This window comes from Narcine bancroftii, unplaced genomic scaffold (genome assembly GCF_036971445.1).
Source record: "Narcine bancroftii isolate sNarBan1 unplaced genomic scaffold, sNarBan1.hap1 Scaffold_111, whole genome shotgun sequence".
NCBI lineage: Eukaryota > Metazoa > Chordata > Chondrichthyes > Torpediniformes > Narcinidae > Narcine > Narcine bancroftii.
This window is the reverse complement of record NW_027211844.1, coordinates 61539-133627: the sequence shown is the minus strand read 5'-3', so window position 1 is coordinate 133627 and position 72089 is coordinate 61539. Positions and strand designations below refer to the sequence as shown.

General features: G+C 44.1%; 1 protein-coding gene across 1 annotated transcript; it reads left to right on the top strand.

Annotated features, from left to right (window-relative positions):
• The first annotated feature begins 32584 nt into the window (after positions 1–32584).
• Positions 32585–56025, top strand: LOC138750264 (endophilin-B2-like). The gene is made up of 3 exons (XM_069912375.1): positions 32585–32671; positions 34758–34921; positions 55790–56025. Exons 1-3 carry the CDS (start codon positions 32640–32642, stop codon positions 55927–55929), a joined length of 336 nt encoding a protein of 111 aa, XP_069768476.1. The 5' UTR covers positions 32585–32639; the 3' UTR covers positions 55930–56025.
• Positions 56026–72089: the final 16064 nt, after the last annotated feature.

The window sequence follows — 72089 nt, the reverse complement described above, 5'->3', positions numbered from 1 at the left end:
ATCGGTAGTGTTAATGTTAAGGTTAGGGTTTGTTAGGGGTTAGGGTTAGGTTGGGGAGGGGAGCGTGGACGGCGAGCGGGGCACAGGAAATGGGGAGGTGATGAGGGAGGGGAATGGGCAGGGAAATGAGGAGGGTTACGGTGTAGAGGAAATGGGAGGTGAATGTTGGAAGGCACCCCTTCCCCCACATTATCCCTGCCTCCTCTCCTCCTTCCAGAGGAAGCCGGACCTCATTCCGGCCAGAACCTCACTGTAGTTTCAGAGCCTCCGTTTCAGGAAGTGCCTTCGACGCTTGCTGCTGGACAGACATCTTGTCTCTTGATTCATTCTATACCATTGATATTAAATTTAAAAATGGTTTGGTCTTTTAAAACTTGAACTCAAAAGTCTGGTCCAGAATGACAACACAGAAACAGGCCCTTCGGCCCCAATCTCCTGCTGGCTGTGCTGTTGTAATCAGTCCATATTCTTCTCCACCTTTTCATTCTTAGTTCCCATCAAGCTCATGTTGCCTTGTCAATCTCACGGCCTGTGGGAAGAAGCTATTTCCCTCCCTGGCTTCTCTGCATTTATTCCTCCATATCTCCTTCCTGATGGCAGGGGGACAAAGATGCTCATTGCTGGATATCTGGGAGTCTATTTACAGAGCCCATCCCTGCAAAAAATTCAGGGGTTCCTTGCCTTGAGGTTCCACCCATGTTGCCTCTCCCTCAGCACTCTCTCGTCAGAACACAATTGCACCCTCCTTCCCCTCCTCTCCCAGGTCTCAGTATCCCCCTGACAATTCCAGTCAGCTGCCATGTCTACACCCTGCCCCACCTGCTATCAAATGCCCTGCATCCTCCTTCCCCATTGGTTTCCTCCTGTTATCAGGCATCAGGATGGACCCCACCCTGTTGAAACTACCCATATTCTCACTGATCTCTCTGTGCCTATGCCCTCCATCCAGGGGTCTTGGTTGTCTTGTGGTAATGGTGGAGAACAAAGTACCAACTCAAGGAGATGGGGAGCTGTAAGGAGACCCCCAGTTCCAGGAGACAGGGAGAACCACAGAGATGCCCAACTCTGTCAATCCGGTAGAACCCGGTCATCAGGTGCAAGGAGCTCTTGGTACTGCTGCACGTGAGGTAGGTGTGGCCCATCCCCACACTTCCACCCTGTCAATTCCCAAAACACATTTCCTATTCATGTGGGGGTCCAAAATGGATAGAGTCTGGAGGACCATGTACGTCGTCAATCAATGGGGGAATAACCCTAACTAGCATGGCTATTGTGTATGGCTGTGCTTGGAAAAAAAGTGCAAGGGCACCAAAAGCCGCTATGTGCTGAGGTTCTACCTGGCTCAGGTGTTGCGAAAGATTGGTCTGGCCCTGATGCCACACAATGTTCTAGTCAGCAGGACTTTGCCCCATCACCTTCATGGGAATGGTTGCATAGACAAACACTATTGACCACAGGGCCATCAGGAAGTGGTCAGCATGGAATTCCTGCTGACACAGAGACTAGGACTTGATGAGATACTGTGGGGTGGTCCCCTGAGCAGAGCATCCAGAGACAGACATCCAGAACTGCTGGAAGACCAGAATCTCAGTGAAAGATGCCCTTTGGTCTGCCTGAAACCCAGATAAGAGAAGCAAACACTAGAAGCCCAAAGCAAAGGGAGGAAGGTTTAGGGGGAGTATAAGGGGTACTTGTTTTTACACAGAGTTGTGGGTGCCAGGAATGCCTTGCCAGGAGTGGTGATGAAGGCTGAAATATTAGCGGCATTGAAGGGCTTCTTGGACACTTGAATGAAGGAAACATAGAAGATAGGAGCAGAAGTAGGTCATTTGAACCTTCGAGCCTGCTCCGCCATTCAACGAGATCATGGCTGATCTTAAAGTTCAGTATCCCGTCCCCGCCTTCTCTCCGTAACCTTTAATACCCTTATACTGAAGAAATATATCTAATTCCCCTTAAACATATTTAATGAACCTGCCTCTACTGCCCTCTGTGGCAATGAATTCTACAGATTCACCACTCTCTGGGTAAAGAAATTCCTCCTCATCTCGGTCCTAAATGGTTTGCCTATTATCCTCAAACCATGGCCCCGGGTTCTGCATTTTCCCATCCTTGGAAACATCCCATCTGCATCCATTCTGTCCAGTACTGCCAGAATTTTATATGTCTCTATGAGATCCCCTCTCAATCTTCTAAACTCCAGCGAGTACAATCCCAATTTGCGCAATCTTTCCTCATAAGTCATTCCTGCCATTCCAGGTATCAGCCTGGTGAATTGCCTCTGCACTCCCTCCATTGCAAGAATGAAGGGTTATGAAGGAGGAATGGTCTAGTTTTTATTTTGCTTGGAATTGATAGGTCAGCGCAACATCGAGGTCCGAAGGGCATAACTGTTCGACGTTAACCTGCTGTTCTTTTAGCACATGGAGATGTGGGTGAGGGAACGCTGCCCACCGGCCTATTCCAGGTTGCTGAGAGATGCACTGAGGCTTGGCGCAGCCAACACGAGGGTGCTGTGGGGAAGGACTCTAATCCTCCGGGTCTTGAGGGGCGGAGACTAAGGGGAACCCCTTCAACCACAGAGTGCAGGGAGTAACCACGAGGTGTCAAAGTGGTGGAATGATGTTAAACAGAGAACATGAGCAGTGAAGGGAATATAGGCATGCAACACGAGGATGAGAAAAGACATGGAACAGTTGTCCTCTTGGTCAATAATTTTAGAATAAAGTTAATTTTGGGCTGAAAAAGAGAAAAGGCCGAACTCAGTCAACTTTGTTTCATGAGATACATTCTCCAATCCAGGAAAGCTCCTCTGTACCCGTTCAAATTTAACCCGAGGAAACTGTGTTCATGGTGGAAACCTCTGCAAACACACAACGGGACCTACGCACAGAGAGACAAATGATACACGTGCAGTCCCTCCCAAAAAAGAAATAAATTCTCTTGAATCAATAGCAGAGTCATGGAGTCTTTGTCTGAGCCGATCATCCATCATTCTCCATCCTCACTGCTCGCAGGAAGAATCTGTTTCTGGGCCTGGTGCTACTGGCTCCGATATTCCTCGACCTCTTTCCCGACGATAAGAGCTGCCAAATGCTGTGGGCAGGTGGAAGCGATCCTCGACGACGTTGACAATTAACCCGGTTTATCCCATTGATATTTGGGGTGGGTGGGTTGGGGAGAGAGAGTCCCCATGATCCTATCTGCCACTCGTGGTCCTGCCAATCATTTAAAAAAAATATTTATAAACTTAAAACCACAACAAATTCACACAATTAATAATAATGCTCATCTAATGTGTGGCATCTATAAAAGAAAGAATAAAGAAACCACCCCCCACCCCCATCCCCAAAATCCTACCCCGTCCCCCTTCTCTCCTCAATAGAAATGTCTGCTACAGTGGTGACCTCAGCAGGACCCAGCCATTCAGTTGGATGTGAAGATCACGGTCCAGGCGGCTCTTCAGATGGTTTGGTTGAAGCTGTCAATGTTCTGGATGTCGCAGCCACACGTGGGGTTCAAACAGGCCAAGGACCAGTTCCACTTCCAAGAGATCACCGCTGATGACATCCATTACTCCTCCATGATGTTCTTGCTCATCAGGACATGGCAGCAAGGCTCATCGACTTCTGACATCAGCCTCCCGAGCAAGGCAAATAGGATGCCCTCAAGGAGCTCTTAACCCGCACCTTCAGGCCACGCCTTCATCCTCCACCTCATTCTGTTCCTGCTCTCACTGTCGCATGGCCCAGACAGTCATCCCAACATGACTCCCTTCGTGCTATTTCTTTTCAGCTCTCACCAAATGCCCTGGACCCACTTTTCAGGCACTCTTCCCTCTTCCTCCCTATGTCATTGGTATCTCCATGTACCACAACCTCTGGCCCACTTTAGGATGTCGTGGACACCAGCAGCAACACCCCAGACACTGGCACCAGGGAGGCACCACCTGGAAAAGGTCCAGGGTCCTAGTCCAACAGTCTTTTTCCTGAGCATCCAGGCAGCAGAGAAATATCAATGGTTGCTCAAAGCAAAATCCACATTGCGGTGCCCACCAACAAGTTGAGGCACAAAGTTTTGTGGGTCTTTTGGGTTACTGGTGCCAACATATTCCCCATCTCACCCTGCCCCTCCATCTACTGTACAATCTTGCCCAGAAAAATAAACTCTACGCGTCATTGATGACCTGAACAACAAATGGTTTCTTAAATGGTAAAACACGCTGTTGAACACCACTGCCACTGACCACAAGCACCTCCCAACCCCTCAAAACTGGAAGACCCTTTGAATGACTTGTCTCTGCAATGAAGACAAAGGTCTAGTGGAGCCTCGAGCAAAAGAGGCAAGGTCGCCGAGTCCCACACAGCTTCTGGTTCAATTCCCTCCTGGAAGCTGCCTGAGTGTCAGATGCTCGCCTGCTCACCACAGAGAACCAGATGGCAGCAGAGACAGTCACACTCCAGCCACACCTCCCCAACATGTGATGGGTTAAATCTGTGGATGCCACTCACAGCGGACCGAAGAAGTGGTACATGGCAGACAGTACAGAGGCCGGGCCCGAAGGGCTGAGCCACTTGCAAGAACAAATCATGTCCTGCCCGAAAGTGACAGCCTCCCACTTGAATGACCCCGAGAAGAGCTTGGCACCATGGCCTGGGGCAAATCGTTCAACACCCTCGATGCTGGACAGCAGGGAAAAAGCTTGGTTTACTGACGGCTCCGGCTGGTGGAGGTGCGAAAAACAGTGGTGTAAGGTGGGAGCGCTCCAGCCCACCACAGATAAAGTACTGACACAAGAGGGTGAGGTGGAGGGGAGAGCCAACTGTCCAAGCTGGCAGCTGTGGCACTGATACGAAAAGGGACAACCAGGCGGGCCCAGGAGCCTCTTTTCCGATCAGTGCAACAGGATTTCTGGGCTGTGCCAAACAGCACGTCAGTGTGGATGGGTCGGCGGCAGGAGACAGGGAGGCAGATCCATGGCTGCCTGCTCTGAGGACAACAGCACTGGCAGATCTTCTGAGAGGTGGAACAACAAAAGAATAGTCAGGGTCCACCACGTGGATGGACACACCTCCAGGAAAACCGCTGAAGCTGACGCGATGCCACTGTGGACTGAGCTGCTCAAATATGCTCTGCCACTTTTTTCCCCAAGCAGAGAGACCCCGGAGCCTTGGCAGCATTGGTGCATCATAAATGTGGGCATATGGGGGCACTATGATGGACAGAGGATCTGGGGGTCTCATGATGTTGCAAGAACTGTGATGGCCAAATGCCCTATTTGTCAGCAATTAAAACCAAGGGCCACATTCGCTGGGGTTCGGGAGCTGGCCAAGTCTGATAAATTGACCATATCAGGCCTCTCCCCTGCCAAAATAAAAAGTGATATGTTCTCACGATGGTCAGCACATACTCGGATGTCCTGCCAGCGGGCCGACCAAGCACCATTTAAGCATGCTCCATATGTGGAATACCCTATCGGATAACGTCCGACCAGCAATGGGTGGTGATGCCAAGTATTTGGGTCCACCTGCATATCCCCTACCACCCACAGGCATCCAAGATCAATGAGTGAATGAATGACCTGTTCAAGGTATTGTATGTGACAAGTTGATTGTCAAGTCTTCTATCCACGACTGGTTGCAAGTGTATCGATTAATCCGGCGAGTTTGTGTCTGTGTGTATCTTTTATTCCTCGTGCGACTTCACTACATGTGTCAATAAAAGACAACTGTGTTCAAATTCGCCACCCTTGGGACCCCTCGAATCAGTTTCACACACATAATAATTGGTGCAGTGAGCAGGGTCCTTCGAGTTCCGACTGAACACAGCTGCAGTGGAGATGCTTTGGAATCGGTGCAGGAAATCGAGTGCAGGCAGGGAGAACAAGATCTGTGGGTGGACTGACGAGAGTGCAGGGTTAGGAAGCTTGGCAAGCATGCTGGCGGACCACCGCAAACTGGTAGACTGGTCCAAGCTCCTGGATCCACATCTTGAGAAAATAGGTCACCACGTGTTGTCCCACTTCAAGAAGTTGGGGTTCCCAAAATCTAAGGGGAATCAGAGGGTGCCTTTTGGCTGCCAGTGTTTCTCCTTAGAAACCAATGTGAGATCATAGAAAGGAAAGATTTGGAGAGGGCCCAGGAAAATAAGGAGATAAAGGTGGTCCAGCAGCGCTGCTGTGCACTGCAGGAGGCAGTACAGACTCCCCCAACCTGAGCCACTGATGTCGAGATGAGAGGGACAGAGGTAGCCAACAGGCATGCCGATCAAGGTCTGACTCCACCCCCACACCCCAAGTGAGTGAGTTTGTACTGGCCATGGAGCGATTAGCCGAGGCCATTTGCCAGGATTCAGGCATTAAAGGTTTCAGAACAGGCCAGGAAGAGCATGAAATCAATTTATTTGCAGAAGTTGTTCTGATATATCTGACAGACCCGACACACTCATTGCCCAAGTTGTGCTCCACCTTGGAGGACTATGGGGAGATCTCTGGGTATAAGTTCTTTTGGGATATGTCCAAAATCATGTCACTTAGGAAGGGGGATTAGAGCCAATGTCAAGAAAATAGTCAACAAATGTGGAGGAAAAATGGAATCAAATATCTAGGAGTTAGAATAGATAACAACGAGTAATTTAGACCAGCTGAATTATTCTCCCCTTGCTTGGGGAAATTGAGGAGGATTTAAATGGTTGGATGTCCCTGCCCATTACACTAGGGGTGTCACAGAGAGGGGAGGTGTCACAGAGGGGGGAGATGATGACACAGAGGGGGTGATGATGTCACTGGATGGGGCAGCCATAGCTGAGTCATGCCATGGCACAGCAACACATGAAAGATGCCTCTCCGAGAAGGGGATTCTGGCCCGCATGTCGGAGTAGGACGCTGTCTCATCCCAGGGACCCTCTGATCAACAGGGTTGTGTTTGGAAGCACACTGCGCCCATGGGTGAGATAAAGAGCATGTTACAGGCTCCCCTACTGGGACAGAACCTCCTCTGGCACCATCCTTCACCCAGTGTGGGCGAAGAGAATGGAGGCTGCATTTAATCCCCTCTCCCCATCCTGAGTGCAGGGCACTTTATGAGGCAGCTGGAGGGGACTGGGGAGGGGAGAACAATGGCATGTGAGGGGATACAGGGATGGGGTCTGTAGGAGTGGAGGGGAGAACAAAGGAACGGGGTAGCACCACAGGCTAATGTCAAGGGAGATTGGATCAGAGGTAGGAGACATAGGGTTGAGCTTGGGGGATGGGGTGCGAGGGGACGGAAAGCACTGGGGAAACCATGGGGGTGGTGTTGGGTGGGGACTGAGAGTGTGGTAGAGGAATCGGGGCAGGGGAGAGTGTGAGGTGTCTGAGGGAGAAGAGAAGTTGCGAGGGGGATGGAAGGCAGACCTTTCAACAGAAATGGGACAGAGCTCCCCCTCCACCTGGAATGGGATCTGTCCACTGAGAGAAAGGACCACTCCTCCACCCGCCACACCCCCCCCCCATGGTTACAAGATCCCTTCCACCCTTGCATACACCCCCACACCCCCCCAACCGGGGTAGGATTCTTTCCCCCAGTGGACCTGGATCAAGGTGCTAGAAAGTGTTTCTGCTGCGGCGGACCCAGCAGAGTTGAACGGTGAAGCGTGGGGCTCTCTCCGCACCACCTGCTCCCTCAGGCGACGAGGTCTCGCTTGCATCATGGAAGATCACAGTGTTGCTGAGCTTCTGCGAATGTGGAGGGCTTCTGCTAAACCCGTGGTAGCGTTCAGAGTGGTTCATCTCCCCGGGACGTGCTGAAGGTCAAGGATGACCCGATCCTCCCATGGAGGGAGGGTTGTAGACAAAGTGAACAGCTGCGGAACTGGCCTCAGTCTGAGGAGAGTGATCAAAGAGGGACCTGGGGTGGCAATATTTCTACTGAGAGGCTGGATCAAACCACCAGAGGATCAATTCTGACATTTAGGTGAACTTTGGAAGGGAGTTAGAGGGAGGGGTAGAGACTAACTTGGACAGCAAGGCTGGGTTGGGATAAATGACCTGTTGTGTACCCTCTGGGTGTGTAAATGCTGCTGCTTCTACCCCAGGGGACATGGCAATAAGGTCACAACAGAGGTGGCCACAGCGGGTCATGGAGCCAACGTCTCCAAGGTTGTGTCCTGCACAGATGATAAAATCATTGACAATGGATCTTTCGGTGTGGTGTATCAGGCAAGGCTGGTGGACTCCGAGAGCTGATTGCCATCATGAAGATCTTGCAAGACAAGAGATTCAAGGTGAGGGGGAGGAGCAGTTGTGTGGAAATGGAAAACCCTGATATTTAACTTTAGGGCCTACAGCACGTTCACAAGCCCTTGCGACACATGAGCCCGTTTCACACAATTACACCCAATTGACAAACACCCCAAACACATTTTTGAAGGGTGGGTGGAAAGAGGAGCATCTGACAGAGACCAAAGCAGCCATGGGGTTTGGAAACAGAGAAAGTCACACAATCCCACAACAGCACCTCCCCTCCCCACACACAACCCCCCACCCCACACACACACACACACACACACACACACACACACACACACACACACACACACACACACACACACAAACACACAGCTGGCAAATATCAGAGATTTTCTGCAAATTAATTGTTTAGTAGAAGCTGGGAAAACAATCATAAAAACTGAAATGATACTTCATTGAACCCCCTGACGAGCCCCATTCCAGTGACACGTAAAGTCCCCCCCACCGACTCTCGATGAGTCCCCCACTTCGGCCTCCCTTGGAGTTCCCCACCTCTGACCTCTTGACGAATCTCCTCCTCGCCTTCCCCCTCAACTTGGACAAGTCGCCCCTCAGGGCCCCGACCCATCGCCCAGCCTTGCTGATGTTCCTCTCTCGCCATAGAACCGCAAACTGCAGATCGTGCGAAAGTTGGATCACACCATCATCGTCCCTCTTCTCAACTTCTACTCCTCTGTTGTCAAGGTAAGATCCACCTGCACCCACCCCACCTCCACTCTGATGCGTATCATTTGCTGCTACCTTCCCCATTCCTTCAATCGATCTGTCTCGCTGCAGCCTCTCTGTTGCCTCCATCCTGCTCCTCTGACCAGTGCCGACTCTTTGACGCTGGCTGCCCTGCTCCTCACCCATTAACTCATGACCTCTTGCCATTTCAACTCCAGACAGCAGCAGCCAAGACCACAAGACAAGGTCGCCAAATTCGGCCACTCAGCCCCTCCAGTCTGTTTCCCCAATTCATTTCACGAATGTATTTTCCCCCATAACTCACTTCCCCAGAACCTTTTGGTGCCCTTCCAAATCAACGCCTGCTCTGAATCGTCCCAACAACTCAGCCTCCACATGTTCGACCCCAGCCAACACCCGGCTGCAAACATTTCTCATCTTGAAACGTCAATGGTTTTTCTCTCCCGGTGAATCTTTGCCTCACGAGGGAGGGCGGTCAGAGCTGCACATTTTGTGCAGTCTCACCAGAAGCCGAATGATGGGGCAGCGGATGACTACGGCCTATTGACTCTCTGCTCGCTGAGCCCTTGGATTCATGCCATGTTGTGTTGAGCAGTGGGGGCATCAGGCCAACAGAGAGCAGGAGGGGCTGGCACTCCAGTTGGGAGAGGCATGGGGTGTTGGAGGGTAAATCCAGCTGACATGTTTGTATTGTGTCCAAGAGAAAGAGGAGGTTTATTTGAATCTGGGTCTGGACTATGTTCCCGAGACGGTTCACTACATGGCCCAGCACTTCAACAAGGCCAAGCAGCCCATTCCCATGATCTACATCAAGATGGTTGTGGGTCTGGGTGGTCAAGTTGTCCACTGGGGCAAGCTTGGATGGTGGGGTTGGAGGATATGAAGGAGTTTACTGGCTGAGTCTCGCTGGGGACTGGATATCGATGAAGGGTGCATGAGGGTCTCAATGGGTATTGGTGAGGAGAGAAAGGGTAGTGAGGGGAGAGGGGTGGAGAGGATGATGAGGATGGATGTTGATTGGCAGGGAGGGGCCCTTCACCCACCTCCCCTTACCCTCAGGATCCAGACCCGGCCAGTGTGGAGGTAGAGTGGGTCATGTTATATCGTTGTGTTGCCAGATGTTCATGTACCAGCTGTAGCAGAGCATGGCCTACTTCCATCCTCAGGGGGTTTTCCATTGAGACATCAAGCCCCAGAAGATGCTGGTAGATACTGAGATGGCCTTCTTATTGCTCCTTTATTTCGGCAGGTAGATCTACCCGTGTCTGCCCGTTCACCACCTCAACGCAGTCCTGATCCCTCTCCCCAACACGGCCTTGTCCCCTCCCCACCAGCTCTCACCCCTCCCCCACCAGCTCTCTCCCCTCCTCCCTCTCCCAACTTGCCCCTTCCACATCTTAATAACTTATTCTAAATAAGATTGTGGGGGGCTTAGATGGAATGAACAGCCAGAAACCTTTCCTAAAGATTCAGGTGCAAATCTCAGAGAGCATCCGCTTCAGGTGAGGGGAGATTTTTTTTATGCAGAGAGTTGTGAGAGCTTTGAATGCGTCACCGGAGAAAGTGGTAGTGGTTGGTAGAATAGGTACATATAAAAGTCTCTGAGACGAGCATGTGGATGTAAGGGAACAGAATTTTTACATGATAGAGGAATTTGGGGATATGGCGAAAAGGCAGGGTAGGTCGAGTTAGGTCATAAATTAGATCAGCCATAATCGTATTGAATGGTGGAGCAGGCTCGATAGGCCATTTTTGTCCTACTCCTGTTCCCACTTCCTATGTTCCTATGGGTGTGGTACAGGTAAAGGTTGTGGAGAACATTTACAAAGGTCAATACAGCCTTTATGGGCCAAAGGGCCTGTACTGGGCAGCAATGCTTGATGTTCTAATGGATGCGGAAGCTCTGGGAAGGGGTAAGGGAGGGACTGGCCAGGAAGTCTGCAGATGCTGGGGCCGAGGGCAATGCCCAAACATGCTGGGCAAACTCATGGATAGTTTTGTGAGGAGCAGGTCCTGCTTCACGAGTCAAATTGAGTTTTTCGAGGCGGTGTCAAAGCAAATAGATGAAGGTCAAGGTCTGTATGTGCTGCACGAGTATTTTAGTAAGGTGCTTGACAAGGTCCCCACGGTGACCTCATTCAGAATGTCCGGAGGCATGGGAACCATGGAGCCTTGGCTGTGTGGATTCAGAATTGGCTTGTCTGCAGAAAACAGAGGGTAGTAGTAGATGGAACAATGACTAGTGGCGCTCCAAAGGGATCTGCTCTGGGACCCCTGCTCTTTGTGATTTTTATGAATGATGATGGGAGTGGAAGGGTGGGTACGTCAGGGGATGACACAGAGGTAGAGATGTTGTAGACAGTGTAGAAGGTTGTCATAGGTCATCCAGTTTGCAGAGAAGTTACAGATGGAGTTCAATCCTGTAAATCAGATGTACTGAAAGAAGCAACTGGTCCAGGTTTATTTCCAGAGTAATTTTCAAGGGCACGAATAACAGTTATTCCAAAGAAGGTTGGAGACCCATTAAAAGTAGCTTCATATAGACCAATATCTTTATTGAATGCGGATTACAAGAATGTGTGGGCAGAGCACTTGGTTAATGGCAGGATTATGAATAGTGTGCAGGACAGAGAAATATTTAGATCCTGCTCCATAAATCACTCAAGGTTGCTGTGCAAATTGAGAGGGAGTTTAAGATGGTGTATTGTGTGCTGGCCTTCAGGAGTCAGGGGATTGAGTTCAAAAACAGAGAGGTAACGTTGCAGATGTATAAAATTCTAGTCAGACCACACTTGGAATATTGTGTGCATTCCTGGGGCGAGAATACCAGAGGACATCTAAATAAGGTGAGCTGAGGGAACTTCAGGCAAGACGTGAGGGGTACATTTTACTCACACAGAATGTAGTGGGTGGCTGGAATGCATTGCCGGGGTAGTAGCGGAGGCTGGTCCAAAAAAGGCATGAAAAGGATTTTAATATGGACAGGAATTAAAGAAAAATGGAGCGTACTGGTGTGAGGGAGAGGAGGGTAACATTGTTGTGGGGTAGGTTCAGATGGATCAGCTGAACGGTCTCGACTGATCCATCCATGATTGTCTAGCATCTTGCTGCCATATCGTGGAGAACCAGGGTGTTGCCTGATGGACACACGTTGCTCTGAGCTCTGCAGAGAGAGATTGTGGTTTTCGCCAAAACAGACTTCCTCAGGTAAAGCAGAGGAAGGGGAAAGGCTCCAGTGTTCAGGGGTAGGGGGGATGTTGGGGGAAGAGTTAGGACCCTCCAAAGTCATTGTGATCAGGCCTCAGAGACAGTATCTCTATCACTCGTATTTCTCTTCCCAGGAGAAGGAGCGATCTCAGAGACAAGACACGAGTCCAGAAGAACCTCGCATCCCAGCTGAACAGAGGACGGACAACATCATGATGGCCTGAATCCCTCCTCTTCTTCTCCCTCTGGCCCTGCCAACCCCATTCCCTGCCTCTTCCATGTCCCTACACCCACTTCCCATCTTCTCCTCTACCCCTCCTCCATCCCAACCCCCTCCCGCTTATCTTCCCCTTCCCCTACCCTCACACCTATGCCCTAACCCCAGCCCTCCACCCTTCACCTCCCCCTTCCCCTCTCCCCTTCCCTTCCCCTTACCCCCTCCCCTTCCCCTCCCCCTTCCCCTCCCCTAACCCTCCCCCTTCCCCTCCCCTTCTCCTCCTCCCCTTCCCCTCCCCCTTCCCTTTCCCCTTCCTACCCCTAACCTAGGGGAAGGAGGGGGAGGGGGAGGGGGTAGGAGAAAGGGGGTAGTGGAAGGGGGTAAGGGTAGGGGTTGTGGTAAGGGGTAGGGTAGGGGTAGTGGTAGGGGGTGTGGGTATGGGGAAGGGGTAGGAGGTAGGGTTATGGGGTGGGTAGGTTGTAAGGGATAGGGTAGGGGTAGTGGTAGGGGGTGTGGGTATGGGGAAGGGGTAGGAGGTAGGGTTAGGGGAAGGGGATAGGTTGTAAGGGATAGGGTAGGGGATAGTTGTAGGTGATAGTTGTAGGGGTTATGGGTAAGGGGAAGGGGTAGGAGGTAGGGTTAGAGGAAGGGTGTAGTTGTAGGGGGTGCGGGTATGGGGAAGGGGTAGGAGGTAGGGTTAGGGGAAGGGTGTAGGTTGTAAGGGATAGGGGTAGGTTTTAGTTTAGTGTTGGGGAAGTTGGGTAGTTAGGGTTAGGGTTAGGAGCATTGTAGAGGTAGCATTAGGGTTAGTGTTAGGAGACATGGGGTAGGGCTATATCTTGGTTTATGGTTAGGTTTATAGTTCGGGGAAGTGGGCTTGTGTTAGGTATAGGGGAAGGGGGTAGGAGCAGGGGGGTAGAGGAGGAGTGAGGTTTGGGGTTAGGGGATGGTGGGTAGCATTAGGGTTGGGGTTAGTGGGCGGCATAGGCGTAGGGATAAAATTAGGGTTAGAGGACGGGGTGGGGGTAGAGTTAGGGGACGTGGAGTGGTGGAAGAGGGTATCAGTAGTGTTAAGGTTAGGTTTAGGATTTTGTTAGGGGTTAGGGTTAGGAGTAGGAGGAAGGGAAGGGGGAGGGGAATGGGGAGGCGAGCGGGGGATGGGAACTGGGGAAGGGAAGTGGGGAGGGGATGTGGGAGGGGAACGGGCAGTGGAAAGGGGAGGGGAACGGGGTAGAGGAAAGGGGAGGTGAACGGTGGACGGCATCCCTAGCCCCTCCCCTCCCCTTCCCTTCCCCCACATTTCCCCTGCCTCTCCTCTCCTCCTTCCAGAAGAAGCTGGGCCTCTTTCCGTCCAGAACCTCCCTGTGGTTTCAGAGCCTCCGTTTCAGGAAGTGCCTTCGATGTTTGCTGCTGGACAGACATCTTGTCTCTTGATTCATTCTGTACCGTTGATATTAAATTTAAAAATGATTGTTTTTTTTAAAGCTTGAATTCAAAAGGCTGGTCCCGATAGACAAAACAGAAACAGGCCCTTCAGCCCCTCTCTCCTGCTAGCTGAGCTGTTGTAATCAGTCCATATTCCTCTCACCCTTTTCATTCTTAGCTCCCATCCAGCTCATGTTGCCTTGACAATCGCACGGCCTGTGGGAAGAAGCTATTTCCCTCCCTGGCTGCTCTGCTTTTATTCCTCCATATCTCCTTCCTGTTGGCAGGGCGACAAAGATGCTCTGTGCTGGATATCTATGAGTCTATTTACAGAGCCCATCCCTGCAAACAATCAGGGGACCGTTGCCTTGAGGTGGCACCCATGTTGCCTCTCCCTCAGCACTCTCAGAACACTACTGCATCCTCCTTCCCTTCCTTTCCCAGGTCTCAGTAACCCGCTGACAATTCCAGTCAGCTGCCATGTCTATACCCTGCCCCACCTAAACCGATGGATCGACCAGCGCCTTCTCCCCTCAAGAGTTCGAGGAATCCACTCTCTCGCAATGTCCTGCTATCGAATGCCCTGCATCCTCCTTCCCACTTGGTTCCTCCTGTTATCAGGCGCCTGGATGGACCCCACCCTGTTGAAACTACCCGTGTTCTCACTGATCTCTCTGCGCCTCTGCCCTCCATCCAGGGGTCTTGGATTTCTTGTGGGGGTGGTGGAGAACAAAGCACCAACTTAAGGAGATGGGGAGCAGTACAAAGACCCCCAGGGTCCAGGAGACAGGGAGATCCACACAGATACCCATCTCTGTCATTCGGGTAAAACCTGATTATCAGGTGCAATGTGCAAGGAACGTTCGGTCCTGCTGCACGTGGGCCAGGTTTGGCCCATCCCCATACCACCACCCTGTCAATTCCCAAAACAAATTTCCTATTCATGTGGGGGTCCAAAATGGACAGAGTCTGGAGAAGGACCGTGTACATCGTCAATCAATGGGGACAAGGGTGTAACCAGCATGGCCATAATTGTGTGTGGCTGTGCTTGCAACCAAAGTGCAAGGGCACCAAATGCTGCTATGTGCTGAGGTTCTACCTGGCTCAGGTGTTGCGAAAGATTGGCCTGGCCCTGGTGCTGCACAATGTTCCAGTCAGCAGGACTTTGCCCCTTTACCTTCCTGGGAACGGTTTCATAGACAAACACATTTGACCACAAAGCCATCAGGCAGTGGTCAGCAGAGAATGTCTGACACAGAGACTCTAGGACTAGATGGGATACTGCGGGGTGGTCCACGGAGCAGAGCATCCAGAGACAGACATCCAGAACTGCTGGAAAACCAGAAACTCGGTGAAAGATGCCCTTCAGTTTGCCTGAAACCCAGATGGGAGTAGCAAACACTAGAAGACATCTGTCTAAAGCAAAGAGAGGAAGATTTAGGGGAGATATCAGGGGTATTTTCTTTTACCCAGAGTTGTGGGTGTCAGGAATGCCTTGCCAGGAGTAGTGATGAAGGCCAAAACATTAGGGGCATTTTAGGGGTTCTTAGTTACATTGAGGGGCTGAGACCAAGGAGGATATTCTCCAACAGCAGAGGGTGGCAGTAACCACAAGATGTCAAAGTGGTGGCAATGAAGCTAAACAGAGACCGTCTAATGTGACTGTGCGCCTGGCTGCGGGAATTTGGACTTACGATATAAACCTTGCTAAGTGCTAGTTCAGGTTGGAAACGTTCGACTTCCTTGGGGGTCAAATCAACAGGCACGGAACTAAACCCTGCTTGAAAAGGTAGAGTTTGTTAAGTGCTTCCTCAAACCCCACATAATGAAGGGGCTGCAAGAATTCACTGGTACGATTAATTTTTTTCACCGATTCATACTGGTAGTGGCCGACATCATTTTTTTGTTTTTAAACTTTATTTAAGATTTTATAACATGAATAACATATAGAATTACATTTAAAAAATTAAGAACAAAATAATAAAATTACAATACATTATCAGTAATCTAAATAAACTATCCGCTCCCCAATAATTATTACACATTAATAACCCAACTCAAATTAGTCCACCCCCCAAAAATAAAGAGTGAAGAATTAATAAAGTTAATAATATGTGAGAAAAAAACCCACTTACAAAAAAAACAAAAACATAACCAATTAAAATACTAACAAAAAGAAAAGTAATTAATACTAAGATATCAGACTTAAAAAACATATTTAAATCAAACTTAAATGCATATATTTAACAGAGTTAAGATGAAACATATAATTAACTCAAACTTAATATAAAAAATTAGTAAAATTAGTAACATTGTCTATCAAAAATTCTTAAACAATAATCAATTCTTTAAAAAAAATTGTAGCATGAGAAAAAAAAAGATGAAAAAAAAACTTTCTCTATAGAGATAAACCTTCACCAAATATCAACTAACTTCACATCTATCATCATATTAGTCACATAAACTGCCATCTTAAAACAAAATTCTAACCTCTTTAAACATTGTACAATTCAAATTTGGTACTCTTCCACCATTTTTCCCTTTTAACCTTGAATAATTACCCAATAAAAGCTCCAATACCACATTTAAATATCCCCAATCATTACGTTAAAATTCAGATATCCAAATAATAAAAATACATCTGCAACGAAATCTATATCTTCAACAAATAGAGCATAAACCACAAACAAAATTCAAGCCTCATTAAGAATTGTACAATTGAATTTATAACTTTCACCATTATTCCCTTCGTTCTATAACTAAAATAGCAAAATAATATACACCAGAATTACCACTCCTTTCACCTTAAAGTTAAAGAAAAAATATTAAAAAAAACTTCTCCATCCCATTCACATTTAAATTTCAAATATTCCTTATCTACTGAATAAACTTTACAAAAAAAACCACATGAATTTTTAGTTTTTTAAACAATCAAATACTTTCTTATGCTTTTTTTTATAAACACAAAAGAAAACACTTAACTCTTTAATCTAATAATACAAAAAAAGAAAAAAAAAACAGGTAGGAGGTTAAAAATACCCCCTCCCGTCTAAACCACGCAATGCGGTAACTCCCAAAAAAAAATGGGTGTGAGATAACTCACATGTAGCAGATGACTTTCAGGAAATAGTGCCCATCCAGTTCTCTCCCCCAACTCTCACTTCATCTTAAACTAACATCATCATTATTTAATATTCCTTTTTTTAAAAAAAACATTAAAAAAAAGAACAACTCTTCTTTTAATCAGCTCCAACTGCCGAGTCACCATTACAACCATTCCATCTTGTAGCACGGCTCTTTTCTTCCATCTCTTGTCTCCTTAGAGATCGCGGCGGACTACGTCTCTGTTGAAACCGAGTAATTGGCAGCTCTTGAGCAAATGCTATAGCTTCCTTTGGAGAATCAAAGAACTTTGGTTGGCAACCATCTTGAAAAACCTTCAAAACAGCTGGATATCTAAAGGTTGCCTTATAACCTTTCTTCCACAACAACTCTTTAGCAGAATTGAACTCCCGTCATTGGAACATAACTTCTTGACTCAAATCTGCATAGAAGAAACCTCGATTATTTTGAATCATCAAGGGTGATTTTCTCTGTTGTGCATTTCTAATAGCCACTCGTAAAATTATTTCTCTGTCGTAATAATTCAAGCAACGAACCAAAACAGGTCTTGGACTTTGACCTGAAATAGGTCTTCTACGCAAGGCTCTGTGAGCACATTCCAGTATTATACCTTCCGGGAAATGTTCTTGACCCAGCACCTGCGGAATCCATTCAGTAAAAAATTTTCTTGGGTCTGGTCCCTCCATTCCTTCCGGCAAACCAATAATCTTTATATTGTTCCGTCTGGATTGGTTTTCCAAATAATCAATCTTTTTCACCAAATTTTTATTTTGAGTTTGTAAGTCTTTGACCATTTTGGTCACATCTGAAACATGATCTCGTATTTCGTCTATATCTTCTTCACACGAATTAAATTTATCTCTCACTTCAAGCTTAAAAGCTCCAAACTCAGCCATCTGTTGAGAATGTATTTTCACCACAGAGTATTAAACCTAGTACCAAGTTCAGTCATAATCTTGGATAATCCCTGCATTGTATAAGATCATTTAGATTCAAGATTCACAAGAATCTTTTCAATTGGAAGAGATTCTGGCTCAACAGATTCCTGCTTCTTCTGCATAACCAAAGGGTCTTCTTTTGCTTCCTTCATTCTGGTTGCCTTCCTTGTAGTATAGCTGCGTGTGGAAACCCCAGCCACAGCCTCTCCAGCAATGACTGGAGGACGCTGGCCGGGGTTTTCCCCAGTCCATCAAGTTGTATAGGTTCTTTTATCTCAAAAGGTGCAGTTTGCAGTGCCACCGCTACAGTTGACAAATGCCTTTCCCCAGCCGGTACTAAAACTGATGTTACTACAAGTGGTTCATTCATAACATTGCCGTCAGATGCTACTGCACATGTGCGAACCTGAGTAACTCTTTGTTCTAAAGGCTGTTTGGCACCCTCTTTAGAGGGCTCTACCGATGTAATATTGAACTCTACATCCGAAAGCTGTACCTTTCTCCTGGGATCCATTTCAAGCTGAGTCTCGATGTCTTTCCTGTAGGTAGGGTCCAAAACTTGAACTTTCGGAAAATGTAGTTTTTTGATAATCTGTTGTCGTTTTGTTTTGCTCTTTTCCACCAATTTTACCATCATAAGTTAAATTAACAGCACTGAAGTTATCTAAACTTTTAAATAATTTTAACGGGCATTTCTAGACAAAACATTAAGATAGAGTCAGGAGAGGACTGGAAGGCACGTCTGATCCTTACGCCATCTTGCCACGCCCCCCCGTGGCCCACATCATGCGGAGAAAGGTAAAGACATTACCTGGGACAATAGGATTTGGAGGCGTTCCAGAAGGCCAAGGACGCACTGGCCAACACAACCCTTGTGGTACACGCTAGGCCAGAGACACCCACCACACTCAGTAGATGCTTCCTGCACAGCAGTAGGGGGTGCACTGGAGGAATTCATCAAAGGGGAACGGCAGCCCCTGTCCTTCTTTAGCAGACACCTCTGGCCACCTGAACTCAAATACAGCGTCTTTGACTGAGAGCAATTGGTGCTGTACCTGGCAGTCAGGCACTTAAGGTATTTTTGGAAGGTAGACAATTCAGTGTCTTCATGGACCAGAAGCCATTAAGTTTTGCCTTCCATAAAGTGTTGGACCTGTGGTCGGCCAAGCAGCAGCGACTCCTCTCATATGAGTCTGAGTTCACTACAGACATTCAACACATCGTGGGTGACGCACTGCCCCATCCCCGCAATCAAGTCTATCCAGGCCCTGTCCCAGTGAATAGACTACTTAGCCCTCGGCAGGGGACAGCAGGATGACCCTGAGATCCTTGCAAGCAAGACAGCAATGTCCAGGCTAAGGCTGGAGGATGTTAACATCGATCCTGGTAAGTAGACGCTCCTCTGCGACATTCCAATGGCAAACCGCACCTCATCGTGCCGACAGCATTGAGATGGCAGTTTTATGATGAGGTGCACAACCTGACGCACCCGGCCATCAGTACTGTCAAAATGGTGGTCAATAGGTTGGTCTTGCTGAGCCTCCAGAAACAGGTTGTCAGTGGGCCAAGGCCTGCACACTCTGCCAGATGACCAAAATGCAGACATACGTGAAGGCACCATGCCAGACATTCGAGCCAGCACCACATAGGTTCAGCCACATCTACAATGACATTGTAGGGTCACTACCGGCCTCCCGCGGGATGAGTTATCTTCTCACCATGATTGCCTGCTCCATGAGGTTCACCGAGGCGGTCCAGCTGGCTGACACAACCACTTGTGTCCTCCATTAAATTGGAAGCGGTAATAAATATAAAGGAAAGTTTGATAATAAATAGTCTCCCTTGCAGTTGGGGTACAATGTATTTCTTGAGATCAGAGGAACCCTGGAGCCAAGACAAAGTGATCCTGTGTTTCCCAAGGATTTGATTGAGTTGTTGGGGTAGTTGTAAGTGGAAGGGCCGAAAGGTCTCCTACTCCTTCCACTGCCTTTGTTTTCTGTCTTGCGATGCTGATTGGGTTCACTTGTGTGTTCGCTCGATCGCTCGCTGATTGGTTGCTTCAGTTGCGTGAGCCAATGGGTTGATTCGGTGAGGCCGCTATTGGATTGGACGCTGAAGTCGGGTTGGATTGATGGGCGGTTTCGTGGGCTGATTGGCTCTTGTTGTGAGGAGGCGGGAAGTTGGCGGCGGCGTCGTCTGCTCGGGGTTCATCACGTCGCCGCGGGCCTAAAGGGAAGAAGTTGGCGGCAGCGCCAGGACCTTCCTCAGCCGCGCGGTCCAGGGAAAGTGGGCGACCTGCAGCCCGCCGGGCCCCACCCAGGAGTGGCCGGTACCGGCGGGGTGTTTGGGTGAAGCCGAGGCGTCGGTGCAGGGAGCGGGGAGGGGAGGGGGATGAGAGAGAGGGAGGGGGATGGGAGGGACGGGAGTCCGAAGGGGGCGGGGCAAGTCAAGGAGGGGAGGGGGCGGGGCATCAAGGAAGGGAGCGGGCGGGGCCAGGCAGGGGTAAGGGGGAGTTGGAGGGCGAGGGGGAGGCTGGGCAAGGAGGGTGAGGGGAGGGGAGGGAGGCCAGGGGGAGAAGGGCAGGGGGAGGAGGGCAGGGGGAGGAGGGCAGGGGGAGGAGGGCAGGGGGAGGAGGGCAGGGGGAGGAGGGCAGGGGGAGGAGGGCAGGGGGAGGAGGGCAGGGGAGGAGGGCAGGGGGAGGAGGGCAGGGGAGGAGGGCAGGGGGAGGAGGGCAGGGGGAGGAGGGCAGGGGGAGGAGGGCAGGGGGAGGAGGGCAGGGGAGGAGGGCAGGGGGAGGAGGGCAGGGGGAGGAGGGCAGGGGGAGGAGGGCAGGGGGAGGAGGGCAGGGGGAGGAGGGCAGGGGGAGGAGGGCAGGGGGAGGAGGGCAGGGGGAGGAGGGCAGGGGGAGGAGGGCAGGGGGAGGAGGGCAGGGGGAGGAGGGCAGGGGGAGGAGGGCAGGGGGAGGAGGGCAGGGGGAGGAGGGCAGGGGGAGGAGGGCAGGGGGAGGAGGGCAGGGGGAGGAGGGCAGGGGGAGGGAACCGCCTGTTTGCCCCAGGTACCCAAGTCCCCTCTCTGTGTGTGTTGGCTTCCTCCTGCCCTCCACCCCCACAATTTAATGGTCCCATTTCTGACCTTCTCTTCCTCATCTTTCCTTGATGAAGGGACAAACCCACAATGTGTTTGATGTCTCTTTCTCTTTGCTCTATGCCTGTTTGACCTGCTGACTCTCTCTAACCCTGTGGCTTTACCCCTTCATCTTTCGCTGGTTAAACCCAATGGAGCTGGAAGAGCTCAATTTGTGAAGTGTTGTATCTGGATTTGAGTCGTTTGACACCATGTCGATTTCTTTAAATTGTGGCAAAAGCAACTGAAGGATTTCAAAACCTCGTCATCGGTCCTCTTTCAAACTCGTCTGAATTTCTTGGATGGAAAATCATTGCTTTGAAACTTACTCTGCGAGAGATTATTTTCCTCTCTTGCAGGGAGGTTTCAGAATCTGTTCCACATGATGAATCTGTTGTATTTTCAAAGAGACAGTGGAGTGGCTATTTTCTTCCACCAAGATTTCATCAACTCAGTCAAGGGCTGAACTAAGTCTCCATTTAAAAATGGTTATGTTGCAAATGCAAGATTACTTTGGCTTAATTCATCAAAAGTGACCATTTCCACGGTCTCAACGAGGCTGCTCTCTTGATCTCAAAGAGATGGTTAGAAATGGTCTTCCTCCTTCAAAATCCATTTGTTACTCCTGGTGAAAGGAGAAGACGATGTATCTGTACCTTCTCTGATGACTGTACCTTCAATCCTCTCTTCCCCACAGCATGGACAACATCTTCTGCCTCTCATTTGTAATGTTTCTCCAGAATGGCTCATCCCATGACACGTGCCGTCATTTCTGCCTTTGAAGTCCATTCAGCCTCTTCAAAAGTATGAATCATGAGCCAATGGACTCCAGCCTTGAATCAAGAACTCGCTTATTCGAACAGTTGCCATCTCTCAGCACTCTATTGAATTAGTTTCAATTTTAAGAACACAGATAATCAACAGATGGTCTCTCGATTTGATCAGCAGTCTTTCCTGATGACACAAATTCTTCCGTTTTTAATAAAGCAAACACTCCAGTATCTCAAGGACCATCATGAAGGTTTTCCTCTTTCGGTTTCAGATGCTGAATGAGCAGACGTTTCATCTGCGTACATGGCTTGCCTTCTGGCATCTCAAAGGATTGTGTGTGTGACCCTGAATCCAACCCACAAAATAACTTGATAATATATATAAACTATTGTAACTTTAAAGATTAATATTCGCACAAAATGGTCCATGATAATTCACAGGACAATGGCATCTTCAAACAATAATTTTAATTGGTAAAGATTAATAACAACACTTTTTACTTCACTCTAACTCCACTCTGAACAAATATATATGTGTGTGTGTGTGTGTGTGTGTGTGTGTGTGTGTGTATCAAAACCAAAACCATTCCAATTCAGGCAGTGTCCATCTTTTTTTCTTCCTACAGTCGACAATCATCTCCTTGGTTTTGGTGGCATTGAGTGCGAAGTTGTTGTTGGTCCATGATTGAACCCTGCTTTCAATCTCCCTCCTGAATGCTGACTCATTGCCCTCCTCATGCAGCTCATGACTGTGCTATCGTCAGTGAATTTGTAGATGGTGTCGTCATACCAAGCCATGCAGCTGTAGATGTAAAGCGAGTCGAGCAGGGGTGAAATATGCAACCCTCTGGTGTTTGGGAGCGAATGGAGATTTTGGAAGAGTTGTTGTTGCCAATCCACACTAATTGGGGCCTGGAGATGAAGAAATTCTGGATCCAATTGCACAGTATGTTATGGAGTCCCAGGACTTTGGAATTTGCTCATCATCTTTGATGGGAGGATGGTTTGGAATGCCAGACTCTAGTCAATAAAGAGCATTCTGATGGATGCACCTTTGTCGTCTGGGTGTTTCAGGGTTTTGGCAGAGCCAGTGAAAATGGCATCTGCCATAGGTCTGGTACTGCATTAACCAAATTGGAATCGATCCATGTCGCCCCTTGGACAGGAGCTGATGTACTTCAACACCAGCCCCTCAATCCACCTCATCACTGGATGTGAGTGTCACTCGTCAATCATCATTTAGGCAGGTTACCCCACTCTTTGGAACTGGTATGTTTGATGCCTATTTGAAACAGGTGGGTGCCACACCCTGTCAGAGTGAGATGTTGAAGATATCCATGGCCAGTTGGTCAACACACGTTATCAGTCCTCTGCTGGGTTCTCCATCCAGGCTTGATCCTTTCCTTTGATTCACTCTCCTGAAGGCAGCCCATGTTGTCATCTTTGGTTACTGATAGCAGCGGATCATCAAGAGATGTAGGGGGGGGGGGGTGTGCAGTGGTTCTTCCCTGTACTAGTGGTCATATCAGGTGTAGAAGGCATTGAGTTCATGTGGAGTGAGGCTTTGCCGCCTCCCACTGCACCAGATTTGTTTATGCAGCACTTTATGTCATTTAGGCCCCTGTCACAGCTGACGGGTATCCTTTGTTGTTTCCATTCTCGTGTGAATCTCCACCATCTGCGAGATGGGTTTCCATGGTTCGTATTGGCTCCTTGTGTATCTGTATCTCCAAACTGTGATTTGGCTCTCAGCAATTTCTGGATATTGTTGTTCATCCAGGATTTCTGGTTGAGAAAATCCCCTGAACAATTTGGTGGGGACACCCTCGTCCACAGCTGTTTTGATAAATTTCGCTATGGTCCTGGTACAGTGATTCAGTTTCTCAGGTGAGTTCTTGAACACGATCCAATCCAGGGACTCTAGGCAGTCCTGCAGCTGGCTTCCCCTCCCGTGACCACCTTCTGGTTGTCCTGATCTTGTAAGTGTTGTTAGCAATTTTAGGCCCCATTTCTAAGAGAGGATGTGATGGCCCAGAGGTGGTTTACAAGAAGGATCCTGTGGATTAGAGGAATAATGTTTGAGGAGCATTTGATGGCTCTGGGCCTGGACTTGCCTGAGTTTAGAAGGATGAGGCAGGACCTCATTGAAATCTTATGAATAGTGAAAGGGCTGGATAGAGAGGATTTTGCCAGGAGTGGGAGAGTTTAGGACCAGTGGGCACAACCTCATAATAAAAGGATGTCTGCTTAATACGGAGATGGAGAAACCTTTTCATCGAGAGAAGTGATTTTCAAACTCCCCCCCCCCCTCCCCAGCTCATATTTTACTTAATCCCTATGCCAGAAGTGCTCTGTTAGTAGAGGATTACTTAAAGTGGGATGTGAGTGGAAAGAAAGTTTGAAAACCACTTTTTTAATCGTACCTCATTGACTGGTTCTGTGCATGGTTTCATAACTCCCGAGGAAATGGGCCAATGACAATTTTTCTCAAGCAAAATATTTCCTTCACAGTTGTGTCCACTGCAGTCTTTCTCAGCCTTTTTCCCATTCATATTCCACTTTAAGCAATTTCTTACTCATTTTTTGACACTCCAAGGAATAAAGTCCCAACCTGTTCAACCTTTCCCTGTAGCTCAACTCCTGAAGATCTGGCAGCGTCTTAGTAAATCTTCTCTGCACTCTTTCAATCTTACTAATACCCTTCCTGTAGCTAGGCGACCAGAACTGCACACAATACTCCAAATGTGGCCTCACCAACATCTTATACAACCTCACCATAACTTCCCAACTCCTATTTTCAGTATGTTAATTAATAAAGGCCAAGATGACAAAAGATGTCTTTAGAACCCTGTCTTCCTTCCGAGCAGACGACGCCGCCGCCAACATCCCGCCTCCTCACAGCAAGAGCCAATCAGCCCATGAATCCGCCCATCAATCCAACCTGACTTCAGCGTCCAATCCAATAGTGGACACACCGAATCAACCCATTGGCTTGCGCAACTGAAGCAACCAATCAGCGAGCGAGCAAACACACAGGTGCACCCAATCAGCATCGCAATACAGAAAACAGAGGCAGTGGAAGGAGCAGGCGACCCTTCAGCCCTTCCACATCCAATTAGCCCAACAACTCAATCAAATCCTTGGGTTTCATAAGATCTCTTGGTCCTGGCTCCAGGATTCCTCTGATCTCAAGAAATTTATTGTACCCCAACTGCAAGGGAGACTATTTATTATCAAACTTTCCTTCATAATTATTACCATTTTCAGGGAATTATGTAACTCTGCTTTATCCCTTGCTGCCGATTTCTTTAACTTCACTGTTCAATTTCGTAATGTTGGCTTCTGAACTATTTTATTGTGCCCCTTGATCTAGAGAATTCTGGCAGAGCAAAACAATTTTGTTTTCTTTTGTCAGGTCAAATTTTGTCACATTGATCCAAAAACAAGTATTTTCACCATTCCTTCATTTCAGATTCTCTGCAGCTGTCGTATTGAACCTCACAGTGACGACATCATGTTCGTCTTGTTTATCCTTTACCCCTCCATCCAGACAGATGTGTTGATCAACGAGTCGAATCCACTCATCCAGCACCACTGCTATTTCTGCTGCTCGGGCTTTTGATCCCACGTATTCATTTTGTTATTTCCCCTCTTCTTTTTCTCAGCAAAGAGAATCAGGTTTATTTGATCATCTTTCTGAATCCCAGTGAAAGGTTATCGACCTGAAGGTTTTAACTCCAATTATTTTTACAGTAGATGACCTGCTGAGTATTTTCAGCATTGAGTTTTTATTTTATTGCCTTGGTGTATTACTGAGTGCTTTGAATAGGAGAAGAAATGTGGGTTAGGTTAAGTGGAGATGTCTCGATCATGGAGTGGGTTGAGAAAAATAGACATAAAACGGAAGGGTGCATGGAAATAGTTAAATCATCTTTTGAAATTGTTTTTTGAGCTATGATTGTTATCTGATGTACGCGCAGTGTTCAGAATTAAAAATTTATTGTGATGAATATGTCACAATATTTGTAGTTTTGTGGCAACAATATAGGGGCAAATATTGTTCTAAATTACATTTTAAAAAAAGAAATCCATTTGTGCAAAATGAAGAGTAAGTGAGGGAGTATCTGTGGTTCCTTGTCCATTCAGAAATCTGATGGCAGAAGGAGAGAAGCTGCGTTTGTACAATTGGGCGTTCATCTTGAGGCTCCTGGACCTGTTTCCCTAGTGATAGCAGGGTGAAGAATGCCTGGCCTGGGTGGTGAGGGTCCTTGAGGGTAGAGGTTGTTTTCTTGAGACTCCACCTCTTGGAGAAATCGTTAATACATGGGCAAAGGATGAATGGGGAAAAGTTTAGGGGAAACAGGAGTGGGAACTTCTCTACGCAAGGTGGTGGGAGAGTGGTACAAGCTGCCAGCTGCATCAGGAAATGTGAGCTCAATGTTAGCATTGAAGAATTTGGGATACAAGGGGGATGGAGGGCGATGAACTGGATGCTTGTCAGTGGGACGAGGCAGAATAAGAGTTTGGCACAGACTAGAAAAGCTAAAGGGCCTGTATCGGTGCTGTAATGTTCTGTGAATCTATGGAGTGATGCACTTGGTCGTACATCTGCAACCCGACAAAACTACCATGGTGTCTGCACAAAAACACACAATATGCAGCACGTAATGACCACATGAATAATCTAAATAAATAAATGTAGTGGGCCAAGAGGGCGCACAGCCCACATTGTGAACCGTCGCTGACACAGTTCTCCGACGTCGCGCAAAACCATAAAACAGACAGCTGGGTACTCACCCACTTAATGGATCACATGCACATGGTGCTGCATGCCGAGGAATGGCATGTTGATCTGTGGAGTTGCCTGCAGGTAGGTACAGGACATTCACAGGGCTTAATTTAAACCTGCTGGTCCCATGGATCGATAGCAAACTCTTAATGATGTCTCACCATGTCTCATGGAACCAGGCACATTTAACCATTTAACAGTTTACAGCATGGAAACAGGCCATATCGGCCCTTTGAGTTCGCGCTGGTTCACTTGAACAACTCACTAGTTCCCCCCCACCACTCTCCATCCATATCCCTCCAACCCTCTCATATCCATGTACACATGGATGAAGGCCAGTTTGCCATATGCCTTCTTAACCACCCTGTCTACCTGGGAATCCACCTTCAATGAACTCTGTACCATAACTCCAAGATCCCTCTGTTCCTCTGCATTCCTCAACGCCCTCCCCTAAACTGCATATGTCTTATTTTGGTTATTTTTTTCCGGAATGCAGCAGCTCACACTTGTCAACATTAAATTTCATCTGCCATCTTTCAGTCCACTTTTCCAAACAAACCAAATCCTGTAATCCAAGAAAACCTTCCTCACTATCCATTTTTCCCCCTATTTTTGTATCATCTGCATATTTGCTTACCCAATTAACCATCCCCTCATCCAAATCATGAATATAAATGATAAACAACGAGACCCAGCACCGATCCCTGAGGCACACCTCTCATCACAGGCTTCCATCCTGACTCTCTGCTGTCTATCTTACAGCCACCTCTCAACCCATCTCACTATCTCTGTATTAATCCCTAGTGACTGAACCTTTCTAACTAACCTTGCGTGCGGAACTTTATCAAAAGCCTAACTAAGATCCAAAGAGATCACGTCAACCGCCCTACCTTTATCCATTTTTCTTGTCACCTCTTCAAAAAACTCAAGGTTTGTCAAACGTGAATTTCCTTTCACAAAACCATGCTGGGTGCTACTGATCAATCCCTGCCTATCCAGATATTTGTACATACTATCTCGAAGAAAACCCTTGAACTTTTGGTCTTGCCTTTCGGCCAGACTGGAACATAATGATCCTGTACTCTCAAAATCTCACCTTTTAATACCCTCCAATTTTCCTCTACATCCTTTCCGGCAAAAAAATCAGCCCACACAACTCTCTGCAAATCTCATCTCATTTCTTCAAATACGGCCTTCCCCCACTCGAAGACCTTCGACTTTGAACCTGACCTATCCCCTTCTATAATTAAACTAAAGCTAATGGACCCATGATCACAAGATCTGAAGTTCTCCCCAACACTCACTCAGCCACCTGCCCCATTTCATTCCCCAACCACAGATCGAACATTGCCCCCCCTCTTATGGGCATCTCCACATACTGCTGCAAAAAGCAGTCCTGAACATGGTGTATGAACTCTAAGCCATCCTGCCCTCCCACTGACTGTGTTTCCCAATTGATGTTATGAGAATTGAAATCCCCAACCAACACCACCCTATTCCTACTGCACATTCCAGCTAATTCCTTGCATATTTGCTCTTCAAGTTCTCCCTTCCCATTTGGCGGCCCATAATATACCCCTATAATAGTAACTTCACCCTTCTTATTTTTTAGTTTTACCCACACTGCCTCCCTCGATGAGACCTCCAGTCTCTTGCCTGAGCACCACTGTAATATCTTCCCTGACAAGTAATGCGGTATATAAAAGAAGTCTGTAAAGTTTGAATAAAGCAGTCTTGTGTTGACTAACGTGGGTATGTATATGACTTTAGTAGCTGTACCAAAGTTGCCGCCAGAAATGGTGACCCCCCGAATGCAAGATTCAGCCGAAGCTTGAATCTCCAGTGATCATGGACACAACGACAGCAGATGCCGCCACCACGGCTGCAGTTAAACCAGGTTCTGCCTATTTCTCCTGGAATTGACTAGACATGAGCTTTTAAATATGGAGGGCCTGAGTGACAGGGATCCATCTGATCTAATGAATGAGATGCTCGTATTAGCAGATGGTCATTCTGATTGTTTACTTTTTGAGACTCTATTCCTGTCCAAACTCCCAGGTCGTGTCGCAATACCAATCGTTAACATGGATTTCTGCCATCCCCATGATGTAGCATGGGAGGCTGACAGGCTCGATCATTCTCCAACGCAAGTGTCTGCTCACAAACAGCCTCTTTGATCAGTAGATCCATCTACCGTGTCCTACAAGCCTCCTATATCTGCAATTCCGTCAAAGAAGGATCAACCTACTGATGGGCACCAAGAATGGTGTTTTTACCATCTCCAATGGGGAAAAAAGCCCATAAAAAGCCATTTACCTATTAGAGAAAAAAGGCAGGAAATGAAAAGGCCGGCTGCCAGTCGGGGCCTCAGCATCTGGCACAAGTACTGACCGGCCTATTGTATCTTCAAGACGACGCTAGTCAGTGCAAATATCCAACCAACCTATTTTGAAAAAAAAACATAAATAACAACACCTGGCTCTTCAAGCAGCAAATGGGGCTACAATTCCCTGCTTTAGCAAAGGACAGGTCACGATTTGGAAAGGAGGTGTGACATTCCGTTGGAATTGCGTATTGTCTTCCGTTGCACAGGTCGTTTTGGGTGCAAATTTTTGAAGGTCCTATGATTTGCCAGTAGACGTGAAGTGGAGGAAATTGGTCTTTCCACCACTTTGAAACCATACCCACTGGTATGCAGCAAAGGGAGAATTTCCTACCTCGGGATGCATACCCCGCACAAAGATGCGTATGCTGTCCTGCTCAATGAATTTCCCATCATTATCTCCTAATTTCAACACCTCCAAAACAGACAAGGGTGTGTCCCATTACCCTCTCCCTCATATGCAAGATTTCGCTGCCCATCTGCACATTTTCCATGTTTTCTCCAAAGTTGATCTTGTCAAGGGATACCGTCAGATCCTGGTCTATAAGGATGACATTGTTACCCCTTTCAGGCTTTTTGAATTTCTTAAAGATACCATTTGGGCTGAAGAATGCCGCTCAAACTTTCCAACATCTTATAGATGCTTTAGGCAGAGTTCACTTCCATCTACTTGGATGACGTCCTCAAATCCAGTCAAACTGAACAGGATATAACCAACTGCATTTAGGCTGTCTGTTCCAATGGCTGCAGGAATTCCAATCAACCATAGCAAATGTCAATTTGGCAAGTCCACCATCGACTTCCTGGGACACAAGATCATGGTCAATGGTGTCTTTCCCTTAACCATCAAGGTAGAGGCAGTCTGTGCTTTTCCAACACCTACCACGGTTCAGGGCCTGCAGAAATTCTTGGGCATGAAAAACTTCTGTCACCGATTCATTCCAGCAGCTGCTGACATTCTTCGACCATGGTTTCCAATCCTCACCACAAAGCACAGGGATGATCCCTGGACAACAGAGGCAGAGGTTGAGTTTGCAATGCCAAAGACGCTTTAGTCAATGCAGCAATGCTTCCTCCATCCTAACCCCAACACTTCCTTGACATTTAGTCCTGATGCCTCGAGTACGGCCCTGGGTGTGGTTCTTGAGTAGTACGTCGATGGCCATTGCCAACTCCTCGTGTTCTTTTCCTGACATCTTTGGCCATTGGAGATGAAATATCGTGCATTATATCAAGCCACATGGCACTTCTGATTAGTTTTGGAGGGTCGGCATTTCACTCTGTTCACAGACCACCAGACACTCGTTTTTGCCTTCAGCAAAATAATGGATCCATGGTCGGCAAAACAGCAGGGTCACTATCATATATTTCAGAATTTACCACGGATGTGCTCTATATTTCTGGTAAAAACAATGGGATCCCGAATATTCTGTCCAGATTGACTGTATATCATATTCAGGGTGACATTGATATTCCGGAATTAGCCAGTGTCCAGGCAATGGACCCCGATGTTCAGGAATACAGTACGGCCATTACTAACCTGGACATACAGCAGGGGGCGACACAGCTGGGTGGCCAACCTTACTTTGTGACATGTCTTTGGGCTACACTCGACCAGTGATTCCACCATCTTTGAGTCAACGTCTTTTTGACCAGATACACAGCTTGTCTCATCCATCCATCAGAACATCTTTCAAGCTCATGTCAAATAAATATGTATGGCACGGTCTGAAAAAAGGTGTCACACAATGGGTCTGCACATGTATCTCCTGCCAGACTGCCAAAATTCAGCGGCACACTAAGGCACCTCTTCAACCTTTCCTGGCGGTACGCAGGCGGTTGGAACACGTGCATGTGCACCTGCTTGGACCATTGCCAGTATCTCACAACATGAGAAACATTCTAACAGTCGTAGAACGTTTCGCACGCTGGCCAGTGGCCGTCCCTTTGACATCCAGTGACACTGAGACAAAGGCCAGAGCATTCATCGTCAATTGGATGGCTAGATTTGGTTTCCCGACCCACATTTCTTCAGACCGCGGAACACAATTCACCCACGGTCCAACGGCTTTGTGGAATGTTTCCACCGGCAACTGAAGTCCGCACTTAAGGCCCAACTCACCGATCTCAATTAGGTTGATGAGTTGCCCTGGGTTCTATTGGGAGTGCGCACGGCTCCAAAAGGAAGATAGGTCTGCATTGTCCGAAGAGATGGTTTATGGTACGGTCCTTACAATTTCATTGGACTTTCACAACCAACTCTGATCTGAACATCCTTCAGCAGATCCGACATGGTGTCGCGATCAGCAAACCTTTTCCTAACCACTGGCTTGGATCCCCTAAACAGAATGTTCCCCCACCACTCCTGGATACTGATTTTGTTTTTATCCCAGGAGTCCCGTTACAATGACCGTATGAGGGCCCTTTCCACGTGGTGAAGATAGATGGGTTCTTTATACTTTGGACATTGGTGGGCATTCACAGCTGTTTAGTGTGGACAGACTCAAGCCTGCTTCACCTCTTCAGTGCCCCCAGCCCAGACGGCGAGGGGGTCCACCTAAGGTGCATGCAGCTGGTGGTTTAGTTTCTGGCGACGGTTCTGGGTGAGGATGGGGGGTTGGTGTAGCAGCTGTCTACTAGTGGGCCGAGTGGGCAAGGTTCTTTGGCGGGTGCGTGAAATCATAAGGCAGAGAGCTGGGTACACATCCATTTAATTGACAAACCTCGCGTGGTGCTGCGTGCCAAAGAATGGAATGCTGATCTGTGGATTCTCCTGCCGGAAGGCGCAGAACATTCACAGGGTCCCGTGGATCGGCAGCAAACTCATAATGATGTCCCACCTTGACCCATGGAGCCCGGGACAAGCTGTAAATAAAAGAAGCCTGTAAAGTCTGTATAAAGCAGTCTTGTGTTGACTAATCTGGTGTATGTGTGTTCCTTTAGTAGCTCTATCAAAGTAGTTGCTACATATATAAATATTTTGGATGATTATCCCACTTACAAGATACCCGTCTCACACCCTGTGGGAAGAAGCTATTCCCCAGCCTGGCAGTCCTGATTTTGATGATGGGCATGGTTAAAGATGCTGTGCACTGCATGGTCATGGTCTTTGCACAATTCCGTGAGCCCTATTTTAACAACACTCCCACTAATGTCATCGTCAGAAGAAAAGGATACCCCAGTAATCCTCAGAACTCTTTGCATCATTCCTGTCTGATGCTTTACAGCTACTGGACCATCCAATGATGCAGCCAGACAGGAGACTCAACTGTGCTCCTGTAAAATCTCAAGATGAGAGCTGTTGGCCTAGACTTCCTCAGTCTCCTTGGGAAGTGTAGGCACTTCCTGACAAATAAGGAGGTGTGATTGTTTTGTGTATTAATACGTGTGCTGTATGGATGGGAATTTTACGTGATTGTATTGTCTATTCTTGCTCTTTAACAATCTTTAGTGGATAGAAGTAGTCATTGTACTTTAGGATGTACAATCATGTACAGATTATCTTTAAATAGCCATTTGTCCCAGATGTCTATTCAGTCCAAGAATACTTTCAATCACAGGCAGATTTTAATCAATAACCCCATTCATTCTGCAATAACTGCCGCTTAATTTTGCCAGTTGTTCAATAGCAAGCTATATGGGGAAAACACCATGTCGACTCTTCTACCTTAAAGGAGTGATTATATTCAAATGGGCAGTGGAAACAATGAAATCAGTCAGAGGTGAGTCGCTGCTTAAAATTAGAAACATTCGTGTTCATGCTATAGAGTTTAAGGCTGCCCAGGAGGAATATAATGTGTTTTCTTTAAGATTTTTTACCCTCACCCTGGCGAAGGATGGGGCCAACAGACATGTTGCTGGAAGGGTTTGAGAATTGATATGGTAGGTCACAGGAATCTCAAGTTTAGATCCACAGAGCGCATGTGTTCAGCAAAATGGCCTCCCAGTCTGTATTTGGTCCTGCTGATATCGAGGTCAACTGAGTCAACCAAATGTAGGAGATTAAGTTGGATGGGGTGCATGTGAAACACTGCCTCAACTGGAAGGTCTGATTGTGGCCTTGGATGGAGGTGAGAGGATAGGAAGGGACAAGTTTGGCAATTTCTGCGGTTTCAATGGGAAGTGCATCAGGTGGTGGTGGGTGGAGAGGAAAGTGCCGTCGAGGGAGTCACAGAAAGATGTGCCCCTGTGAAAAGAGGATCTGAGTGGAGCAGGTTAGAGGATGGTGCTGAAGTTGGAAGTGTTCAAGGTTAACGTGTCAGATGTGGCAGCTGATGGGTGGTAAGTGAGAAACCTGAGGGATTCTGTCCTTGTTTGGCTGGAGAGGAGGTGGGGTAAGGGCAGAAAGAGAATTGGAGGTACGGGTGCAGATTTTATCAAAGACAGTATGGGGAAACTGCATTTATTGAAGAAATAAGACATTTTGGGTGTCCTGGAGTAGAAGACCTCATCTTGGGACTGTTACAGGCCCAGAGGACCCCAAAACCTAGCAGCAATAGGAAATCACCAAGACAAAGCGATACTTTAACAAATGTTGTTTTTAATTGTCCAGGCCTTCCAGCATTTGAAATGCCTCTGAGGTCCCCCTTATCCTTCTGTACTCCAACTAGTACAGTCAAAGAGTCGACAATTGGTCCTCATACACTCACCCTTTCATTCCTGATATCATTCCAATAAATCATCTCTGACCTTCTCCAACACCAACACATCTTTTCTCAAATACAGCACCCAAAACTCTAATTCTGATTGAATGGAAGGGGAATTCTCCAACGACACAAACACAACAGTTAAATGATATTATGTTTTGTTGATATTTACAAAAAATTATTGAAGAGTCAATTAATAATTTGTAAAAGATGCCGGGTCCTTTTTTGGACTATTATCATAACCGGAAGCTTGGTGCTGTGTTACGAGACCAGAGGATCCTAAAACTAACCAGCAATAGATATTCACCAAGACAAATGGTTACTGAAACAAAAATTGATTTTAATTATCTTTAAACGTGAACACGGATTTACATTTTAACTTATCATTGTTTTACTACTTTAACTTAATTTACTTAACTTACCCCACTTCTAATTCTAAGTGCACGTGTGTTTAAGTTCAGAAAAGTTCTTTGGTTCATAGTCCAATCTCACTTCTCATTCCTCCAAGTCCACTTGTTGCAGGCCTTTCTTATACTGTGGACAGAATTGAACATGTATATATTTACCAGGCTTTGGTGCTCGAAAGGTAAATGATTACCACTCAGGAAGGTTCTTGTTGGTTTTCGGAGAGAGGTGTGTTGTTCAGGGAAGTATTACGGTGTTTTTGACTCAACGTACCTTCATCTGAATTCCATTATCTCTTCAAAAAAGTTCTGATAGCTTTAGCATGGAGCAGACCTGAACCAGGACTTTGCAGGTAGTTAAGGGAGTGTGTGGGCAGAGTTTGTTCTGGACCAACAATCTCACCAAATGACTCTGCTTGAAATCAAGATTCAAACCATTTTGAGGAATACAACAAGAATTGTTCAACAAGAGCCTGGTGTTCCCTGAGGTGTTTTCTTTCAATACTTGAAATGATTTTTTTTTTAAAAACCCCGATAATATTCCTGATACAGATCTTTGTATTTAACTTGCAGGTTGCTATCTGTTGTTAACTTGGAGGCCTTTAATGGGGTGACTGAGTGGAATCTTTGCTTTAACCAAGCAGTTCTCTTGCAATTGTCCAGCTGTAGAATGTGTTGCAGTTGCTTGCAAGTTTAGCAAGTGGGATTATGATGTGAAATTGCAAGTCACAGCGTCATTTTTGTTTTTGAAAATGCAGATGTGAAAATTTCCTTAAGTTTACAGAGGAGACGTTGGGTCAAGCTGAGAAGACAGAGTTGGATGCCCATTTGGCGAATCGGCTGGGCAAAGCAGAAAGCACAAAAAAACGAGGGACTGAAAAAATAATGAAGCAGACTGAAGTGACATTGAACCCAAACCCAGGTAAAGAATTTAATTTTGTGCTGTGTACTTAAGAGATCAAATGATTTGGGCTTTTAGTGGTGACCTATTTAAATGAAAAAACTCTGATTAGAATTGAAGTTTATGGAATGTTTGGAAGTTACCACAAAAAAATGGAGCATATAAATTAGATGTTGTAATTAAGATAAATGAACAATACAATGAGCCTGGTGTCACAGTATCTGACACAGTTTATTGTACATTACTGTTAAACATTCTCCTCAATGTGAACCTGGTGTCACAGTATCTGCTATAGTTTATCGTACATCTCGCTAAACATTCTCCCAACTGTGAACCTGGTGTCACAATATCTGACACAGTTTATCGTACATTACTGTTAAACCTTTTCACTGCTGTGAAGCCAATGTCACAGTAACGATCTCAGTCGTCCATACATCAGCATTAAACCTCTCTCCACTCTGAATCTGGTGTCACTTTGCCTGCCACTTTTTATTTTACATCACCGTTAAACCTTATTCCCATTGTGAACCTGGTGTCACAGTGTCTGCTACAGTTTATTGCACATTACTGTTAAGCATTCTCCCCAATGTGAACCTGGTATCACAGTATCTGCTACAGTTTATTGTACATCATGTTAAACATTCTCCCCACTGTGAACCTGGTGTCACAGTATCTGCTACAGTTTATTGCACATTACTGTTAAGCATTCTCCCCAATGTGAACCTGGTATCACAGTATCTGCTACAGTTTATTGTACATCATGTTAAACATTCTCCCTACTGTGAACCTGGTGTCACAGTATCTGACAGAGTTTTTTTCTTGAATTTTTTATTTTTCACACTATAAACCACATTGATCAAGATACATACATTTTCCTTTTCAAATATATACAGTGTCGTTTTCTCCCCCTCCTCCCTCTTTCCATCCCACCCTCCCTACCTCCCCTCCCATTCATTTAAAGTTCAGAATCTAAGATACATTAAACCCGTCAAACAATGTTGTCACTCAATAAAAATAAACAAGAAATTCCACTCAGTCAATTCTTTTCATTCTCTTCTCCTTCTGTCTCCTGTATGTTTTCTCTATTATGTTTCATGTATGGCTCCCATATTTGTTCAAATATTGTAATATTATTTCTTAAATTATATGTTATTTTTTCTAATGGAATACATTTATTAATTTCTATATACCATTGTTGTATTCTCAAGTTATCTTCTAATTTCCAGGCTGACATAATACATTTTTTTGCTACAGCTAGGGCTATCCTAACAAATCTTTTTTGTGCACCATCCAAATCAAGTCCAAATTCTTTGTTTTTTTATGTTACTTAGGAGGAAGATCTCTGGGTTTTTTGGTATATTGCTTTTTGTGATTTTATTTAATATCTGGTTTAGATCTTCCCAAAATGTTTTCACTTTTTCACATGTCCAGATTGCATGAATTGTTGTTCCCATTTCCTTTTTACAGCGAAAATATCTGTCAGATACTGTTGGGTCCCCTTTATTTAACTTTTGAGGTGTAATGTATAGCCTGTGTATCCAGTTATATTGTATCATACGTAACCTCGTATTTATTGTATTTCTCATGGTTCCTAAGCATAACTTCTCCCATGTTTCCTTCTTTATCTTTATGTTTAGGTCTTGTTCCCATTTTTGTTTAGTTTTACCATTTTTTTCCTCATTCTCCTTTTCTTGTAATTTAATATACATGTTTGTTATAATTTTTTTGATTATCATTGTGTCTGTAATCACATATTCAAAATTACTTCCCTCTGGTAACTTCAGACTGCTTCCCAATTTGTCCTTCAAGTAGGATTTCAGTTGGTAGTATGCCAACACTGTATCGTGAGTTATATTATATTTATCCTTCATTTGTTAAAAGGATAATAATTTATTTCCTGAAAAGCAATTTTCTATTCTTTTGATCCCTTTTTTCTCCCATTCTCTAAAGGAAAGGTTATCTATTGTAAAAGGGATTAGCTGATTTTGCGTCAGTATTAGTTTTGGTAGTTGGTAATTTGTTTTATTCCTTTCTACATGAATCTTCCAAATATTGAGTAGATGATGTAATACTGGAGAATTCCTAAGTTGTACCAATTTTTATTCCCATTTATATAATATATGTTCGGGTATCTTCTCCCCTATTTTATCTAGTTCTAATCTAGTCCAATCTGGCTTTTACCTTGTTTGATAAAAATCTGATAGGTATCTTAATTGTGTGGCTCTATAATAATTTTTAAAGTTTGGCAGTTGTAAGCCTCCTTGTTTATACCATTCTGTTAATTTATCTAGTGCTATCCTCGGTTTCCCCCCTTTCCATAAAAAATTCCTTATTATTTTCTTTAACTCCTTGAAGAATTTCTCCATCAAGTGTATTGGCAATGCCTGAAATAGGTATTGTACCCTTGGGAAAATGTTCATTTTAATACAGTTTATCCTTCCAATTAGTGTTAGTGGCAAGTCTTTCCAATGCTCTGAGTTGTCCTGTAATTTTTTCATTAGTGGATAATAATTGAGTTTATATAGATGGCCGAGTTTTTTATTTATTTGTATACCTAGGTATCGTATTGCTTGCTTTTGCCATCTGAATGGTGATTCTTTCTTAAATTTTGAGAAATCCACATTATTCATTGGCATTGCTTCACTTTTATTTGCGTTAATCTTGTATCCCGACACTTCTCCATATTCCTTCAATTTCTTCTGTAATTCTTTTATTGATATTTCTGGTTCTGTTATGTATACTATAACGTCATCTGCAAATAAACTGATTTTATATTCCTTGTCTTTTATTTTTATCCCTTTTATTTTATTTTCTGTTCTTATCAATTCTGCTAGTGGTTCTATAGGTAACGCGAACAATAAGGGTGATAGTGGGCATCCCTGCCTTGTTGATCTGCTTAAGTAAAATTGCTTTGATATATATCCATTTACTGTCACTTTCACCAATGGTCCTTTATATAATGCTTTAATCCAATTAATATATTTCTCTGGTAAACTGAATTTTTGTAATATTTTGAATAAATAATTTTATTCTACTCTGTCAAAGGCCTTCTCTGCATCTAAAGCAACCGCTACTGTTGGAGTTTTATTTCTTTCGACTGCATGAATTAAGTTAATAAATTTACAAATATTGTCTGTTGTTCGTCTTTTTTTAATAGATCCAGTTTGGTCTAGATTTACTATTTTTGGTACATAGTCGGCTAATATGTTTGCTAATAGTTTAGCTATTATCTTATAATCTGTGTTAAGTAAAGATATTGGTCTATATGACGCTGGTGCGAGTGGATCTTTCCCTGTCTTTGGTATTACTGTAATTATAGCAGTTTTGCATGAATCTGGTAAGCTTTGTTTTTTATCAATTTGGTTGATTACTTCCAGGAGGGGAGGAATTAATAAATCTTTAAATGTTTTTTAGAATTCTATTGGGAATCCATCCTCTCCTGGTGTTTTATTATTTGGTAGTTTTTTTATTATCTCTTGTATTTCTACTATTTCAAATGGTTCTGTTAATTTACTTTGTTCCTCTATTTGTAATTTCGGTAGTTCAATTTTAGTTAAAAATTCATCTATTTTGTCTTCTTTCCCTTCGTTTTCAGTTTGGTATAATTGTTCGTAGAATTCTCTGAAGTTTTCATTAATCTCTGTTGGATTATATGTGATTTGTTTGTCTTTTTTCCTTGATGCCAATACCATTCTCTTAGCTTGTTCTGTCTTAAGCTGCCATGCTAGAATTTTGTGCATTTTTTCCCCTAGTTCATAATATTTCTGTTTGGTCTTCATTATGTTCTTCTCCACCTTATATGTTTGTAGTGTTTCATATTTTATTTTTTTTATCTGCCAATTCTTTTCTTTTAGTTGTGTCTTCCTTCATTGCTAAATCTTTTTCTATATTTACTATTTCCCTTTCCAACTGCTCTGTTTCCTGATTGTAGTCCTTCTTCATCTTGGTTACATAACTTATTATTTGCCCTCTGATGAACGATTTCTTTGTGTCCCATAGTATAAACTTTTCTTTCACTGATTCCGTATTTATTCCAAAGTACATTTTAATTTGTCTTTCAATGAATTCTCTAAAATCCTGCCTTTTAAGTAGCATGGAGTTTAATCTCCATCTATACATTCTTGCAGGGATGTCATCTAACTCTATTGTCAATATCAGGGGTAGTGGTCCGATAATATTCTAGCTTTATATTCTGTTTTTCTAACTCTGTCTTGCATGTGAACTGATAACAGGAATAGGTCTATTCTTGAGTATGTTTTATGTCTACCCGAATAATATGAATATTCCTTTTCCTTTGGGTGTTGTTTCCTCCATATATCCAAAAGTTGCATTTCTTGCATCGATTTAATTATAAATTTGGTTACTTTGTTCTTTCTGTTAATTTTTTTCCCAGTTTTATCCATGTTTGAATCCAAATTAAGGTTGAAATCCCCTTCTATTAGCATGTTCCCTTGCGTGTCTGCTATCTTCAAAAAAATATCTTGCATAAATCTTTGATCTTCTTCGTTAGGTGAATATACATTGAGTAAATTCCAAAACTCCGAATATATCCGACATTTTATCATTACATATCTCCCTGCTGGATCTATTTTTTCCTCTTCTATTTTAATTGGTACATTTTTACTGATTAATATAGCTACTCCTCTAGCTTTTGAATTATATGACATTGCTGTTACATGTCCTACCCAATCTCTCTTTAATTTCTTGTGCTCCATTTCAGTTAAGTGTGTTTCTTGCACGAATGCTATATCAATTTTTTCTTTTTTCAGTAAATTTAGTAGTTTCTTCCTTTTGATTTGGTTATGTTTTCCGTTAATATTTAAAGTCATATAGTTCAACATAGCCATTTCATACTTTGTTTATCTTCCCTTTCCGTTTCCTCATCATCACCTTTCCTTCTTATCCATTTCTGCTTTCTTTTTTTGAACACTTTATAAGACAACATTTCTAAAACATCAAACATTTCCCTTATTCTCCTATCTAAAATTTCTTCAACCCCACTATCCCCTCCCCTTCTTGAGTTGCCCTTTATCCCTTGTCGGGCAACCACATCTCCCCTCTCCATTTGGATTTGCGAATTCAATCGCAAGCGTCAACTGATTTCGCAGTGACCGCATCTCCTCCCCACCCAGCCCCCCCCAGAAAAGACTTCAATTTTCATTTACAGCAAAGGTCACTCTTTTAATTCCCTCTTTACTTCCTCTCTTCCCTTTCTTTCCCTTATTAATTCTTATCTATACTCTATATATTTTCTTTTAAATACACATACACTCATGTACACACACACTCACACACACATATATTTATATATACATATATATATATATATATATATATATTACCCACATACACGCATACATATAGTTTGTGGTCATTTTTGCTCTCGTTACATGTCTTCATCTCTCTGTCTATTTTGTAGTTGTTCTGCAAATTTTTGTGCTTCCTCCGGATCCGAGAATACTCTGTTTTGCTGCCCTGGAATAACTATTTTAAGTACCGCTGGGTACTTTAGCATAAATTTATATCCTTTTTTCCATAGGATCGCTTTTGCTGTATTAAACTCCTTTCTCTTCTTCAGGAGTTCAAAACTTATGTCAGGATAGAAAAAAAAAATTGACATTTGTATTCTAATGGCTTTTTGTCTTCTCTTATTTTCTTCATTGGTTTCTCCAATATATTTTATCTTGTATATCTTAGGAATTTTAATAAAATGGATCTTGGTTTTTGTTGTGGCTGTGGTTTAGGGGCTAATGTTCTATGTGCCCTTTCTATTTCCATTTCTTCCTGTAATTCTGGTCTTCCTAGGACCCTGGGGATCCAATCTTTTATAAATTCTCTCATATTCTTGCCTTCTTCATCTTCCTTAAGGCCCACTATCTTTATATTATTTCTTCTATTATAATTTTCCATTATATCTATCTTCTGAGCTAACAGCTCTTGTGTCTCTTTAACTTTTTTATTAGATTCTTCTAATTTCTTTTTTAAGTCCTCTACTTCCATTTCTATGGCTGTTTCTCGTTCTTCCACCTTGTCCACTCTTTTTCCTATATCTGACATGACCATCTCTAATCTATTCATTTTTTCTTCTGTACTTTTAATTCTTCTTTTTATTTCACTAAATTCTTGTAATTGCCATTCTTTTACTGATTCCATATATTCTTTAAAAAAATATATATCCATTGTCTTGCCTTTCCCTTCTTCTTCCATTTCTCTATGTTCTTCTTCTTCTTCTTCCTCTGGGTTGGTCATCTGTTGTTCCCTTGTTTTCTTTTTACTCTCTTCTTTCTTGTTCTCATTGTTTTCTGTGTTCTCTTCCTGTTGCTGTGTTGCAGCTGTCATTCTCAGCTGTGGAGATTGACTCCTCAGCTGGTCCCCCCTCCCGTCAGTGTTTTTTTTGACTTGCGCACTTTTGCTTGGCTCCGCGAGCCATTTTTGTACTCCCGAGCTTGGGACTTCGACTGACCTGAGAGAGTGGGCTTCTCTCTCCACAGCGGGCTTCCTTGGACAGGTGAGGCCTTCACCTTCTTCTTCCAATGTCTTTTCTTCTTCTCTTCTTCCCGTTGCTTTTGACTTTTCTCTCTTCGCTGCCATTTTCTTCACACCTTTACTTTCACTTTATTTTAATTTTCGTGTTTGTGCCTTTGTGTTTTCTGGTTTTTTTTAAACTTTTCCGGAGAGGGCTGGAGTTCCCCGACTGGCCACTACACCATCACGTGACTCCTCCATCTGACACAGTTTATCGAACATTACTGTTGAACATTCTCCACAATGTGAACCTGGTGTCACAGTATCTGCTACAGTTTATTGTACATCATGTTAAACATTCTCCCTACTGTGAACCTCGTGTCACAGTATCTGACACAGTTTATCGTACATTACTGTTAAACATTCTCCCCACTATGAACCTGGTGTCACAGCATCTGACACAGTTTAATGTACATCTCGTTAAACATTCTCCCCACTGTGAACCTGGTGTCAAAGTATCTGCCACAGTTTATTGTACATCACGTTAAACATTCTCCCCACTGTGAACCTGGTGTCACAGTATCTGACACAGTTTATCGTACATTACTGTTAAACCTTCTCACTGCTGTGAAGCCAATGTCACAGTAATGATCTCAGTCGTCCATACATCAGCATTAAACCTCTCTCCACTGTGAATCTGGTGTCACTTTGCCTGCCACATTTTATTTTACATCACCGTTAAACCTTATTCCCATTGTGAACCTGGTGTCACAGTATCTGCCACAGTTTATTTTACATCACCGTTAAATCTTATTCAAATTGTGAACCTGGTGTCAGAGTATCTGACACAGTTTATCGGACATTACTGTTAAACATTCTCCCCAATGTGAACCTGGTGTCACAGTATCTGCTACAGTTTATTGTACATCATGTTAAACATTCTCCCCACTGTGAACCTGGAGTCACAGTATCTGACACAGTTTATCGTACATTACTGTTAAACATTCTCCCCACTATGAACCTGGTGTCACAGCATCTGACACAGTTTATTGTACATTACTGTTAAACCTTCTGACGACTGTGAATCTTGTCTCACAGTTTCTGCCTCAGTCGAGTGTACATCACGTTAAACATTCTCCCCAATGTGAACAATTTGTTTCTGTTTCTGCCACAGTTTATCGTACATCACAGTTAAACCTTCTCCCGACTGTGAACTCGGTTTTACTTTATCTCCAACAGTTTACCGTTAACCACCGTTAAACCTTTTCCCAATGTGAAAGTGGTTTTCACAGTATCTGACACAGTTTATAGAACATCACTGTTAAACCTTCTCATGACTGTGAATCCTGTCTCACAGTTTCTGCCTCAGTCAAGTGTATCAATTACCAAAACTAATATTGACGCAAAATAAGTTACTCCCTTTTACAATAGATAACCTTTCCTTTAGAGAATGGGAAAAAAAAGGGATTAAAAGAATAGAAAATTGTTTTTCAGGAAGTAGATTCATATCCTTTGAACAAATGAGAGATAAGTACAATATAACTGGAGATACAGCGCTGGCACATTACCAATTGAGATCCTACTTGAAGGATAAATTAAGAAGCAGTTTGAGTTTGCCAGAGGGAAGTAACCTTGAATATGTGATTACAGATACAATGTTAATCAAAAGATTTATAACAAATATGTATATTAAACTGCAAGAAAAGGAAAATGAGGAAACAAATGGTAAAACTAAACAAAAATGGGAACAAGATTTAAATATAAAGATAAAAAAGGAAACATGGGAGAAATTATGTTCTGGAACGATGAGAAATACAATAAATACGAGGCTACGTTTGATACAATATAACTGGTTACACAGACTATACATTATACCTCAAAAGTTAAATAAATGGGACCCAACAGTATCTGATAGATGTTTTCGATGTAAAAAAGAAATGGGAACAACAATTCATGCAAGCTGGACATGTGAGAAAGTAGAAAAATTTTGGGAAGATCTCAATCAGATATTAAATAAAATAACAGAAAACAATATACCAAAGAATCCAGAGATCTTTCTCCTAAGTAACATAAAGAACAAAGAATTTGGAATTGATTTGGAGGATGCACAAAAAAGATTTGTTAAGATAGCTCTAGCCGTAGCAAAAAAATGTATTATGTCAACCTGGAAATTGGAAGATAATCTGAAAATACAACAATGGTATACAGAAATGAATAAATGTATTCCATTAGAAAAAATTACATATAGTTTAAGAAATAATATTGAAATATTCGAACAAATATGGGAGCATTACATTAAATACAATAGCGAAAACCTACCGGGGACAATCATTACCTAAGTTGATGGAAGGAGAAGGAAAGAAAAGAATGGACTCAGTAGAATTTCTGGTGTATTTTTGTTGAATGACATTGTCTGACTGGTTTAATGTAACCTAGATTGTTTTCCTTAAATGGATGGGAGGGGGGGTGGGGGGATGGGTTGGGAGGAGGGAGGGGGGGGGAGAAAATGTCACTGTGTATGTGTGAAAAGGAAAAAGTGTGTATCATGGCTAATGTGATTTATGGTGTGAAAAATAAAAAAATTTAAAAAAACATTAAACTTTCTCTTCCCTGTGAACCTGGTGTTACTTTCTTTCTTTGGCTTGGCTTCGCAGATGAAGATTTATGGAGGGGTAAATGTCCACGTCAGCTGCAAGCTCGTTGGTGATTGACAAGTCCGATGCGGGACAGGCAGGCATGGTTGCAGCGGTTGCAAGGGAAAATTGGTTGGTTGGGGTTGGGTGTTGGGTTTTTCCTCCTTTGTTTTTTGTCAGTGAGGTGGACTCTGCGGTCTTCTTCAAAGGAGGTTGCTGCCCGCCGAACTGTGAGGCACCAAGATGCACGGTTTGAGGCGATATCAGCCCACTGGCGGTGGTCAATGTCGCAGGCACCAAGAGATTTCTTTAGGCAGTCCTTGTACCTTTTCTTTGGTGCACCTCTGTCACGGTGGCCAGTGGAGAGCTCTCCATATAACACGATCTTGGGAAGGCGATGGTCCTCCATTCTGGAGACGTGACCCACCCAGTGCAGTTGGGTCTTCAGCAGCGTGGATTCGATGCTTGCAGACTCTGCCAGCTCGAGTAATTCGATATTGGTGATGAAGTCACTCCAATGAATGTTGAGGATGGAGCGGAGACAGCACTGATGGAAGTGTTCTAGGAGCTGTGGGTGATGCCGGTGTAGTACCCATGAATTGGAGCCGAACAGGAGCATGTGTATGACAACGGCTCTGTACACACTGATCTTTGTGTGCTTCTTCAGATGGTTGTTTTTCCAGACTCTTTTGTGTGGTCTTCCAAAGGTGCTATTTGCCTTGGCAAGTCTGTTGTCTATCTCGTTGTCGATCCTTGCATCAGATGAAATGGTGCAGCCGAGGTAGGTAAACTGGTTGAACGTTTTGAGTTCTGTGTGCCCGATGGAGATGTGGGGGGGGGGGTGGGGGGCTGGTAGCCATGGTGGGGATCTGGCTGATGGAGGACCTCAGTTTTCTTCAGGCTGACTTCCAGGCCAAACATTTTGGCAGTTTCCGCAAAACAGGACGTCAAGCGCTGAAGAGCTGGCTCTGAATGGGCAACTAAAGCAGCATTATCTGCAAAGAATAGTTCACGGACAAGTTGCTTTTGTGTCTTGGTGTGAGCTTTCAGGCGCCTCAGATTGAAGAGACTGCCATCCGTGCGGTACCGGATGTAAACAGCGTCTTCATTGTTGAAGTCTTTCATGGCTTCTTTCAGCATCATGCTGAAGAAGATAGTAAAGATGATTTAACGATGATGTACGGTAAATTGAGATAGATACTGTGACATCTGGTGCACAGTGGGGAATAAGGTTTAATAGTGATGTACGGTAGACTGAGGCAGATACTGTGACACTGGTGTTACAGTACCTACCTAAGTCAACTGTTCATCACCGTTAAACATTCTCCCCACTGTGAACCTGGTGTCACAGTATTTGACACAGTTTATCGTATATTACTGTTAAACATTCTCACCAATGTGAATCTGGTGTCACAGTATCTGACACAGTTTATCGTACATTAAGTTAAATCTTCTCCCCCCTGTGAACCCGGTGTCACAGTACCTACCATAGTTCATTGAACCTCACTATTAAACTGTCTCACTAATGTGTACCCGGTTTCACAGTATCCATCACAGTCCACCGTACATCGCCGTTAAACCTTCTCACAACTGTGAACTCATTGTCACAATATCTGCCATATCTACCATACATTAAGTTAAACGTTCTCCCCAATGTGAACCATTTGTCACTGCTTCTGCCATAGTTTATCGTACATCACAGTTAAACCTTTTCACTGCTGTGAACCCATTGTCTCAGTATCTATCTCATTATCATTAAACCTTCTCCCGACTGTGAACTTGCTGTCACTTTATCTGACACAGTTTATCGTACATTAGTGTTAAACCTTCTCACTGCTGTTAACCCAGTGTCACAGTGTTTGTGACAGTTTTTCGTACATCTCTGTGAAACATTCTCCCCACTGTGAAGCTGGGGTCAGTTTACCTGCCTCAGACTGCCAGATACAGCACCAATTGCTCTCAGCCAAAGGTGCTGTAGTTGAGTCCGTGTGGCCAGAGGTGTCTGCTCAAGAAGGCCAGGGGCTGCCATTGCCCTTCAATGAATTGCTCCATTGCGCCCCCTACTGCTGTGCTGGAAGCACCTACTGTGAGAGTGGTGGGTGTCTCTGGCCTGGTGTCTACCAGAAGGATTGTGTTGGCCAGTGCATCTTTGGCCCTCTGGAACACCTCCAAATCCTCATTGTCCCAGGTAATGTCTTTACCTTTCTCCGCATGATGTGGGCCACTACTGGTATGAATTGGTTATAAAAATTAATTGTACTGGTGAATTTATGGTGTGTTTGGGTAAGCACTGAACAGCCTCTACCTTTTCAAGCAGGGGCTTAGTTCCGTGCCGGTTGATTTGATGCCCCAGGAAATCAAACATTTCCAGACTGAACTGGCACTAAGTAAGGTTTATAGTAAGTCCAAATTCCTGCAGCCGGGCGCACAGTTGCCTTAGGTGGTCTCTGTTTAGCTTCATTGCCACCAGCTTGATATCTTGTGGTTACTGCTACCCTCTGCTGTTGGAGAATATATTTCTTGGTCAATGTGACTAAGAGCCCCTTAAATGCCCTTAATGTTTTGGCCTTCACTCCTGGCAAGGCATTCCTGGCACCCACAACTCTGTGTAAAAACAAATACCTCTCATATTGCCCTAATCCTTCCTCCCTTTGCTTTTGTCAGATGCCTTCTAGTGTTTGCAACTCCCATTTGGGTTTCAGGCAGACCGAAGGACATCTTTCACTGAGTTTCTGGCCTTCCAGCAGTTCTGGATGTCTGTGTCTGGATGCTCTGCTCCGTGGACCACCCCGCAGTATCCCATCAAGTCCTGGAGTCTCTGTGTCAGCAATGCTCTGCTGACCACTGCCTGACAGCCTTGTGGTCAAAAGTATTTGTCTATGAAACCATTCCCAGGAAGGTAATGGGGCAAAGTCCTGCTGACTGGGTCATTGAGAGGCACCACAGCCAGACCAATCTTTTGCAATACCTGAGCCAGGTAGAATCTCAGCACATAGCGCCATTTGGTGCCCTTGCACTTTGGTTTCACGCACAGCCACACACAATGATGGCCATGCTGGTTACACCCTTGCCCCCAGTGATTGACCACGTACGTGGTCCTTCTCCAGACTCTATCCATTTTGGACCCCCGCATGAATAGGGAAACTGTTTTGGGAATTGCCAGGGTGGAGGTGTGGGGATGGGCCACACCTGCCCCACGTGCAGCAGTACTGAGAGTTCCTTGCACCTTTCAACTGATGATCAGGTTTTATCCGATTGACCCCTGATTGCATCTCTGAGTTTCTCCCTGTCTCCTGGATCTGGGGGATTCGGTACTGCTCCCCATCTCCTTGAGTTGGTGCTTTGTTCTCCACCAGCCCCACAAGACAACCAAGACCTTTGGATGGAGGGCAGAGGTGCAGAGAGATCAGTGAGAACACGGGTAGGGGTCCATCCAGGTGCCTGATAACAGGAGGAAACCAAGGGGGAAGGAGGATGCAGGACATTCATTAGCAGGACATTGCGAGAGAGTGGATTCCTCGAACTCTTGAGGGGAGAAGGTGCTGATCGATCCATCGGTTTAGGTGGGGCAGGGTATAGACATGGCAGCTGACTGGAATTGTCAGCGGGATACTGAGACTTGGGAGAGGAGGGGAGGGTGCAGTAGTGTTCTGACGAGAGAGTGCTGAGGGAGAGGCAACATGGGTGGAACCTCAAGGTAAGGGACCCCTGATTGTTTGCAGGGATGGGATTTGTAAATAGACTCATCGATATCCAGCACAGAGCATCTTTGTCCCCCTGCCATCAGGAAGGAGATATGGAGGTATAAAAGCCAGGCAGCTTCTTCCCACAGGCCATGAGATTGACAAGGCAACATGAGCTGGCTGGGAGCAAAGAATGAAAAGGGGGAAAGGAATATGGACTGATTACAACAGCTCAGCCAGCAGGAGAGAGGGGCCAAAGGGCCAGTTTCTGTGTTGTCTATCTGGACCAGCCTTTTGAGTTCAAGCTTAAAAAAACCCAACCATTTTTTAATTTAATAATAACGGTACAGAATTAATCAAGAGACAAGATGTCTGTCCAGCAGCGAGCATCGAAGGCACTTTCTGAAACGGAGGCTCTGAAACCACAGGGAGGTTCTGGCCGGAATGAGGTCCGACCTGCTAGAAGGAGGAGAGGAGAAGCAGGGATAATGTAGGGGAATGGGTGGGGAAGGGAGGGGGTAGAGATACCTTCCTCCATTCACCTCCCCTTTTCTCCACCCCGTTCTCTGTCCTGGGTAAACTTGTACCTCTCTTTGTTCATTTTAGATTGGTCACAGTGTTCGAACTACCAAAAGAAAATAGACACCCACACCGAGAGCAGTTCAGTTTAAACTAATTTTTATTACAAATTCAAAAGCTGATTTCAAACTACAATATGCAAGCCCTTCCCAATTATACTTATCAACGCCTGCACTGGCCCCAAGTGCCAAAGCAAGGCAATGACTGCACACTTGTAATAGGTTGTCGGGGCGCCGGTTGCAGTTTCTCCACCTCCCTGACTGGGACATTAGCTGGACTCTAGAAGTTCTTCTTGCTGAAAGATGTTTCCACCTCTCGGAGAGTCTCAAACTTCAGCAGCGGGACCATGGCTTATATTACCCAAAAACTGCTTACCCAAGCATCTATTCCCAGCACAGTAAGAAAGATAAGCAAGCAAGCTAGCATGTTAGGCTTCTAACATAATTTTCAGCTTATCACTTTGAATACAATGGTTATTTTGCATCAAGGCTAGGCCTCTGACAGTCTGTGACCAAAACAAGCAGGAAGATTAAATGTTCTTGGTACACAGATGTCCTTTTGTCAGATAACTGCATCTCTGGCCCCTCAGTGGAATTTAGCTTAAGTATGCAGATTCTTAAAAAACAAGCAGGTTCTCAGCCTTGCAGAAGCAAAGATTGCAAAAGTAAAAAAAAAACACGGTTTAAATCTTCCATTACATTCCCCTCCCCATTCGCCTGCCCATTACCCTCCCCATTTCCTTCCCCCGCTCGCCTCCCGGTTCCCCTCCCCCTTCCCATTCCCCTACTCCTAACTCTAACCCCTAACAAACCCTAACCTTAACACTACCAATACCCCCATCAATACTCCACGTCCCCTAACTCTACCCCTATCCCATCCCCTAACTCTATCTCTACCCCTACGCCGTCCCCTAACCCCAACCCAAATACTACCCATCTTCCTCTAACCCAAACACTCACCCCACCTCTATCTCCTACTCCTACCCCCTTCCACTAAACCTAATACAAACCCACTTCCCCAAACTCTAAACCTAACCCTAACCTAGACCTAATTCTAGCCCATGTCTCCTAACCCTAACCTTGATGTTATCTCTATCCCCGCCCTAACCCTTACTCTCACCCAACCTAAGCCTAAACCCTACCCCTATCCCCTACACATATCCCCTTCCCGAAACCATACCCCTTACCCCTATCCCATACCCACACCCCCAAGCCTACCCCTTACTCACCCCGCTTCCATTACCCCCTTTCTCCTATCCCCCTTCCCCTACCACTCCTTCCCCTAGGTTAGGGTAGGAAGGGGAAAGGGGGAGGGGGAAGGGGAGGTGAAGGGAGGAGGGCTGGGGTTAGGGCATAGGTGTGAGGTAAGGGGGTTGGGATGGAGGAGGTGTGGGAGAGAAAGGGGGCATGGAAGATGCAGGGAATTGGGTTGGCAGGGCCAGAGGGAGAAGAAGGGGAGAGATTCAGGCCATCATGATGTTGTCCATCCTCTGTTCAGCTGGGATGCGAGGTTCTTCAGTACTCGTGTCTTGTCTCTGAGATCACTCCTTCTGGGAAGAGAAATACGAGTGATAGAGATGCTGTCTCCGAGGCCTGATCATAATGATTTTGGAGGGTCCCAACTCTTCCCACATCACCACCCTCCCTACCCCTACACACTAGGGCCTTTCCACTTCCTCTGCTTTACCTGAGGAAGTGTGTTTTTGAGAAAAGCACAATCTATCTGTGCAGAGCTCAGAGCACCGTGTCCCCATCAGGCAACACCCTGGTTCACCACTACATGGCAGCAAGATGCTGGACAAATCATGGATGGATCAGTCGAGTCCCTTCAGCTGACCCATCTGAACCAACCCCACAACAATATTACCCTTCCCTCCCTCACACGAGTACCCTCTATTTTTCTTTTATTCCTGTCCCCATATTAAAATGTTTTATATGCCTTTTTTGGACCAGCCTTCTTTAAATCAAATATTATAACAATTAATATCAAATCACAATGTTACAGTGTTTACAAATATATGTTGATAACATATAAAAAAGAAAAGAAAGGAAAAGAAACTAAGATACGACTGTCGTGGTGGCTACTCTGTTTCTGAATGACCTCACAACCAGACGGGTTGAGTTCAGTGAGCAAAAACTCCTTTTTTCAGGTCTGCCTGGCTGGTCTTATGCTCCCATCCTGGACCTGGCTGAGAAGCACACCGGGGGCCCTGACTTCGTTGGGGGGTCATGTGGGCCGCAGGTTGCGGGCTTCTGAGTCTGGTGCCGAGGTCGGGGAGAATCCCCTGACAGTGCCATTTTGGCTGGCTGCCCCGCCATGTGCGTGACATGAGGGGCTAGATCGCCTGCTTCATGGCTTGCCGCCACACAGCCCCCCCAGAACCGGCGCCAATGGCCTTTTTTTGCCGGGCGGCCTCGCTTCTTGGGTTGAGCCGTGACCACTGGCTCGTTGGGTCGAGGTGTGCTGTCTTTAATCTGTTCACAGTAAACAGTTCCCTCTTACCACTGATGTCTGGTGTGAAGGTGGATCCGGAATGCTAGATGACTCTGTACGGCCCTTCATTTGGTCTTTGAAGGAGTGCTGTGGAAGGGCCTCATCTGATAAATACATCCTCTGCGGAATACAGCTCACTGAGGATGTAAGAGGCATGTGTGCCATGTCTGGGCGGTGATGAAGGTGTGAAGGAGTCCAACTGGGCCCGGAGGCGGAGAAGTAAACTGTGCAGTGACTGTTGCAGGTTGTTAGGTTCATTGATAAACTCACCAGGCAGGGCTAGTGGTTTACCGTAGACCAGATCAGCAGATGACATCTGCAGGTCTTCTTTGGGTGTCGAGCAGATTCCCAGGAGTACACAAGGCAGCTCATCCACCGAGTTGGGGCCGGTGAGGCAGGCCATAAGTGCCGACTTAAGGTGGCAATGCAATCGTTCGACCAGTCCATTGGCAAGTGGGTGATAGGCCGTTGTGTGATGCAGCCCAATTCCCAGTCTGTTGGTGAGCTGTGCCCAGAGTGCAGAGGTGAACTGCGTGCCACATTCGCTGGTGAGGTGGGCCAGGACGCCGAACCAGGTAACCCAACCGACCAAAAGTGCTTGGGAGTAGGAGTCCGTAGAGGCATCTGGCATCAAGATCACCTCAGGCCAACGAGTGGTGCAGTCTACCACTGTGAAAAGGTAACAGTTACTTCAGGAAACGGGTAAGGGGCTGGCAATGTCCACATGTATGTGGCTGAAACGTTCTCGGACGTGTTCAAAATCCTGCACGGGCATTCTGGTGTGGCTGTGTGCCTTGGAAAGCTGGCAATGGGTGCAGGTTCTGGCCCAGTCCACAATCTCCTTTCGAAGCCCGTGCCAAACGAAGTATTCTGCCACCATATGAACCTTGGAGCTGATGGAAGGGTGGAAAAGGTCATGGATATGGTGAAGATTTGCCTGCGCCACTGCTGGGGAACCACTGGACGCAGGGTACTCATCACTGAGAGGATTCGGGAGGATCTGGAACCGCAGGCCCAAGATGGCAGTCCTGAAGGCCTGCATCTCCTCGTCGGACTTCTGATCTGGGCCAAGCAGGTCGTAGTCTAGGCTGGGTATCAGCGAGCAAATGGCCGGTTGGGAGACGGCTTCAGTGACCACATTGTCTTTCCCTGCCTTGTGCTGAATGTGGGTGGTGAACTCCGATACAAAGGACAGGTGATGGTGTAAGTGGGCCGACCAGGGATCTCTAGCTATAGCGAGAGCCTGAGTGAGGGGTTTGTGGTCGGTATAAATGGTGAAAGGCTTTCTGGGAGGGGAAATGAGGCACAGCAAGGTACATGCCCAGCAACTCACGGTTGAAAGCACTATACTTGCGGTCTTGCGGATGAAGAAGTTGGCTAAAGAATTCCAGTGGTTTCCACTGTCCATTAACCTGCTGCTCCAAGACAGTACCAATGGCAGTGGCAGAGGCATCGATGGAGAGCACCATAGGAAGGTCGGTACGTGGGTGGAGGAGCAGGGTAGCCTTCACGAGGGCAACCTTCGTGGCTTTGAATGCCCTGGAGTCCAGGCGAGTATCTTGTCCTTGGCGAAGAGTGGCTGCATGATGTGTGCAGCTCCTGGAATGAATCGGTTATAGAAGTTGACCATACCTGCGAACTCTTTTAGCCCCTTGAGGTTGTCCGGGCAAGGACAATCACTGATTGCAGTGACCTTCATAGCAGTTGGTGTAACTCCTTCGGCCATGATGATGTGGGCCTGAAACTGCATGGACTGTTTCCAGAACTGGCATTTGGCCAGGTTGATTGTTAGGCCAGATTCGGCCAGTCGGGAGAAGAGGGTGTGCAGGTGAGACTTGATTTGTGCCCAGTCTCTGCTGGTGACAAGAATGTCATCCAGATAAATGAACATGAAATTCAAATCCCTGCGCACCGTATTCATGACGTGCTGGAAGGTCTGGGTGATGTTCTTGAGCTCGAAAGGCATGCGTAGAAATTTGAACTAGCTGAAGGGGGATGTCCTCAGGCTACGATGGGATTTGATGAAACATGCGCACCAGATCGACCTTGGAGAATACGCTCGCGCCATGCAGATTGGCCGTAAAATCCTGAATGAGAAGGATGGGGTAATGGTCAGGTACTGTCATGTCATTAAGCCATCGATAATCTCTGTAAGGGCACCAGCCACCAGAGGCTCTGGACCAGGTGGAGTGGCGAGGCCCCAGTTCCTGTAGATGCGAGAACTCCTCTTTCGCTATCTGGAGCTTATCCGGCAGGTTTAACAGTAATGTACAATAAGCTGTATCAGATACTATGACACGAGGTTCACAATGGGGAGAATATTTAACAGTGATATACATTAGACTTTGGCAGATACTGTGACATCAAGTTCACAGTAGTAAGAAGGTGTAACAGTAATGCACAATAAGCTGTGGTAGATACCGTGATACCAGGTACACAGTTAGAAGAAGGTTTTAAGGTGATGAAATATTAACTGTGGCAGATAAAGTGACACCAGGTTCACATTGGGGAGAAGTTTATGGTGATGTATGGAAGACTGACGCAGATACGGTGACACCACATTAACAATGAGGAGAAGGTATATCAGTGATGTACAAAAAACTGTGGAATATACTGTGACTCCAAGTTTACAGTGGGGAGAAGGTTGAACTCTGATGTACGATAAATGGTGGGAAAAACAGTGAAAAATTGGTCAACATGGGGAGAATGTTTAACGGTGATGTACAATCGACATTGGCAGATACTGTGACACCGTGTTCACAGTATTGAGAAGGGTTAACAGAGATGTGTGGTAGAATAAGGCAGATAATATAACTCCTGGTTTACAGTGGTGAGAAGGTTTTAAAATGATGTACAATAAACTGTGGCAGATACTGTGAAATCTGGTTCACAATGGGGAGGGGGTTAATGGTGATGTACGGGAGACTACATAGATACGTTGATACTGGGCTCAGAGTGGGAAAAGAAGGTTTATTGGTGATGTATGGGAAACTGAGGCAGTTACTGTGACACTGGGTTCATAGTGGGGAAATTGTTTAACAGAGCTGTACGATAACCTTTGGCAAACACAGTGACACCAGGTTCACATGGGGGAAAATGCTTAACGGTGATGTACAATAAATTGTGGCAGATACAATAACACCAGGCTCACATTGGGAAGAAGGTTTACTGATGATGTACAGTAGACTTTGGCAGACTCTGTAACACCAAGTTCACAGTAGTGAGAAGGTATAATAGTTATTTACGATAAACTATGGCAGATACAGTTAAAACGGTCTCACACTGGGGAGAAGGTTTAATGGTGATGTGTCGTAAACTTAGGCTGATACTTTAACACCAAGTTAACAGGGGGAGAATGTTTAATGTTGATTAAAGGTAGACTGAGGCAGAAACTGAGAGACAGCATTCACAGTAATGTGAAGGTTTAACAGTGATATACTATAAACTGTGTCAGATACTGTGACAAGATGGCGCAGAGGGTAGACGTGTGGTTCCACCCTTCCCCAGTTAGACTATTAAATGCTCAATTTAAAAAGTTGTAAAAGTGATTAAAAATACTGTTTATAGACTTTTGAATAGTGGAGGATTGAAATAGCTGCAAATGTGAAAAAAAGTGAAAACTCAGTTACAGAAGAAATTACCTTACAAAAGTGTTGAAGAATCGAGGCCAAGTTCAAGTTGAAGCAATGGAGTCGTTGACTGGAGTCCCCAAACCACAGAAGACTCCTGCCCGGCTTAGTATTACAGCACCGCCATCTTGTGAAATCGCAAGATGGTGCAGGCTCAGCGATGACTTTGGCCGGTTTCAACTCATACACTCGTTAACTCGGGCACGAGGGCGGGCCAGCTGAGTGAGGACAGGCCTGCGTGCCTGCAGCTTTGCCTGGTGGTCCGGGGGTGCGCAGTGTAGCGTCGGAAGATGCACCTGCGCGGTGGGTGGCCCGACCAGGCATGCGCCATGCGTCGAAGGTCCACGAACCTTTGGAGAAGGTGTGGGCTATGGGGGAACCCGAACGATGGCCAGTTGACGAGGTAGGCATGCTGTTGTCAGGTGTCCAGACCCACAGCCGCACTGGAAGAGGACCTACGGCTTTGGAGGAAGAAGAGAGCTCAACTTCATTAGAGTTTGAAGAACTGGGGACTGAGGCAAAAGTCGGTCGGCCTCAAAGGGAGGTGATGGATCCTGGACTGGATTCTGTGTTTCCAATTCTGGAAGGGATTGCTCAGCTCATGGAAGATATGGCAAATAAATCAATGCAGATGACTCATCAGATGACTCAAGGATTTCTGGAAATGAAAACTCAAATGAACACTGTTTGTGAAGAAATAACTTTTATGAAGGAAGATATTAATGTCGTTAAGAGTGATGTTACGAGATGGACACGATCAGTGGATACTGTGCAAGATCATTTTAAAAAGATTGACGAGGCTTTCTTTAATGCAAGAGTCAAGTGGAGCGTAATAGAGAAAAAATGGAAATACTTTTGTAGATTGGGGGATTCAGAAGAAGGAATTATTGAAGAAGTTTGACTCATTAGAAAACTAAAGTCATAGAAATAATGTTAAGATAGTAGGTCTTCCGGAAGATATGCAAGGTTCGGATCCGGTGAAGGTTTTGAAGAAATGATTCCCAGAAGTGTTGGGCAGGTAATTCATTCCAGATGGACTGGAATTAGATCGAGCGAACAGAGCATTAAGGAAGAAACCGTTTCCAGGCCAATTACCACGAGCAGGTTTGATTCGCTGTTTTAAATATCAAGACAGAGAGATGATCCTCCGATTGGTGGTGCAGAAAACATGGCAAAATCGGGCTCCACTGATGGTTCAAAATAATAGGGTTTTTTAAAATGCAGATCTGAGTCAAGAAATTATCAGAAGATGCTGAGAATTTAATTCGGCTTAAGTAGTATTGTGGCAAAAGGGATATAAATTTGCTTTTCGTTATGTGGCAGTATTGAAAGATTTTTATGGGAATTTTTAATCTCAGTTTTTTGAAAATGACCATGATGCTTTAATATTTGCTAATTCATTGCCAGATGTACAAGGAAATGGGCGATCGTCACCATTGTCACCGAAGAGAAGGGTCAATGGGAATGGGATTGGAAAATATAGAAAGAATGAGAAAAAAGTTGAATTGATGCAAAGTCTTCTCGATATTGAAGATCCGGAACAATAATTGGGACTGGAATCATTGGGTTGAATGTTTTTGTTTCAGTACTTTGTGAAAGTCTGACTGGGGGTGGGTGACACTGAGTCCTTTAGTCACTTGTGGACTTCACCACACCCAGATTTTTAGGGGGCTACTACTTTTGAGTAGCTTGTTTTGGGATTGATTTTTCTCTTTTTTGGAATTTTTAAAATAGGTGGGGATTCGAATACAGCGAGACTTAGAAGGGAAGCATTATTTTATAGTAGGATTCACATTCGTGAGAAGGTTTAACAGTGATATACTATGAACTGTGTCAGATATTGTGACACCAGGTTCACAGGGGGATCAGATTTAACGGTGATATATGGTATGTTGAGGGAGATAATGTGACTCCAGGTGCACAGTGAGGATAAGGTTTAATGGTGATGTACTGTAGTCTGATGCAGATACAGTAACACCAGGTTCAGAATTGTAGAGGGTTTAACGATGATGTACAGTAGACTGAGACAGATACTGTGACACTGGATTCACAGCAATGAGAATGTTGAATAGTAATGTCGATAAACTGTGTCAGATACTGTGACACTAGGTTCACAGTGGGGAGAAAGTTTAACAGTCATGTACAGTAGACTGAGGTAGATATTGTGACACCAGGTTCACATGGGAATAAGGTTTAACGGTGATGTATGGTATGTTGAGATAGATAATGTGACACCAGGTGCACAGTGGGGATAAGGTTTAATGGTGATGTACTGTAGACTGAGGCAGATACAGTGACAGCAGGTTCACAGCGGGGAGGAGGTTTTATGGTGATGTAAGGTAGACTTTGGTAGATACTGTGACACCGAGTTTACAGAAGTAAGAAGGTTTAACTGTGATGTACAATAAACTGTGTCAGTTAACGAGACACCAGATTCACAGTGGGAATCAGGTTTAACAGTTATGTATGGAAGGCTGTGGCAGATACTTTGACACATGGTTCACAATGGGGAGAAGTTGATCACTGATGCACGATAAACAGTGGAAGATACTGTGACAGCAGGTTCACAGTGGGGATAATGTTTTAAAGTGATGTACGGTAGACTGAGGCAGAAACTGTGAGACAGGATTCACATTTGTGAGAAGTTTAACAGTGATGTACTATAAACTGTGTCAGATACTGTGACGCCAGGTGCACAGTGGGTATAAGGTTTAACGATGATGTACGGTAGACTGAGTCAGATACTGTTACTCCGGGTTTTCAGTAGTGAGAAGGTTTAAAAGTTATGTACAATAAACTGTAGCAGATACTGTGATACCAGGTTCACATTGGGGAGAATGCTTAACAGTAATGTGCAATAAACTGTAGCAGATACTGTGACACCAGGTTCACAATTTGAATAAGATTTAACGGTGATGTAAAATAAACTGTGGCAGATACTGTGATACCAGGTTCACAATGGGAATAAGGTTTAACGGTGATGTAAAATAAAAAGTGGCAGGCAAAGTGACACCAGATTCAGAGTGGAGAGAGGTTTAATGCTGATGTATGGACGACTGAGATCGTTACTGTGACATTGGCTTCACAGCAGTGAAAAGGTTTAACAGTAATGTACGATAAACTGTGTCAGATATTGTGACACCAGGTTCACAGTTGGGAGAATGTTTAGCGAGATGTACGATAAACTATAGCAGATACTGTGACACCAGGTTCACATTGAGGAGAATGTTTAACAGTAATGTACGATAAATTGTGTCAGATACTGTGACACCAGGTTCACAGTGGGGAGAATGTTTAACATGATGTACAATAAACTGTAGCAGATACTGTGACACCAGGTTCACATTGAGGAGAATGTTTAACAGTAATGTATGAAAAACTGCGTCAGATACTGTGACACCAGGTTCACAGTGCGAAGAACGTTTAATGGTGATGTACAGTAGACTGGGACAGAAACTGTGACACCGGGCTCAGAGTGGGAAGAATGCTGAAGGTGATGTACAGTTAACTTTGACAGATACTGCTGACACCGGATTCACTGTAGTGAGAAGGTTTAACAGTGATGTACAATAAACTCTGACCTATACTGTGACATCAGGTTCATATTGGGGAGAAGGTTTAACGGTGATGTACGGTAGAGGGAGGCAGATACTGTGACACCAGGGTCATTGTATTGTTCATTTATCTTAATTACAACATCTAATTTATATGCTCCATTTTTTTGTGGTAACTTCCAAACATTCCATAAACTTCAATTCTAATCAGAGTTTTTTCATTTAAATAGGTCACCACTAAAAGCCCAAATCATTTGATCTCTTAAGTACACAGCACAAAATTAAATTCTTTACCTGGGTTTGGGTTCAATGTCACTTCAGTCTGCTTCATTATTTTTTCAGTCCCTCGTTTTTTTGTGCTTTCTGCTTTGCCCAGCCGATTCGCCAAATGGGCATCCAACTCTGTCTTCTCAGCTTGACCCAACGTCTCCTCTGTAAACTTAAGGAAATTTTCACATCTGCATTTTCAAAAACAAAAATGACGCTGTGACTTGCAATTTCACATCATAATCCCACTTGCTAAACTTGCAAGCAACTGAATCGCATCCAACAGCTGGAAAATTGCAAGCAAACTGCTTGGTTAAAGCAAAGATGCCATCCAGTCACCCCATTAAATTTAACAACAGATAGCAACCTGAAAGTTAAATACAAAGATCTGTATCAGGAATATTAACAGGGTTTTTAAAAAAATCATTTCCACTATTGAAAGAAAACTCCTCAGGGAACACCAGGCTCTTGTTGAACAATTCCTGTTGTATTGCTCAAAATGGTTTGAATCTTGATTTCAAGCATAGTCATTTGGTGAGATTGTTGGTCCAGAACAAACCCTGCCCACACACTCCCTTAACTACCTGCAAAGTCCTGGTTCAGCTCTGCTCCATGCTAAAGCTATCAGAGCTTTTCCGAAGAGATAACAGACTTCAGATGCTGGTATGTTGAGTAAAAAACACCCTAATACTTCACTGAACAACACACCTCTCTCTGAAACAATTGTTGACTCTTTGACTTTACTAGTTGGGGTACAGAAGGATAAGGGGGACCTCAGAGGCATTTCAAATAATGGAAGGCCTGTACAGAATACATATGGCAAAGATGTTTCCCATGGTAGGAGATTCTAGGACAAGCGAGCATAATTTCATGATAAAAGGGTGTCAATTTAAAACTGATGTGGAACAAATTATTTTGTCAGTGGGTCATGAATCCGTGGAACTGAGGTAATTGGGTTTATTTAAGGCAGAGATTGACAGGTAATTGATTAGTTAAGAAATCAAGGGTTATGGAGAGAGAGCTGGGCAGTGGGGCTGAGTGGAAGAATAGTGGAACAGACTCGAAGGGCCTACTTCTGCTCCTATATCTTGTGATCTATATCCTGCTGGAGACCTAGACAACCTTCCTCTTGTATTCCATTCTTAGAAAACAGTCTGCGTCATGAATTTATATCATGTGAAACCATTTCCGATTGAATCCCATGTTACAAGTGAACCACACTCCTCCGGGACATTTGTTCTCATGTTATACCATTTTAGCCAATTCAATAAGATAGCTAAAGACAGCTGCGTTTTTCTTAATGCAAATTCTACATTGACAGGACTACAGCTTCAACATTTTAAAAATTAGTATCGAGCAGCTCAAATGAGATTTCTTGCTTCTTTTTTTGAAAGGGAAAAAATTGAATCAAATAAAAAAGGAGAGAGGAAAAGCAGAAGAATTTATATCCAAGTGGGAATTGAAATTAATGGTTGGTGATAAAGATACACCATTGTTGAAACATTTGATTAATATATGGAATAAAATGAATGATGAAAGTGGTGTAAGTGGATATACAAATCCTCGTCTCTTTTTCGAAGGATCGTCAATTTCTGAATAGCTGGTTTCGTCAGGGGATTATAAATGTTGAAGATTGTTATGAAAGGGGTCAAATAATGTCATTTCAGCAACTGAGAAATAAATATCGTATAACTCATCGCAATCTTTTTTGCTATTTCTAACGAAGGACATATTTGAAGGATAAGTTAGGACCAACCATGTTGTACTGAAATAGAAATTCCTTATAAAGAGGAATTGTTAAAATGTTTACTTCGATAATGTATTCTTTATTACAAGTAGGAACTTTTAAATGAGGAGTTCATAAGTCTAGACAAATGTGGGAAATGGTTTTGAACGTTGTAGTAATGTATGATATAAATTAGTTCAGTATAGTTGTTTTTACATCAGTCATGGAGCAGATGTCACCAAGAATATTATCTGAAAGCTACACCTAGAATCAGGTGACTCACGCAGTTGGATATGTAAAGCACTCTAGGAAGCTGATTTGGCAATAGAGATCACCTGATCCAGGGGAGATGTATTAATTCACTTCAACTCAGCAGTCTGGAACTATTGACCAGAGTTCCACGCTGCAGCAGTGAGGAAGGAATTCACAACTAGTTTTTCTTCTACAGTTACTTCTTACACTAGAGAAATTGATTAGAATAAAATCAGAATTATCAGATCAATGTTTAAGGTGTGGTGAAGATGTAGCAACTTTCTTGCATTCAACTTATCTTTGTCCTAATGTAAGATCTTTTTAGGGAGAATTATAAATTTTTTGGAACAAGCTACAGGAGTTGTTTTTCTGCAAAATCAAACTTTATTTTTATTAGAAAATATTGAAGGAACAAGGCCCAAATTAAATCTATTAGTATATCAACTGAAATTTGTTAAATTAGCCTTAGTGGTGATGAGGAAATGTATTGTACTTACTTGGAAATCAGATATATTTTTAGGGATGCCAAGATGACATGCAAACATTCAAAGTTGTATTCTTTTGGAAAAAATTACATATAGCTTGAGAAATATATTCTCTATGCTTTTGAAAATTTGGCACATGAATATTCAAATATTAGGCTTCAATTTCTAATAATGCCCTTTCCATCCCTCTAGACATGGGAGATTCTCCTCTAAGTTGTAAAATTTTAATTTAGATGTGTTAAATTTCCTCGGCACCGCAAACTCTAGGGAAGCGCAGGACTAGCGCAGGGCACCAGAAAACAAGAAGACCAAACCCCATCAACATCTTAGAAGCAGAGGATTCAATCCACAGGTCAGTGACAATGGAATCAGACCAATGAGGGGTTCTGCAGCTGAAGGACCCACACAGGTGACAGGCTGTTGGTGACTTGAGGAGAGGAACCCATGCAGGCTGTGGGCTTCTGGATAAAGCAGTCAAGGAACTCACACCAGGCCGTGGATTCCTAGAGACTGGTTCAAGACTGGCTAAAAGGGTGTCAGACCTGGGATATGAGTGTGTGCTGAAGGGTTCCTAATCGTGTCAGAGGTTCAAAACTGGAGCTCGTATTACCAATGGCTTGGATTGGTCTGTGAGCATTAAAAGAGAATCCACAGACCCTCAGTGACTTGGTCCAGGATTCGGGATGGTGGGGGTGGGGGAGAGTGACTCTCTTTTCCTTCCTTCTCTGACTGCAAGAGGCATTTCAGGCAATTTCTGCCAATGGCGAATCTGTCTGTCTTTCAGCAAGAAAAAAGCAATTTTGTATGATATGACACATTTTAAATACATGACAGTAAATTGTCTCCTGAAATAGAGAGAGAGGTTCAAGTTTCAAACTATTATAAACTCCACTCACTAGAGCTACCTGAATTATACCTCTTCCCACTTATTTTTTTGCAAGGACACCATTGATTTTATCACAACTCCTCTGCTGCATCTGTCCTGTGACAGATTATCTATATTTTATATTGTATGTCGATATGTTTTTGAAGGATAGATTGTAGGAGTCGTGTAGGTCAGAAACAAATACAAACACTTTGCAAAACAGCTCTTACGTAAAATGCAAGAGCTTTGCCAAGAGTGAGTCATGCAGGCGCCGAGAGCCGTCGAGAGCCTTTGAAAAGTCTGTTTTGCTAAATAATTTCAAAAGCAGGTGCAAAATGGAATATTGTTTTTAAAACAACATATTATTGTACTCAGAAGTTTACTGTTCTAAGAAGGTCATCTGCTTTTGCAGGCAGAGAGGAGACACCAAATAGGCTTTTTGCTAAAAGAGAGAGAGAGAGAGATGGCAAGCTGGCATCTTGTTGAAACCCCATTTTGAAGACGGGTTGTGAGTTCTCAGTTCAGCCTGTTGAAAAACCTTGTTCTACATACAAGAGGAAATGGCTGGCTATAAATGGTGTTTCACCTGAAATAAGGGAAACAAAAGGAACTCAATGGTGACCTGCAGAAGAGGTTATCATTTGGAAAACTCTGATGGTGAAAGTTTCTTTGGCAAGACACCAAAGTGGCTGATCAGAGGGAATCAATTTTTACTTGTCCAATGAGCAAGAAATCCCTCTCTGAAACCAACAAGAGCCTTCCTGGAGGGTAAACATTTACTTTTAAGCACCAGAGCTTGGTGAAAAGTCATAAATGTTGAATTCTGTGCAAAGTATAAGAATTGATAGATACCGGTAAACTTGTAGGAGTGTCAAAGAACTTTATACACATTAAATACACCTGTGCTTAGAATTAGAAAGGGTTAATGTTAGGCAGTTACATTAATAGTGATAGTTTAAAGTTTGATCCTGTTTTTTTGTTTCAAGGAAATTAAAAAGACATTTGTTGAAGTATCCATTTATCTTGGTGATTTTCTATTGCTGCTAGGTTTTGGGGTCCTCTGGGCCTGTAACAACCCCAAGTTTAGGTCCTCATACGAGGATACCCAAAATGTCTTATTTCTTCAATAATTGCTGATTCCCCCATACTGTCATTGATAAAACCTGCACCCATATCTCCAATTCTCTTTCTGCCTTTAACCCACCTCCTTTCCGGCAGAACACGGACAGAATCCCTCAGGTTTCTCACTTACCACCCATCAGCTGCCACATCTGACACGTTATCCTTGGACACTTCCAACTTCAGCACCATCCTCTAACCTGCTACATCTAACCCGCTCCACTCATATCCTTTTTTCATAGGTGCACGTCTTTCTGTGACTCCCTCAACGGCACTTCCCTCTCCACCCACCACCACCTAACGCACTCCCCATTGGAACTGCAGAATTTGCCAAACTTGTTCCTACATCTCCTCTCACTTCCATCCAAGGCCACAATCAGGCCTTCCAGGTGAGGCAGAGCTTCACGTGCACCCCATCCAACCTAATCTAATACATTTAGTAGACTCAGTTGACCTCAATATCAGCAAGACCAAATACAGACTGGGTGGCCATTTTGCTAAATACATGTGCTCTGTGGATCTAAACTTGAGCATCCTGTGACCTACCATATCAATTCTCGAACCCTTCCAGCAACATGTCTGTTGGCCCCATCCTTCGCCAGGGTGAGGGCAAACAAACTTATAGAAAACACATTATATTCCTCCTGGGCAGCCTTAAAGTCTACAGCATGAACACGAATGTTTCTAATTTAAGCAGCCACTCACCTCTGTCTGATTTCACTGTTTCCATCTCTTGATCTACTGCCCATTTCAATATATTTACTCCTTTAAGGCGGAAGTGTTGACAGTGGTGTTTTCCCCATATAGCTTACATAGATACATAGAAGATAGGAGCAGGAGTGGGTCATTCAGCCCTTCGAGCCTGCTCCGCCATTCAACGAGATCATGGCTGATCTTAAAGTTCAGTACCCCGTCCCTGCATTCTCTCCGAAACCTTTAATACCCTAATACTGAAGAAATATATCTAATTCCCTCTTAAATATATTCAATGAACCTGCCTCTACTGCCCTCTGTGGCAATGAATTCCACAGATTCACCACCCTCTTGGAAAAATAAATTCCTTCTCATCTCGGTCATAAATGGTTTGCCTATTATCCTCGAACCATGGCCCCGGGTTCTGGACTCCCCCACCATTTGAAACATCCCTTTCGCATCCATTCTGTCCAGTCCTGCCAGAATTTTATATGTCTCTATGAGATCCCCTCTCAATCTTCTAAACTCCAGCGAGTACAATCCCAAATTGCGCAATCTTTCCTCATAAGTTATTCCTGCCATTCCAGGTATCAGCCTCGTGAATCACTTTTGCACTCCCTCCATTGCAAGAACATTCTTACTCAGATAAGGTGACCAAAACAGCACACAATATTTCAGGTGGGGTCTCACCAAGGCTCTGTACAGCTGCAGTAAGGTATCCTTATTCCTATACTCAAACCCTCTTGATATGAAGGCCAACATACCATTTGCCTTTTTAACCACCTGCTGTACCTGCATGCTCACCTTCAGTGACTGGTGCACAAGAACCCCTAGGTCTCTCTGCACTTCCCCATCTCCCAATCTATTGCCATTCAAATAGTAATCTGCCCTCCGGTTTGTATTACCAAAGTGGATAACCTCACATTTATCCACATTGTAGTGCATTTGCCATGTAACTGCCCAGTCCCCAATTAATCCAAATCACACTGGAGCTTCCTGACCCCCTCTTCAGTGCACACTAGCTTGGAGTCGTCTGCAAATTTGGAGATATTACATCCAATCCCCTCATCTAGATCATTAATGTAAATTGTGAACAGTTGGGGTCCCAATACAGATCCCTGTGGCACCCCACTGGTCACCACCTGCCACTCAGAAAATGAGCCATTTATCCCAACTCTCTGTCTTCTATCTGCCAGCCAGTTCTCACTCCACATCAATACCTTTCCCCTAATCCCATGAGGCTTGATATTGCATGCCAGACATTTATGTGGGACCTTATCGAAGGCCTTTTGGAAGTCCAGGTACACCACATCCACTGGCTCTCCCCCATCTATATTACCTGTCACCATCTCAAAGAATTCCAATAGATTTGTCAAGCACGATTTACCTTTTGTAAATCCATGTTGATTCTGTCCGATCCCTTCTCTGCTGGTCATATGCTCCGCTATTACATCCTTAATAATGGATTCCATCATTTTGCCCACTACTGATGTAAGCCTCACTGGCCTATAATTCCCTGCTTTTTCTCTACCCCTCTTTTTAAATAGTGGGGTAACATTAGCTACCCTCCAATCCATGGGTACTGATCCTGAGTCTTCTGAGTTCTGTAAAATAATTCTTAAAGCATCTGCTATCTGAATGTCCACTTCCTTAAGAACCCTAGGATGTAGATTATCAGGCCCTTGGAATTTATCGGCCTTCAATCCCTTCAATTTCCCCAAGACCATGTCCTTAGAGATACTGATTTCTTTCAGCTCCTCCCTTCCTTCAGCTCTATGTTTCCCAACATCCTTGGGAGGTTATTTGTATCCTCTCTTGTGAAAACAGAACTAAAGTAAGAATTTAATTGGTCTGCCATTTCCTTATTCCCCATTATATATTCCCCTGATTCTGATTGCAAGGGACCTACTCTGGATTTCACCAATCTTTTCCTCTTGACATATCTATAAAAGCTTTTGCAGTTGGTTTTTATGTTTGCCGCAAGCTTACTCTCGTAATTTATTTTTGCCCTCTTGATTAATCCCTTTGTCCCCCTTTGCTGCATCTTGAACTGTTCCCAGTCTTCGGATTTGGTACTTTTTTGGCCAATTGATATGCTCTCTCTTTGGACCTAATGCTGTCTCTAATTTCCCTTGTTATACACGGTTGAGTCACCTTTTTTGGTATATTTTTATGCCAAACTGGTATAAACGATTTCTGCAATTCTTCCATTAGATCTGTGAATGCTTTCCATTGTCTATCCACCGTCAACCCCCCCCCCCCCATAAACACCACCCAATCAATCTTACTCAACTCCCATCACATACCATCATAATCCCCTTTATTTAAATTCAGGACCTTAGTCTCGGTTTTAATTTCTTCACTCTCCATGTCGAGTGTGAATTCGATCATATTGTGATCGCTCGTACCCAAAGGACCTCGTACAACAAGATTGCTGATTAGCTCCTTTTCATTGCGTAATACCCAGTCTAAAATGGCCTGCTTCCGAGTTGTTTCCTTGACATATTGGTCTAGATAACCGTCCCGTAAACATTCAAGGAACTCCTCCTCCTCAGTATTTTTACAAATTTGGCTAGTCCAATCAATATGTAAATTAAAGTCTCCGACAGCTGTTCCCTTATCTAATTTCTCTTTTTATGCCTTCCCTCACCTCTACATTACTATTTGGAGGCCTATATACCACCCTCACCAACGTTTTCCACCCCTTGCTATTCCTCAGTTCTACCTATATAGATTCGGTATCTTCCGAGTTAATATCCTTTCTGTCAATCGTGTCGGTCCCTTCTCTCACCATCAATGCTACCCCACTCCCTTTTCTTTCTTGCCGATCCCTCCTAAATATTGTATACCCCGGGATGTTAAGTTCCCAGGCTTGCCCACCTTGCAGCCATGTTTCTGTAATCCCAATCAAATCGTATTTGTTTGTCTCAATTTCCACAGCCAATTCATCTACCTTGTTCCGAATGCTTCTTGAATTAAGAAATAAAGCCTTCAAATTTACTTTTTTTACCTTCCCTGCTCTTTCTGATATTTTTACTTTCACTGCCCAACCTAACTTTTCCTATTTTATCTTTCCTGTCCTTTGCCCTATCATACAGGTTCCCATCGCCCTGCCAAATTAGTTTAAACCACATCCGATGGCTGTACCAAACCTAGCTGCCAATATATTGACCCCTTTTGGGTTTAGGTGTAGCCCATCCTTCTTGTAAAGGTCATGCCTTCCCCAAAAGAGATCCCAATGATCCAAGAAGCCAAAACCCTGTCTTTTACACCAGCCCCTCAGCCACACATTCATTTATCTTAACCTTCCATTTTTGTCCTCAGTTGCACTTGACACAGGTAGCAATCCAGAGATCACCACCCTGGCGGTCCTTTTTCTTAGGTTCCGTCCCAGCTTGCTGTAATCCTTTTTTAGTACCTCCTCCCTCTTTTTATCTATGTCATTGGTACCCAATGAGGCATGTACCAAGACATCAGGCTGCTTACCCTCTCCTTTCAGAATACTCTGGACCCGATTTGAGATGTCCCGTACCCTTGCACCAGGGAGGCAGCATGCCATGCGGGTATACCTATCTGGCTCACAGAATCTCTTGTCTATACCTCTGACAATGGACTCCCCAATGACCACTGCATTCCTCCTCACCTTTTATCACCTTGATCCTGAATGTTGAATGTGTATGTTCATGTAATTTCCCCGTCTCTGTCGGTTTCTCCCTCCTAATTAGAAGTGTAGAGGCTTGCCTAACATATCAACCCTGTTGTCCTGTTTCCATCCCCGAAATAAATGTGTGCTTTGTACCTCCGCTTTGGTCTGGTTCTTAATCTGTGGGACCCACACGAATCTGTCAACAATGGAGGAGGGAAAGCAAAGTATGTCAAAATGTGTTATTGCCGATGAACAGAGGCAATAAAATATTAAATTTATGTGATACAGAATATAAGGTATTTTGAAGTCGCTACATGGAAGAAATTCTTCAAACAATTAAACACAAATACAGAGAGGCAAGTGGGACCTTCTTCTGTTTTCTCCTGCTTAGATCATTCTTAAGAGAAAGATAGGGACCAACATTGACTGCACCTAAAATTAGTGAAATGGAACAAAGAGTTGGATGGGAAATACACCCAAAGTTATCAATGAAATGTACGATGCTCTCCAGAGAGAAAATCCAAAACCAGGATAGCAGAGATCAGGAGAAAGATGGGAGTCGGGCTTGGATGTGACGATTTCAGAAAGAAGCTGTTCAGAGTGGTGTGAAGATTGAAATATACAAATTCAATAAGAAATAGGGTCAGGATTGTGTCAAGAGTGTTACAAATATGATTAATGCCAGATATAAAAATTAAAATCTCCACATCAATTCTGCTATACTACATATAAATTAAATGGACTTATCTCCAATTATTCCGAGAAATGTTTTCAATGTAATCAGGTGATTGAGACTTTTCTTTCCATTCGGTTTGGACCTGTGTAAAAGTGGAAGAATTTCAGTATATTATTAGGACAAATTATGAAGATTAAAATACAAAAGGATGTGAGAATATTTCTGCTTGGTCAGAGATATGAAGCAGATACAAAACTGAAGTTGAATAAATATCAAACACACTTTCTAAGTCCAGCCATAACAGCAGTGAAGAAATGTGCAGCATGAATGTGGAGAGCAGAGAGTTGTGTAACGAGAGATGGGACATTGAAATTAAAACTGTGTCACCATGTAACCATATAACCATTTACAGAGTGGAAACAGGCCATGTCGGCCTTTTGAGACCACTAGCTCAATCCTCCCGATTTCCGCCAATATCCCTCCAACCCCCTCACCTCCATGTACACATCCAACCTTCTCGTAAATGACAGGAGGGACCACTAGCTCAATCCTCCCGATTTCCGCCAATATCCCTCCAACCCCCTCACCTCCATGCACACAACCAACCTTCTCGTAAATGACAGGAGGGACCCTGCCGCAACTAGCTCATTTGGAAGATCATTCCATTCTGCCTCCACTCTCTGAGGGAAGAAGCATCCTCTAAAATTTCTCCAGAAGTTTTTCCTCCTTACCATTAACTCATGGCCTCTTGTTCCAACCTTCCCTTCCCTCACGGGAAAGTGTCTGTCCCTGTCTCGTCTATCTATTCCTTTCATAATTTTAAATACCTGTATTGTCCTCTCTCATTCGTCTATGTCCCAATGAATAAAGTCCCAGTCTCCTTCATCTCTCCCTGTAATCTTGATGCTGTAAGCCAGGCAACATTCTTATAAATCTTCTCTGCACCTTCTCCACCTTATCTATATTCTTCCTATAATTTGGAGACCAGAACGGAACACAATGCTTTAAAAAGCTGCACTCTAGCCTATGCTATGATTTATGAAGGCCAGCATGTCATATGCCTTCTTAACTACCCTGTCTACCTGGGAACCCACCTTCAGTGAACTCTGTACCATAACCCCAAGATCCCTCTGTTCCTCTTCATTCCTCGATCCCCTCCCCTTAACTGCATATGTTCTATTTATATTATTTTTTCCAGAATGCAGCAGCTCACACTTGTCAACATTAAATTCCATTTGCCATCTTTTCCAAACAAACCAAATCCTTTATTCCAAGAAAATCTACCTCACTATCCACCACTCCCCCTATTTTCATATCGTCTGCATATTTGCTTACCCTGTTAACCACACCCTCCTCTAAATCATTAATATTAATGATAAACAACAAGGGACCCAGCATCGATCCCTGAGGCACTCCACTTGTCACAGGCTTCCAACATGACATACAGTTGTCCACCATGACTCTCTGCTGTCTATCTCCCAGCCACTTCTGAACCCATCTCACTATCTATTAATCCCTAATGACTGAACCTTCCTAAATAACCTTACAAGCAGAACCTTATCAAAAGCCTGACTAAAATTCAATAGATCTCATCACCCACCCGACCTTCATCCACTTTTCTTGTCACCTCTTCAAAAAAATCAACAAGATTCGTCAAACATGACTTTCCCTTCACTAACCATGCTGGGTGCCCTTATCTATCTCTGCCTGTCCAGATATTTGTACATACTATCTCGAAGTAAACCATCCATAATCTTCCCCACTCGGAAGTCAAAATACTGGCTGATAATTACTTGGCCTACACCTATTGCCTTTTTTGAACAACAGAACTACATTTGCAACCGTCCAATCCCACGGCACCACACCCTCCTCCAGTGATCTTTGATAAATCACTGTCAGTGCCCCCGCTATTTGTTCCCTGACCTCCCTTAAAGTCCTGCGAAAAATCAAATCAGGACCAGGAGACTTATTCACTTTAATTGACACAAGAAGCTCCAAACCTCTCACTTTACTAATCCTTATCTTTTCCATAACTAAGCCCTTTGCCTCTCTCATTTCATATAGCCCAATGTCCCTTTCCCTCGTGAATACAGATGAGAACAAATTGTTCAATATTTCTCCATCTCATACGATTCCTGACATAGTTCACTGGTCCCATCATCCAGTCGACCTATTCTATGTTTAACCTTCCTTTAACTGTTCACATATCTGAAAAAACCCTGAGGATTCACCTTTGCCTTATTAGCTATGGACACCTCATCCCTTCTTTTTGTCTTTCTAATTTCCCTCTTCAGGTTCTTAAGAGTATGTCAAAATGATCACTGGATCCGAAGTTCTCCGTTACGCTCACCTCCGTCACCTGCCCCATTGCATTCCTTTTCTTTTTCAATCTTTTTATTATTATTATAATTTATAAACACATACAGTTCAAAGAGATATAAAAAATACATGGTAAGTAATGAATTAATACAGAGATATTAAATAATATTACAGAATAAAAAAAAGATATAATTAATAACAATATATGAAAAAAGAGAAAAAAAAACCCAAAAAAGAAGAAAAAACAAATCTGAATTAAAAAAACTTAAAAAAAACTTTAAAAAAAAACCTACAGATATAGCTAAACCACGCCAATCACTCCGATCTCATCTTACAGCCTAATTATCATACATAATCATAGAAAGAAAACAGAGCCAGATCAACTCACCACAAATGAAAATATTGAATAAATGGTCGCCAGGTTAACTCAAACTTAGAAGGGGATTCATAGACAGAGTTTCTAATTTTCTCTAAATTTAAACATAGTATAGTTTGGGTAAACCATTGGAAAACAGTGGGAGGATTAACCTCTTTCCAATTCAATAGTATAGATCTTCTAGCCATTAGTGTAAGAAAAGCAATCATACGATCCGCAGGAAGAGATAAATAAGTCAAATCTATCATAGGTAATCCAAAAATTGCAGTAATGGGATGTGGTTGTAAATCAATATTCAAAACAGTAGATATAATGGAAAAAATTTCCTTCCAATAATTCTGTAAAGAGGGACAGGACCAAAACATATGTGTAAGGGAAGCTATTTCCAATTGACATTTATCACATATAGGATCGATATGAGAATAAAAGCGATGGAGTTTATCTTTAGACATATGAGCTCTATGAACAACTTTAAACTGTATTAGTGAATGTTTTGCACATAGAGAAGAAGAGTTTACCAGTCGCAGAATTTTATTCCAATTTTCATTGGAAATATGAAGATTGAGTTCTCTTTCCCAATCATTTTTAAACTTTTCAAAAGTCCCAGAATTTATTTTTGTAATTATATTATATAATTTAGATATCACACCTTTTGGAGGGAATTTTGAATATAGTATATCCTCTAAAACAGTCGTAGTCTCCCGATTAGGAAAAGAGGGTAAAGTCGAAACTAAGAAACTCCTAATCTGCAAATATCGAAAGAAATGAGATCGAGGTAAATCATATTTCATGGATAATTGTTCAAATGACATGAAAGAGTTATCCAAGAATAAATCCGAAAAGCATGTTATACCTTTAACTTTCCAGAGTAAATAAGCTTGATCAATTAGAGTGGGATGAAAAAGGAAATTTAGTACAATAGGAGTTTCCAAGATAAAATGACTTAGGCCAAAAAATCTCCGGAATTGAAACCATATACGTAGTGTATGTTTAGCCATTGGATTATCAATTTGTTTATATAATTTAGTAAGAGTAAAAGGGAGAGCAGCTCCCAAAATAGAGCTAATTGAAAAATTTTGTATCGGTTTAATTTCTAAATTTACCCAATGGGGATTTAGAGATAATTCTGAATAATTCAACCAATACCTTAAGTAACTAATATTAATTGCCCAGTAATAAATTCTAAAGTTGGGTAATGCCAACCCTCCCTCTAGTTTAGATTTCTGTAAATATTTTTTCCCCAATCTAGGATTCTTGTTTTGCCAGATATATGAGGACAATTTAGAAACGACCTTATCAAAAAAAGATTTAGGAACAAAAATAGGTATAGCTTGGAATATATATAAAAATTTAGGTAAAATCATCATCTTAATAGCATTAATTCGGCCTATCATGGATAGGGATAATGGTGACCAATTGGTAAGTAAACTGCCGATCAGGTCCAATAGAGGGAAAAAATTAGTCCTAAACAAATCTTTATGTTTTTTAGTAATCTTAATCCCTAAATATATAAAATGGTCTCTAGCTATTTTAAAAGGCAAACTATCATAAATAGGAACCCATCCATTAAAAGGGAATAATTCGCTTTTATTTAAGTTCAGTTTATATCCCAAAAAATTACTAAATTTGGCTAATAAAGATAAAACTGCAGGAATAGAATTTTCAGGATTGGAAATATATAACAATAAATCATCTTCATATAGTGATACTTTATGAATATCCCTGCAAC

Bases quoted from the DNA above. Each gene is read 5' to 3' on its own strand.
- LOC138750264 (XM_069912375.1), top strand. From the start codon at position 32,640: ATGGGCAGTGGAAACAATGAAATCAGTCAGAG. The intron at 32,672-34,757 runs GTGAGTCGCTGC...TTGAAAATGCAG, and splicing joins AACAATGAAATCAGTCAGAG to ATGTGAAAATTTCCTTAAGT. The intron at 34,922-55,789 runs GTAAAGAATTTA...ATTCATTGCCAG, and splicing joins GACATTGAACCCAAACCCAG to ATGTACAAGGAAATGGGCGA.